This window comes from Diabrotica virgifera, chromosome 7, assembly GCF_917563875.1.
Source record: "Diabrotica virgifera virgifera chromosome 7, PGI_DIABVI_V3a".
In the NCBI taxonomy this organism is placed as follows: Eukaryota; Metazoa; Arthropoda; class Insecta; order Coleoptera; family Chrysomelidae; genus Diabrotica; species Diabrotica virgifera.
This window is the reverse complement of record NC_065449.1, coordinates 206,002,404-206,074,492: the sequence shown is the minus strand read 5'-3', so window position 1 is coordinate 206,074,492 and position 72,089 is coordinate 206,002,404.

The window sequence follows — 72,089 nt, the reverse complement described above, 5'->3', positions numbered from 1 at the left end:
TATTTTTTTATTATATTTGGCTCACATAATCTACTGGATAAATGTAGAGATGTCACAAAGTTTCAAGTCTCTACCTCTTTGAAAAAGAAAGTTATCACAATTTGAAAACTCAAAAGTTACAATTGTACCTATGCCGCCCGACAAAGGTTAACAAAAAAAATTGTTTAAATAATTCGTTATTTATTCTTACAAAATTTAATAAAATTTACTTTTCTCTTTCTTTTTAAATTGATTACTTATTTCTTCTTTAAAATTTGGAATGACTAATTATGTTATAGTACTGTTAAATACAAAAAATTACGCAAATATGGAGTGGATCAAACTCTCTCCGTTTCACAAATGATTTGACTAACATTTTGTTTCTTCTCTACTTCTTTTCCCGGATTGCGTCGTCCTCGATTCTTCCACACGTACTCTTGGATGTTGCGAAAGGTCCCTCTCGTCCAAACTGCTTGACACAAAAACAAACAGGACTCGCTCGAATTCTCGACTCAGTTTTCTCTCTGCTCGATATCTTGTGCAAATAGATACATACCAATCGGCTACTCGTTCTAGACAGAAACAGGAATCTTCCTCGGACACAGGAAAATTAACTTCTCAAACCGGTCAACGATTTTGTTTCAACTTGATTCTGCTCGCAAAGGCAAATTTCACCACTTTACACTGACTTCTCACTTTTCAAAAACTGGACTGCTGTCTCCAGATATTAATTACACAGTGACTATTTATTTTTTCTCTCGTCAAAATCAGACTTAACACTCTCATCCCTTCCATCCATCATTTTCCACCAATCACAAAACATCTTATCTCCCCACTACCCATATTATCATTTCTCAAGAACCAATTTAATTTGTATACAAACTTTCCATTTTGTTAAATTCTCGGAGACATCAAATTACTTCCGTTGTTTCAAACTGGTCAACAAAAAGTTTTATATTCTAAACTCAATAAATTTGTTTATTGCCTATCCTTCTAAGAAACATCTATAAAGCGTCATTGTTCATTCAAAAGCGAAATAAATGTACTTTCTAAATTATACCGCATAATTGTATGTACTTCAAGGAATCATTAACAAATCACTTAACGATTTCACTTTCCGCAAAACATTGTCTACTAACTAAATTACAATTTTTGGTCATATACATGGCGATGAAAATCTATGATCTCGTGGTCTCTGATATAAATTTATTTTCTAAAATTTTCCCATAAAATTTTACAGTACATATGTGCATGTTTGACAAATATTTTATGCAAATATTGTCTAAAGAATATAGTGACCGAACTTCATCAAATACAACAGTTGTCTAAATAGCCTTAAATTCATGTAAATGTAAAGGAAACTAAATTTAACTAGGATATAAGGAACCGGTGGTTACAGAGACCACAAAAGGCGACAAACGGGACACTATTTCCTACGCCTTTATATCAAACTTCTAAATCTACCTCTCTTGAATACAAAAGCCTCAAACAGACAAATAATTCAGCAACTTCAACTTCCGTCCTAAAACACCGAAATTCCCTATCCTATGTTCTAACTAAGTTAAGGTTGACTTGTATAAGTACGCTCAATTTGCTACGCGACAATCGTCACATTTTCTTGAAAGTCCTCTCAAAAATAATTATTTAGTCCTTTAGGCAGGATAATTCATACAATACGAGGGTTTATTAAGGTTTTGAAGCTATATTAATATATTTTGAACCCTTATTTCAATATTTATGTTTATATTAAACTAATTAAACCCTGTATTTATCTTTTAAAGACTATTGTATATATTGTAAAAAAACTGTTTTTTTTTCACTTATTTTTTTTAATATTTAAATAAATGTATCTCTGCTGCAATGGCAATTGACACAAACAATATTGGATATTAAATATACATATAGTAATTAATTACCATCAGGACTTACAACTACTTATTACAGTTAATCTCTAAATCTTAAATAAAAGATAAAAATTATGACAACCTTATTGGATGTAATATATTTAACAACAAATTTGAAGAAAGTTGTACACTCAGCCAGGACCCACTCAGGGTTGTAGCGCTACGTGATGATGATGATGATTGTAATGATTATATTATAATTAAGTATATTATAATCATGATGATGATTGTAATTATATTATATCATAATGATGATGATGATTGTAATAATTATATTATATCATAATGATGATGATTGTAATGATTATAATATAATTATAATAAAATCATTACAATCATCATCATCATCAGGTAGCGCTACAACCCTGGGTGGGTCCTGGCTGACTGTACAACTTTCTTCCAAATTGTTCGGTCTTCCATCAACCTAGGGTCAAATGGAATGTTCATTTTTGTGAGATCTGATTGAATGTTATCTCTCCATCGCATTCTGGAAGTCCGAGTGGTCATTTGCCTGTAGGAATCTCCTCCCATACCAGTCTTACAAGTTTCTCGTTATGAAGTCTGTGCACGTGGCCTGTCCATCTTATCATTACAATATAATCATTACAATAAGGACTTATAACTAATGATTACAATAATTAATGGCTGGGTTTTGTATTTTTTGAGTTATTCTAAGCCAAAAATGTTTGTACAAGTTTTTCGTAGGATGCATAGTTTTCGATATAACCGCGGTTAAACTTTTAAAAAAATCGAAAAAGTGCAATTTTTAAACCCGAATAATACGTCTGGATCTCGCGTATGAAAAATAAGTTGATTAATAGCAAGCTGAAAATTTGTTAATAGCTTAAGGGTGTCTAGTCGGACAAACTTTTATGTATGGGAACACTCGAACAGGGAAATTTTTAATTGTGGAACAGGTTAAAACGGTCAGACCACGGAAACGTCACATGTATTTTGTCCGACAGAACTTCCAATTGATTTGTTACCGTTTCATTAAACTCTCATGCAAAAATCAGGCTGATATTTATCACCAAATGAGACTTATAATGAGTGGAACACGTAGAATATGTCAAATGACAGGAATTATGACAGGTAATAAATAGCAGTCTGATTTTTGCATGAGAGTTTAATGAAAGGGTAACAAATAAATTGGAAGTTCTGTCGGACAAAATACATGTGACGTTTTCGTGGTCTGGCCGTTCCAAATTTTTAACCTGTTCCACAATTTAAACTTCCCCTGTTCCAGTGTTCTTATATATCAAAGTTTGTCCGACTAGACACCCTTGAGCTATTAACAAATTTTCAGCTTGCTTCTTTTTTCAGTTTTCAACTTTTTTTTCATACGCGGGATCTATAACTTGAGGAATAATATAATATAATATAATATAATATAATATAATATAATATAATATAATATAATATAATATAATATAATATAATATAATATAATATAATATAATATAATATAATATAATATAATATAATATAATATAATATAATATAATATAATATAATATAATATAATATAATATAATATAATATAATATAATATAATATAATATAATATAATATAATATAATATAATATAATATAATATAATATAATATAATATAATAAAAACCTACAACTTTTGATTAAAAAATAAAATAGCAATTCTGCTTACCGCATTTGGAAGCTCAAGTCAAATTATATCAGTTTTGATTATTTTCATTGCTAAAATTAATTTTTTATTGTTAAACCAAGCTATAAACCCATAATGATGTTTTCAATGCATTTCTGATTTAAAATCGAACGAGTAGGCGCACATACAGACAATTTCTACGTAGACTACGTACATTAAAACGCATGCATTGGGCACGGGAAACACATTTATAGCTTTGTTTAACAATAAAAAAATTAATTTTTAGCAATACAAATAATCAAAACCGATAGAATTTGACCCTAACTTTCTAATGCAGTAAGCAGAATTGATATTTTATTCTTTAATCAAAAGTTATTCGAGTTCAAAAATTGCAATTTTTCGATTTATTGAAAGTTCAACCGCGTTTATCTCGAAAGCTGTGCATCCTACGAAAAAGAACATGTATCATATAACTACCCACATAACAATTTCATGTTCTTAGTAGATTCATAGAACATACTTTTCAGAAAAAGTATATACTGAGAATATGCGTAATTACCATTGCGAATGTGCAGAGCAGATACTGAGTATATACTACATTACAGTACTTAAACGTTCTATGTATATACTTAGAATGTACTACCGCACTTCTTTTCAGTATATACCAAGAATGTTCTTTTTAGAACATTCCAAGGACGTGCTATAAACCTTCTATGTGTATACTTAGAACATACTACCGCACATCTTTTTAGTTTATACCAAGAAGGTACTTTTTAGAATATTCCAAGGAAGTGCTATAAACCTTCTATTTATATACTAAGAACGTACTACCGCACATCTTTGTATGGGAAGAATATTATATTTTTAAGAATATTCTAAGAAAGTGCTATCAAGTGCTATATTGCTTAGAAATATGTTTTCAACATCACCTAATCAGCTTATCTCATCTTAGGTTCTACTGGTTCTACCAAATATCTATTTACATATTTTAATTGCAAATGAGAATGTAGTTAGTACCTACATTCTACAATATTACTTAAAAAGTAAATACATATTTATAAATTTTAGTTATTTATATAAATCAATATATAATATTTAGCTAAACTAAACTATGCATAATAAGTAACTAAAATTTATACAGGGTGATTGATTAGTGTGAGGAAGCTCAGTAGATCTGTTATAGTAAAAATTACAAAAAAAAGTTATTAACAAAAATTGTAGGCAGCTTTAAACTCCACATTTTAAAATTAGTTACAATCTTACAGGGTGTTCCATAAGATAGTGGCAGACCAAACTTATGTTTTTTTAAATAGAACACCCTGTATTTTATTTTAAATTTGAAATCTGCTTTACTTCCACATCACAACAATGTAAAGTTTTATTATGTTATACCGGGTATTTAAAAAGTTATAACCAATATTACCTGAAAATCGTATCAAGTTTAACTCCCTGTATAATTAAAAAGGAGTGTAGGAACATTAATCTATTGCAACCATAGTTTTTTAATAATTATTAAAAATTATAAAACATATTCGTTTTTATAATATTCGGTAAATCAAATACAGGGTAAGTCAAAATGCAAGTACATTATTTTCTTGGTAATTTTAAATAGAACACCCTGTATTTTATATCACTATCGAAAAGTACTAATATCGTACTTCAAATTTTATGAAGTACTCCCTATACCTAAAGTTATCAGTTTTCTAGATATTTTTATTTTTCCATCAAAGTATTAATTTGGTAGATATTTTAACGTTTACCAATAATTATTGTGAGTTGGCCATGATTGATTTGTCAGAAACTGACAGTTTGGCATTAATTAGTAATTTTAACTTATCTTACTTAAGTAAGGTGTTCAAAATGGCCTCCCAAAACATCTATTCATACTGGAAAGCGGTCATTGAAAGAGTTGCTTACATTAGTAAGCATTTGTAAAGAAATATTTTGAAATGCAATTCGGATTCTATTTTTCATATCATCCCTTGTGGTTGGAGGTATTTTATATACTTCGTTCTTAACGTAACCCCAAAAAAATGATTTTATTAAAATCTGGTGACCTTGAGGGCCACCTTACCGGTCCATCCCTTCCGATCCATCTTTCACCAAACTGATCATTAAGTTCACCACGTACTAATTCGTTGTGGTGCGCAGGAGCACCGTCATGTAGAAACCACATTTGTTCACATATATTAAGTGGAACCAACTTCTAATAACATCGGTAACTGATTTACGATAAAATCTAAATAAATCTCACCATTAAGTTATCTTCAAAAAAATATGGTCCTATTACATGGTTACCGACGATACCTCCCCACACATTTAGAGACCATCTTGTTTGACTATGTGTTACTATGTGGTATGGATTACTCGTTGAATAGTAGTGAAAGTTATGACTATTAACAGAACCGTTTCGATGGAATGTAGCTTCATCAACCAATAGGACATAATCAAAAAAATCTCTCTGCTCATTAATTTTTTCTAAGGCCCATTCACAAAATACTAGTCGTTTCTGAAAATCATCATTATTTAATTCTTGGTGCTTTTGAATATAAGGGTGCATCTTGTTTTTAGATAGAATGTTTTGAACAGAGTAGTAACTAAGTTCTTGTTCACTGGAAATACTCCTTATACTTGTGTGTGGGTTTTCTGTAACTGCCATCAACACTCATTTCGTTTTCCTCTGTCACACTAGTGTTTGTTCGTTTATGTTTTTCAAAATTCACTGAACCAGTGCGGTTAAATCGATCTTTCAATTTTTCAAATGTATCTTGTCTAGGTTGCCGCCTATCTGGAAACGGTTCTTGATAAATGCTAGCTGATGCTAGTAATGAATTTTTATTGCATTCCCCCAAAATCCAGATCATATCTACCATTTCATCAGTAGTAAAATTCATTATTGCTAATTTAAATTCAATTAATTACTGAATTACTAAATAATAATTGTTTCTAATTTACGGTGTATCCCAATACTGAATTAATAAACAATAATGTCAAACTGTCAGTTTCTGACAAATCAATCATGGCCAACTCACAATAATTATTGGTAAACTAAAAAAAATCAAAATATTTGAAAATAATTCAACATATCTTCTCAGATTTTGTAAACAGGAGGGAAGTTTTTTTTTTATAAAAGTGGGAATTTTTAAGGTAAGTTGACGGAAAAAGCTTACTCGACGGTTGGCAACGCCAAAGCCTTTGGTTGCTTTGGTTGTGCAGTTTGGCACGTTTTGGTTCTGCGAAATGGCCTATTGAATTGAATGTACCTAAATTCAAATTCCAAGGATGTAAAAATACTAATGATTCATGATAAACTCGAAATGGTAAAGTCATTTCAATTATGAAAACGAATTTTTAATAGTATCTATGTAAACGTTAATACAATTAATGTTTAAACTTTTTTACCCTACAACAATTTTGAAATGAAATTCGTCCAATACTACCTACATACATAAATTTTATTAATTATGTATTCTAAAAAATAACGAAGTTGATAATCTATAAGGCTAATATTATACTTCCTATACATACAAATTATTTTTAAGATATTTTAAAAGTATCTACTTATAAGTATGTGTTAAGAATGTACTTATAAGTATGTGTTAAGAATATTCGATAAAGGTATATTCTAAGAATAAACTTTTACGAATATTCCGAGATCCTACGTACACGAATATACTTAGTATATTCGGTACGAGAATATACTTTGAAGTATATGCAAAGAACATGAAATTTAGAATGTTTTTTAAGGTAGATGCTATGCTTGTACTACACATATACTAAAAAGAATATACTCCGACGAATGTTGGTAGTATATGCTTAGAACATGATGCGAACATCATTGTTATGTGGGTACTATATGTAAGAACATTTTTTGCTGAGAATTCCTCAAGTTCTTTGTTTATAACAATCTTATCGGCATCCGGATCAACTACTGTTACCCAAAAAATTCGTGTTCTACGGGTCAAAATACATATAAGTCCATCTGAATGAAGGAGGCCGTTGTACCCCCCCCCCCCCTGGCGACAGGCCTATATCGTCAAATGGGATTATTATTGATGTTTGCAGTCCATAATAGCAACCATGGTCGACATAATCACTTATAGAATTATAAGGATCACCCTTATAACCTATGATTACTCTCATACAGTATAACATTATGTCTATGTCTACTATGTTATTGAGGTTCCACAACAATCAGTGTCTCTTTATTTCAATTAAAGTCCTACCTATTAAATAGAAAATAATCATAAACAAGTGAATAAAGAATAAAGCAAGCCACTGCGTGACATATTAATTAAATACATTTTCGTAACAAAATTCCAACCAAGAAAGAAAAACATAAAAAATACTTATTTGCTGGATTTACCACCGAGTTTGAATTTTATTGGCATTTGTTCTGCTGTTTTAAAAATTAATTAATTTGAGACCTGTCAGGTGAGCCCAATTTACCTTAGCAACGCCCCAACTCTGAATATTCCCCGTTCGAAATCCGAGTTTTTTCGCTAAAATACCAGTTCAGATAATAGTCTAGGCGCCAACTACGTCACCGTGGCCTTTTCAATTCTGATGGGCAAACCCAAGTATTTCTTATGGATTTTTGGATGCTGATTGCGAATTTCGAGGGTGGATTTCGATCCGAGTCATTACAAAATTGTTATAAGCAATTTAAATGTTTATAAATTAAAATGTATAAACATTTTCAATTTCTTTGCAACACGAAAATGCAGCAGCTGCATAATACTCTGGTTAAATCGGATAGTGCAGGAAGAGTCTATACCGGTTTCGGAGGTTTTTTCCTCCTCATCAGTAGTCCCATATCCTCTTCTCTCCGATTTCCTCAGGCATCATAATATAATAATAACATAATAATATAATAATAATGGAGTTTATTTGTAGCAAATAAATTGTACATGATAAAATAAACTCAGTTCCTCACTGAAGTTGTACATACAACTTGTGGGTGAGGGTTAAATTTTGATTATAAAACACACTAAATGATTTTAAAAATTACAAAAAGGAATAAAAAATAGTCTTTTTGCTCATCTCCCTTCAAATTTGGGCCCCTCTTCTCACTAATTCAGTTACTGAGAAATTTTATTTATCGGACCTACGAAATCTTATAAAATTCAAGAAAGGATTGTGAATAATTTGCGATGGGACTCCTCTGGTTTGACTTCGCCTTCTACGAGAATTACCATGCCTTTTTGATTGTGTTTTAGCAATTTTTATAATAATTTTGGCCATTTACAAACTTATAAGTGACGTTTTAAATAAATCTTTCAAATTTATATACTTTGGGCCTTTCCGAATTGCACAGAACGAAATGTCACGGATGAACTAGGGCCATCTACCGAAAAACAAAGTAAGTTATCAATCGAAGTAGCACAGAAAACGACAATAAATATAGTTCCCATACCACCATATTGACAACAGGTAGAATACTTGCTTTGGTTACAACCTCCCGAGAGGTTGTTGTCAATCTGGTGGTATGGGAACGATATTTATTGTTGTTTTCTGTGCTACTTCAATTGATGACTTACTTTGTTTTTCGGTAGATGGCTCTAGTACATCCGTGACATTTCGTTATTTGCAATCCGGAAAGGCCCAAAGTATGATGCCTGGGGAAATCGGAGAGAAGAGGATATGGGACTACTGAGGAAAAAACCTCCTAAACCGGTATAGACTCTTTCTGCACTCTCCGATTTAACCAGAGTATTACGCAGCTGCTGCATTTTCGTGTTGCAAAGAAATTGAAAAGGTTTCTTCTTCTTCATCAAGTGCCGTCTCTTAATCGGAGGTTGGATATCATCATCACTATCTTTACTCTATCCACCGCTGCTCTAAAGAGTTCTATAGAACTGCATCTAAACCAGTCCCTTAAATTCTTTAACCATGACACTCTCCTTCTTCCTATACTCCTTCCGCCTCTTATCTTTCCCTGTATTATCAGTCTTAGCATTTCATATCGCGGTCCCCTCATTACGTGTCCCAGATATGTCATGTAACTTTCTTATTTTTATTGTGTTTATTATTTCGCATTCTTTACCCATTTCTTGCAGTACTTCCGTGTTCGTTTTCCTCTGTGTCCATGCTATTCTAAGCATTCTTCTGTAACACCACATTTCAAATGACTGTAGCTTATTTATGTGTTCTTGCTTTAATGTCCAGCTTTCAAGTCCATATTGTAGTATCGAGAACACGTAGCATCTCAAAGCTCTTGCTCTCAGTTCTAAGCTAAGGTCTTTGTTGCAGAGAACTGTTTTCATTTTTACAAACGCATTTCTTGCTATTTCTATCCTGGTCCTTATTTCTGTTGTTTGATCATTTTTCTCTGAAATCCAGGTTCCTAGGTATTTGTATTTATCAACCCTTTCTATCGGTACATTTCCCAAATGTATGCTTATTTGTATGTTTGTTTTCTTAGTTATTATCATGTATTTGGTCTTTTTTATATTCATTTTTAGTCCATATTCTTTACAGAAATTGTTTGTTTTGTTCACTAGTAGTTGGAGTTGTTCAGCAGAGCTTGCTATAATCACGGTGTCATCTGCATATCTTATGTTGTTAATAGATCTTCCGTTAATTATTATTCCTTCACTTTGAGATAGCAATGCTTCTTCAAAAATGGCTTCATTATATGCATTAAAGAGTAATGGAGACATAATACATCCCTGCCGAACTCCTCTCCTGATTTCAATTTCTGGACTGGGTTCGTTATCTATTACAATTTGTGCTCTTTGATTCCAGTAAAGGTTTGTTATTATTCGTAAGTCCCTTTTGTCTATGTTTTTTGTCTTTAGAATTTGGACTAATTTTTCATGTCTTACTTTGTCAAAATCCTTCTCAAAATCAACGTAACAAACATGCACACCCACATTCATGTCCATGCATCTTTGAGCTAACACATTAAAAGCAAATAACGCCTCTCTGGTTCCTAGTCCGTTTCTGAACCCAAACTGACTATCATCTATTCCTTCTTCTAGTTTTTTGTTTATACGACCATGTATTATTTTCAAGAATAATTTGAGAATGTGACTTATTAATGATATTGTTCTGTATTCACTGCAATCTTTAGCGTTTGTATTTTTAGGGATAGCACAAAAGGTTGAGAGTAACCATTGTTTTGGTATGTTTCCTGTTTTGTACACTGTGTTAAACAAGTCTACGATAATGTCTAAGGTTTCATCATTTATACATTTTAAGCTTTCTACTGGGATTTGGTCTGGACCTACTGCTTTACCATTTTTGCTGTTTTTTAATGCCGATTTAATTTCTTCTTTTAATATCTTCAAAACCGTATCATCTTCTGCTTCGACTTCCATCTGCTCTGTTCTATTGTCTTTGAACAATTCATTTATGTATTCTGTCCATCTCTTTAATTTTTCGTTAGTACTCAACACAAGTTTCCCATCTGTATCTTTTAGTATTCCCGGTTTTCTTTTTCTGTTGATCTGCGTTAATTCCTTAATTTTTTTATGTGTGTTAAAATTATCATGTCTTTTCTGGTGTTCTTCTATTTCTGCGCATTGTTCTTTTAACCACTGTTCTTTAGCCTGTTTAATTTTGGATTTTATTTGTTTATCCACATTTTTGTACATCTGATTATCTTTGTTTTTATGCTGACGTCTTTCTTCCATTAAATCTAAGATTTCCTCCGTCATCCATTGTTTCTTTTTGTATCTGGTTGGTGTAAGAATTTCTTTTTGACATTTATCTATTTCTGTTTTTATTAATAACCATTTTGTCTCTGTTTCAGTATTTTGCTGGATTAGTTCTTTAACATTCATTAAACGGTAATTAATTTCATCTGTCAGGCGTTGTTTGATGAGTGGATTTCTTAGTTTACTTGTATCGATTTTTACATCTGTTGTTCTGCGTTTTATTATTTTCATTTTGAGCCCAATTTTGGTCACATCATAGGATTGTGATCTGATCCTATGTCGGCACCTGGATAGGTTTTTGAAGATATAATTGCGTAATATTTATACATTTTAAATCATTTACTCTTTTGTTGAAGTTGATTGGCAGGTTTGGTTTGTCTCGGGAGGTTGTAACCAAAGAAAGTATTCCACCTGTTGTCAATCAGGTGGTATGGGAACGATATTTATTGTCGTTTTTTGTGCTACTTTGGTTGATGAATTACTTTGTTTATAAATTGTTTATAAGTCTTCAGCTGGTAAACTAAAAAACATAAAAATAAATTTGTTCTCTAATAAAAACCAAATAAAATGGTGTTTACTAAACTTTAATCTAACAATTGGATGCTTCAAAAGTCAAACGGTGTAAGTCAAGTTCTCCCTAAAAATTACTTATGCGATGTAACACCAAAGAATATGCCAATGACAAAAAATAGCTTGTTTTTATTTGTATTTATGAATATAATACTTACCTTATACTTATAATAATATTATGACCAATAAAGACGGTTTATTTATTTTTAATAGTCCCCATATTTCCGCAACTATTTTTACAAACATCTTATTATCTCATTTCAGACATTTATTGACTTAAGCCGATTGGCTTCTGAGGCATCGAATTAAAACTCAAGTTTTGTAAAATTAGTGGAAAATGGTTGCAAAATAAGAATTTTTTGAAGCTTTCTCAATCGTAGCTCGGCTTTGACGCATGAAAATGAGCTGTACAAAGTCTCATTTTAAATCTTAATTTATAGACTTTTAAACAAAATTTGTTAAATTACTTTGCCTTGATTTGTAATAAAATTATAAATTTATAAAGTTTAAATTTGTAATTGTCTTAAAAAATCTGTAAATCAGTGTGTTTATTTATAATGGTTTTAAGCAAATTTTAGCAATAATCATATATACTTTGATTAACAGTAATGAAATAATAACTCAAAAGGAACATCTTGAGTTTGGGAAAATGTTTGTAAGTTTATTTTTGGTTAAGATATCGACATTTTAATAGCGCGCTCTAAGGCGCAAGATTGGCTCACAGCGGAAAGGTATGCGCGCGAGCCGCTCGATAAAATTATAATTATTATATACCTTATCTTCATTTTTGAAGATCGTATTATAATTTTATCATACAGTTCTTATAATTAAATTATAATAAAGTAGATCCCTTTCATTATATATTTTTTCGTCGATTTTTTGTACCAAATGAGAAAAAAACATGAAAAACTAAGCTTTCAGAAATATAACGTAAAAAAGAAATTGTTCTCATTTATGAATATTATTTTTACAAACATTTTCTTTTTATGTACCTGCAGCAACATATAAAGAAATATCAGCTTTTTTACACTTACATACGTCTTTAGAGAAATTTTTACATTTACATGGCTGTATTAAGTCTGTGCACGGAGCAATTAAAATTAAAACTCTTCGGGGCATTAAAGTCTCATAATAGTCCAGAAAGCCACTGCGCATCCGCTAGGGAAAATATTCTAATTCGTATTTTTTGCACAATCTTACACAAAAAGGACTCCTTTTAACAAATTTGCATGTTGCCAGGACCAAAAGGTGGTCAAAAATTTTTTAAACGTTTTTTTTTGTTTTTTTCCTAAAATTATTTTTTTTGCATGGAGAAAAGTTTTTTTTTTTGGATCATTCCAAACAGAAAAGGTCTTTAGTGACTTTTCTCTAAAAATGATAGTTTTTGACATATAAGCGAATGAAAATTGAAAAACTGCGAAATCGGCCATTTTTAGTCCTCAAAAACTATGTGAAAACCTGAAAATTTGAATGTTGTCAAGGCAGGTAGATATTCTTTAAACATCGATTGATGAAATCCCTAAGAGTTTTTTGCAATACAATATTCAAAACTTCTTTGTTTTTTAATTGCTAATCAAGCGTGCGCGACACTATTTTCCACCGACAGTATGGTGCAAATGAAAGGAATAAATTCGTTATTTCGTAAACCGGCGACTTTAAGGAAAAATCCCGAAACAGGTCGATTTTTATTTTTAAGTTATGATATTGTGGCATATATGAAATAATAGTGACGTCATCCATCTGGACGTGATGACGTAATCGATGATTTTTTTAAATGAAAATAGGGGTCGTGTGCTAGCTCATTTGAAAGGTTCTTCAATTCTCTATTCACTAATATAAACATTTACAAAATTATTTATACAGGGTGTCCAAAAAAAATTTATTAATTTAAATTATTTGACAAAAAAAGAAGTAGAAGGACACCCTGTATAAATAATTGTGTAAATGTTTACATTACTGAATAGAGAATTGAAGAACTTTTCAAAGGAGCTACCACACGATCCCTATTCTCATTTAAAAAAATCATCGATTACGTCATCACGCCCAGACGGATGACGTCACTAGTATACCAGATATGCCACAATATCATAACTTAAAAATAAAAATCGACCTGTTTCGGGATTTTTCCTTAAAGTCGCCGGTTTACGAAATAACGAATTTATTCCTTTCATTTGCACCATACTGTCGCGTCGGTGGAAAATAGTGTCGAGCACGCTTGATTAGCAATTAAAAAAAATAGAAGTTTTGAATATTGTATTGCAAAAAACTCTTCGGGATTTCATCAATAGATGTTTAAAGAATATCTACCTACCTTGGCAACATTCAAATTTTCAGTTTTTCACATAGTTTTTGAGGGTTAATAATGGCCGATTTCGCAATTTTTCAATTTTTAATCGCTTATATGTCAAAAACTGTCATTTTTAGAGAAAAGTTACTAAAGACCTTTTCTGTTTGGAATGATCCAAAAAACCTAAAAAAACTTTTTTCCATGCAAAAAAAATAATTTTAAGAAAAAAACAAAAAAAAAACGTTTAAAAAATTTTTTACCACCTTTTGGTCCTGGCAACATGCAAATTTGTTAAAAGGAGTCCTTTTTGAGTAAGATTGTGCAAAAAATCTGAATTAGAATATTTTTCCTAGCGGATGCGCAGTGGCTTTCTGGACTATAAGGCACATCAATGGTGTGTACAAAACATAAAATGCTAAAAAGAGAAATACTACATGGTCATATAAATAAAAGCGTAGTTCATCAAAACTTTTCACATTTTTCGAGGTATTTAGAACCTTTACTAGAAATTCTTCCGCTAGCTTAAGATTTTCATGAAAAGATAATCATCAATAAATGTGAAAGATAAATAATCATAAATGCGATCTATCTCATTTAGTACAAAAAATCGAAGAAAAATTGAACAAAATGAAAGGGATGTACTTTATGTTGATTTAATTATAAGAATTATATGATAAAATTGTATTGGCAACTTCAAAAATGAAGATAACGTATATAAATTAACTTTAATATTTGTATCGAGCGTTTCGAGTGCGTATCTTTTCGCTGTGGGCTGATATTGCGCCTCAGAGAGCTTAATTAACATATATTGGCCAAAAATAAACCTAAGAAAATGTTTCCCATACTCCAAATTTTTCTTTTAATCATTATCATTACTGTTAATTCAAGTATAAAAATTTATTACTGAAATTTGCCCAAAAACCCTTAGAAATAAAATAATTTGCTTTTTAAGAAAATTACAACTTCAAACGGGGATAACTTTAAGACCAATAGATATAGAACATTGTGTACCTAGTAGAAAAAACTTAACATTCCCGGACGATGTAAATAATACACAGTCCGGGAATGTGGCTTTCCTACAAGTTATACATACTATTTTTCCGAAAATCCAACATTTAAATTATATTAAAATAAACATGTTAAAATTTTCAAACTGGCATATTAGTTGTAGTAATGAAACAAAGACTTAGAATCATTTAATTATACTATATTATGACATATTAGTGTTTTATAAAGACTGAAATAGTTTTGTACACACTTATGACTACAGGTAAATAGGTAGAAGTGTACGTTTGAATTGTGTAAATTTAATAATTCCTAGCTGAGCGCTTTCGGCTTATAAAGCCATCTTCAGAACTATGGTCAAAAGGTTCAAAATACCACTATGAAGAGAAATGGATCCCATGTACGATCTAAAAATACTTCTATTTCTTATGCAGTTTTTTAATTGATGGAAAAAAACCTTGTCTGACTGTTGAAAAATGCTCAACTTTGATGTTGTTTTGAGGTCGGAAAAGTTAAAAACATCTATTACAAGCACAAAGGACTTTCACACGAAAAATTACATTACATATAACAAATATTTGATAATGGTAAGGTCAAGAAACCTTACCATCTGAATTCTACGGTGTCAGCATGCAGATGCATGCTGACATGCATAGATGCATGCTTTTTGCATGCTGACACCGTAGACTTTAGATGGTAAGGTTTCTTGGCCTTTCCATGATCAAATATTCGTTATATGTATTGTATTTTTTTGTGTGAAAGTCCTTTGTGCTTGTAATACATGTTTTTAACTTTTCCGACCTCAAAAACAGCAGCAAAGTTGAGGATTTTTCAATAGTCAGATAAGGTTTTTTTCCATCAATTAAAAAAACTGCATAAGAAATAGATGTATTTTTATATCGTACATGCGATCCATCTCTCTTCATAGTGGTATTTTGAACCTTTTGACCATAGCTCTGAAGATAGCTTTATAAGCCGAAAGCGCTCAACTAGGAATTATTTAATTTACACAGCTCAAAAGTACACTTCTCCCTATTTACCTGTATTATTATTTTGACTTAAATATTCGTAATGCCGCAAAATACAGGTTTTGTAACGATAGAAACAAAAATATTGAATTGTCAAATTTGACGCATTTGGTTATTTTTGGCAGTATTCATTGAATCTGCTGTAAGGAAATAGTATATTGTACAAGTATAAGTGAGGAAAACGACATATTTCTCATGAGCGCAGAAGTTTGTTGGCTGCCTCAAATCAAGCGAGGGAGAAATTTGTCATTTTCTCATGTGTTGATTAATGAAATGATTATTTATTATTTTTATTAGTTCTACTTCTATTCTGAGTATTGAGAACTAATCTTTGTTGGAAATTTACCGTGCTGGACAGGCGGGTAGTGAGATGCAACTAGATAGATCTCACTCGGCCTTTTTTGCTCCAGCAATTCGTTGACTTGCAAACTTTAGAAGCCACGAATGGTTTAACCAAAAGATTATTTCTGATAAAATTTTATTTTTATTGTTGTTAATATTAAAAGTAAAACTTTCGTTTGCCTTTAGCAGTTGCCGCCACGGCATCCATATCATCATAATCTTTCATTTGTGGATAGAGACTGACGGCCAGAATTTTAGTGGTTCAGAGGGAATCAAACATGTGCTCTCTGAAGAGACTTTAACAAGAGTCGAAACTAGTTAGAACACTTTTGGCGCTCTCTGAACTAACTACAAAAAGACGGCTCATGTTTCGATTCACAACGAAATGATTATTTATTATCTGTGGATTAAACTTTATAATTAAACTTTGAAAAGCTCATTTGTATGCATTAAAGCCGATTACGCTTGAAAAAACTTCGAAAATACTTACATTGCCACCATTTGGCACTAATTTTACAATACCTCGAGTTATAATTTATTATATTAAAATTTAGTATACGCCAGCTTTATTTTTATTCAAGGAACAATTTTCATTTGAATTTTTTTTTATCTCTTTTAGTTTACAAGCTAGAGCTTTATAAACAATTTGTAAACAATTAAATTGTTTGTAACAAATTTTTTGACCACTAAGATCGAAATCTGCTCTCGAAATTAAAAATACATAAAAAACCAATGGGAAAACCCAATAGTTGGCTGTATACCATAGTTTAAAAAACTCATACAGAAGTAAAAACTTCAACTTGTATTCTGGTATAAAATCGTTTATTTAAAAACTATCTAAAAAGTCATCCAAATGGATTTCAAATCGTTTTCGTTCTAATTCAGAACATCTTCAGTGCCTAGAATGAAGTATTTCCACGTTAGACTAAAGAAAAAGGTTAAAATTGTGACTGTTAGAATGAAAAAACTTGTGGGAATACTTAAATTCTGCAGAGTAATTTGAAACTAGCACACCATTTAAAGTGGTAACCCCATAATATATGGTTTAAATATGTTATTTTAAAAAAACATGGTGACTACAAGTCGATGTTATTAGATATAGTAGAACACATGCTCAAAGGGCAACATGGTTCCCTGCTCGAAAATGCTAGGTACCTGCCAGTACAATGGGCACAGACTAACTGAGAAATTAGGAAATGTACAATTCAATATGACGAGAGTGACATGACATGACAAGATAAAGCCAATTTTTGGTTAAAGCTTACAAAGTGTAGTTTGGTTTTGGATTTGTAGTAAAATGTAAAAATTGTCATTAGCCCAATAAATGACCGTTTTTGAGTGTAATTTCCAGGGGCAACTCCGAATTGCATGAAAATTTGGATTTAGGTTCTACTTACCCTCCACTTCAAAGTTGAATTTCTGCCGTTGGTTGCTTTTACTTGAGGGGTTACATTTACCCCTTCTCGGGGGGTGAAAAACGCGTGTTTACAATAAGGTCGGAAATGGATAAATCGACTTATTTTAAGCACCTTTTGTTCTATAAAGGTTTTTACGTAAGTCAATACTTTTCGAGTTATTCGCGATTTAAAATGTTGATTTTTCGACAAAAAAACCACGTTTTCAGACCATTTTTCCCACATAACTCATAAAGTAAATATTTTTTTCTGCAGCCGTCCCGAAAATAAAACTTTCGGTATGATTTATTAAATGGAAAGTACCATTTTACACATCTCGTACCGAAAGTAGCCACTTTCGGGACTAATTTTTTTTACTTTCGGGACGGTTAAGCCACCTGGTTTTAGGGGTAGCTAGAAGACCTTTTTTCCCTATTAATGACTAAATTAATTTTTTTCTTTACTCTGGACTTGTGTCCTAAAAAAATGTGTTCCGGACATCAAGGCACCGATCTAAATCAGTGTCTCGCTGTCCAGACCGTGTGTGGTCGGTCACTCAGCCGGCGAATTGACAAAATAAATTTTGTTCTCCTCGACGGCTGAGCGCCCGAAAGGTGTGGCCATCAAGCCCACGTCTGTCGGTACGTGACCTCGATACTCACATTCCGCGGATATGGTCCATTGGACCTACCTGAAGGGTACTTAGTGCCTGAAGGGCGACATTTGTCTTTCGATATCATGTGGCTATCTCAATTTTTCATTTTTAAGGGTTTCCTCTATATCCAGCTAACTGCTGTCTAGGCCGTCTATGTACCGTTCTTTGGTGTTCGTCGTAATTAGTCAATTCTCTTAATAATCTGCTAGGATGGTTCCTGATATTATTAAATATTTCTTGTGCTCTTTCGTCTATCATTCTCAGGACTTTCTTTTGTTGCGTATGTCCAAATACGTATCTTAATGGGACATATCTACGTATATTCAGAGCTTATCTGATCATGTGGTTTTGGATGGTTTGTATTTTTTTCTTGTTGGTATTACACGTGTGTCCCCATGCGGCTGAGGCGTATGTTAGTGTTGGCAAAATTATACAATTTGCCATCCTAATCTTTGTCTTAAATCTCAGTTTACTCTTTCGACCTATTAGCGATGAGAGTTGAATCCCAATGGCTTTAGCTTTGTTGATTGTTTGTTTTACGTGTTCTGTAAAGGTCAGCCTTTTGTCCAACATTACGCCTAGGTATTTGGCTTGATTTGACCATTCAATTTGGGTATCAAATAGGGATAGTACCTCATTTGGCCTGCCTCTTCTTTTTTGGTACATGACGGACTGTGTTTTGTCAGGATTGATAGCTATTTTCCACTGCACACACCATTCTTGTAGTCCATCAAGAGCTCTTTGTAGATGTCTTGTTGCAAAATCTGGGTGGGTACTGCTAAAAGCTATCGCTGTATCATCTGTGTATAGACTTAGCAACGATCTGGGTTCAGTTGGGGTGTCTGCCGTATATATGGTATATAGATATGGCGACAACACTGCCCCCTGTGGTACACCAGCCTCCATGTTCCCAAGAACCTCCTGTTGGCTAGGTATGACGAGAGAAGTCACGTCATCGCCTCACTATAACCATATTGGTTCATTTTATACAGCGGGCCGTCGTGCCAGATCCTGTCGAATGCTTTACTGACGTCTAGAAAGGCGGCCGCTGTATATTTCTTTTCGTTGAACCCTTTCGTGATATATTCTGTTAACCTCAGCACTTGAAGTTCACACGAGTGCTCGGATCTGAATCCGAACTGTGCTTCAGGTATTGTTCCGATTGCTTCAGATTCTTCTTTTAGCCTAGCTAATATGACCCGCTCTGCGATTTTGCTTAATGCTGGTAATAAGCTTATCGGTTTATAATTCTGTGGAAATGTCCCATTTTTTCCTGGTTTTTCAATCATGATTACGTGAGCCTCTTTCCATCTGTCAGGAAAATGGCTTAGTCTTAAGATGTTATTTATTATATTTGTTATGTACACTATTGCTTTTCCTGGCAGATTTTTCAGAGCTCTGTTCGTAATCTGGTCCGGTCCTGGAGCTTTTTTGGCATTAGTACGCTTGATCAGTGCTTTTGGGTAGCTACGTAACAGCTTTGACAATTACATCAACTTTGTATTTTATTATGACAAAGGCTTGTCATTACAGATTCGTGTGTGTTTTCGCTCAGTTTTTCGTTTTTCAATTCCAATTAGTGGAAATCAGCAGTAAAAGTGAAGCCGAAATGATTCCAGATGAGATTAGAGAAACTAAATATCAATTGTGATAATTGTGATAATTGTGTTATTCATATTCGTAAGTAGATTTTTCTAATGTTGAATTTACGAGAGTAACTTTAAAGTGTTTAATAAAAGTTCATAAGTAAAGTTTATCCATATATTATTTTTAACATACAAAACGGCTGCAGAAAAAATATTGTACCTAACACGATCCAAAAGTGATTTTACGAGACTTGCAAGATTCCAGGACTCGCCTACAGCTCGCCCTGGAAACTTCCTACTCGTCTCGTAAAATATGACTTTCGGAACTTGTTACGTAAAGTACTATATATAAAAAAATATTTTTAGCAAAAGTAGCCTATAAAAAAACGAAAAGAATGGTGTACCAGTTAAGTCTACAAATTGAGTAGAAGCAAAGTTGTGCCTCATGAAAAATACGTTCTTATTCGTCTAATTCCAAATCTAATAATTCAACGCGAAATCACCGAAGAAAGAAGCGTTTTTCGGGAAAACCTTATTAACATTTATAAAGTATCGAAAAAAAGCTTATTATTTGTTTTTTACAAAAGTTTACAGCATCAAAAATAAACGAGTTACACTAAAAAAAAAGTTGGCCCCTTTTTTTTGGCAAAAAAATCGTGAAACCCTCCCTCTATTTATCACCCTAAATGAAATTAATCGTTTGGCTTTACCATCTGTTTTAACTGTATGTGTATTGTTTATATGATCTGTAAGTTTGATTGGTTTGAAATGCTTATTTTTTAAAACATTTGGTTTTATATTAAAAAAAAATTCTAAAAATTTTTGAAAAATTTCATTTTTCCAAAATAACTTAAAAAGTATTAGTGATAAGAAAAATCTTAAAGAGTAGAAAAATGTAGGTTTTGCTATTATAAATATGCTAGTTTCATTTTATTTCTGCGTTAAGATGTGGCTGTTCAAAATTTGCATACACTCGTGATTAGTGACCCATTCCAGCTTTCTCAATTATAACCCTTTCAAAAATAAACACTTTAAACCGGTGAGACTGACAGATCATATAAAAAATAGATAGGTAAGTAAATTGTTTGTAAAGCGGTAGCGATTAGTTTCATTTGGGGAGCTAAACACGGCGAGATTTTCATGATTTTTTTCAAAAAGAAAGAGGGCCAACTTTATTTTGAGCGTAACTCGCTTATTTTTAATGCTAAAACTTTTGTTGACAATTAAAACAAAGCTTTTTATAAACACTTATTAAGAAGTTTAAATGGGTTTTTCCCGAAAAGTGCTTAATTTTTCGGTGATTTCACCTTGAAATATTCGATTTCCAATTAGACGAATAAGAACGTATTTTTCATGAGCTACAACTTTGTTTTTATTTGATTGATAGACTTTACTGATACACCATTTTTTGTTTTTTTTTATAAGCTTCACTTTTGCTGAGGATATTTTTTCGATAAAATATTTACTTTTTGAGTTATTTGCGAAAAACCGTCTGAAAACGTAGTTTTTTTTTGTCGAAAAATCAACATTTTCAATGGCAAATAACTCGAAAAGTATTGACTTACTTAAAAAACGCTATGGAACAAAAGTTGCTTAAAATCAGTGAATTTATCCATTTCCGGTCTTATCTTGAACGTATGTTTTTTCACCCCCGAGAAGGGGTGACTGTCACCCCCCAAGTAAAAGCAACCAACGGCACAATTTCAACTTTGAAGTGGAGAGTAAGTAGAACCTAAATCCAAATTTTCATGCAATTCGGAGTTGCCCCTGAAAATTACACGGTATCGCCGAATTTCCCGTTCATTTACTGGGCTATATTAAATATCTGAAAACGCGATTTAAATTATTTAAATATTTTTTCTACGACAGTTTAATAACATGCTCATTATTCGCTACTTTTTCATAGATAATAGCACCCATTACTGTACCCGTGAGTAATAATTCATTACTCACGGGCTGAAATTAGATTCAAGTGACGCATGCCACGTTTAATATTAATCGTATATAAACTGCAAATAAAATTACTTAATGTTGTTTATTTAAAACAATAATTATTGTAATTTATATCAATAATTAACTTCGAAAAATTTTTAAATGAATTTTAACTGTAACAATGTCAGTATATTTTTTACGTTTATATCCTGTCTACTAAAAATTTTGACGTTTATCATTTATTTTAGTGACAATGACATTAGCTCAGTTTGTTTATGTTAATTGTTGGAATTTAAATGTTGGAAGTTATAACTAATATTGTGTTTATTTTTCAAGTTATATTGTGTTAAATATTATGTTATAACATATTATGTATAGTTAGTTATATTATTATATTATACAGTAGAGCGTCGATAATCCGAACCCTGGTAATCCGAACGATCGCTAATCCAAAAGCAAAAAAAAAATTATAAAATTAAAAAATGTGATAACGGACCGAATTTTTGGATTTAATATGACAATATGGGCAAAATATGACCGCGGATTTTTGTTTTGTTAATGCAGAAATACATACAATTTATTATACAGGTATTTTATTCCTTGTAACTAAAACGTATGTACATAATATGTACTATGTTTATGAGCTTTGTATGTATTTTGAACATTTGTTCGATAATCCGAACAATTTGATAATCCGAACTACCCTTGTACTAATTAGTTTGGATTATCAACGCTCTACTGTATATAGTTAAATGTAAATATACATTATAACTGTATAACTATTGAAATACGTCCACCGACAAGATCCATTTCCTATTTATTAGATTAATTGACAATACGCTGTGAGCTTCGCTGGTGTCGCTCCTAGCGGATTACTAATCAACTTTCACTGGTAATTTTTAAATTTATTATTTAATTGTTATCGCTTAATATTTACAACGCAAAAAAGTAATTAAATTATAATCGATTTTTTTAAGATTTTGCTAATCATTTTGACGTTCTATTGATAAAATATGAATTTCTTACTTCGTATACTTTCACAATTATCGTGTAGATGGCGGTAAGATTCATATATTAATTTATAATTAGATATTACGGAACATTAAAAAAACTTAAATTCAGTATTTAAAACGTAAGTATATTTAAGGTAAAAATATATAACACAGCTTTCACAAACTAATATTTTTTATAATTAATGCATAGAATTAATGTTTTTAATTTTAATTTTAAATTAATCATTTTGGCATTTATGTCAAATTTCCAGTAATCGTTTACAGACTTGTCACTACTGGCGTTCGCGAATTTGTAAATATCCCTTCTACGTACGAGCTCACATCGTATAGGTACAAATTTAAGCTTATAATTTTTCGGAAACAAATAGAACTTGCTATATTGACTATTTCTAGTTGTATTTTTACAATAAATAATAATTTGGTAATAGTAGGCAACCAATTATTCAGCCACGTACTAGGGGTAAATAGCATTTAGGACTTCTTGTAAATTATTATAATTTAAATCTCGAGTAGTTGATAATTAAATTTTTTACTAATTAAAATAAAAAAAAAGGTCGTAGAAAAAGTATACTATTCTACTCGCATGTAATGACGGCTCGTGTCAGGCAAGTGTCGTAATTCATCAGAGTGAGTAATAGCCATCATTACATGCTCGTTGAATAATATACTAATAATCTATTGTAAAGTCTCAATTACCAACTCTCTATTCCAGAAAAACTTATGGATTTAAATCCATAATTCAAATCCATAAGTTTTTCTGGAATAGAGAGTTGCTAATTGAGACTTTACAATAGATTATAATATTTAAATAATTTAAATCGCATTTTCAGATATTTAATAACAATTTTTACATTTTACTACAAATTAAAAACCAAACTACACTTTGTAAGCTTTAACCAAAAATTGGCTTTATCTTGTCATGTCATGTCACTCTCGTCATATTGAATTGTACATTTCCTAATTTCTCAGTTGGTCTGTGCCCATTGTACTGGCAGGTACCTAGCATTTTCGAGCAGGGAACCATGTTGCCCTTTGAGCATGTGTTCTATTATATCTAATAACATCGACTTGTAGTCACCATGTTTTGTTAAAATAACATATTTAAACCATATATTATGGGGTTAACACTATATACAGTGTGTTAGTTTCAAATTACTCTGCAGAATGTAAGTATTCCCACAAGTTTTTTCATTCTAACAGTCACAATTTTAACCTTTTTCTTTAGTCTAACGTGGAAATACTTCATTCTAGGCACTGAAGATGTTCTGAATTAGAACGAAAACGATTTGCAATCCATTTGGATGACTTTTTAGATAGTTTTTAAATAAACGATTTTATACCAGAATACGAGTTGAAGTTTTTACTTCTGTATGAGTTTTTTACATAAAAAAAACTTGGATTGATCCATCAAACAGAATTAAAAGGCTACGGCGCCTAGACTATAAAATGCCAGTTCAGATAATTGCGTCACTGAATTTATCAAAATAAGTGCCTCTTACACGGTTCTAATGGATGTTTCTCAGTTGGTTTATCTTAAATTTATATTTTACAAGACGTATAAACAATGTTGAGCTCACGCTGCTTGGTGAATGTTTACTTTTGTTATTTCGGTGTGGAGTGTATAGGGGACCATTAAAAACCTGAAGAAAATGTAAATATAAAACGTTGAATTTAACAAAGAACTTTGCCTAAGAGGATTTGCAAGGGGTAATTCGGGTTTGGTTAAAAATTAATTTTATGTTTCACGTTTTATTAATTAAGGGGGAAATTGGATATCTTTCAAATTTTCATTGAATTTAGGTTAATGTGTTAAACAGTGAAAACAAAAATATTTTGCCAAATTTTCGTTTTAACGATGAACCTTGTGATTTTGTATATACTTGACAAAGATCAGTAAATGAACTTGAAATACAACGATACTTTTTAAATTCCATCACCACCTAATTATATAAAAAATTTGGATTTTGTGTTCTTCTTACCTTCCTCTTCACTTTTAACTTGTGCTTTTGGTTGCGTTTGCTTTAAAAACACGTTCGAAAATTGATAAACTAGAGTTATTTCACTAAGTCAATACTTTTTAAAATGTTTATTTTTCAACAAAAAAACACATTTTTAGACGGTTTTTCGCAAATAACTCAAGAAGTACGTAGTTTATCAAGACAATATTTGTGACAAATCTCTACATTATTCTACACTATTCTCAGATAGAATATTTGGCCAAATATATTCTACACTATTCTCTCTGACAAGAGTGTAGCTTATAAAAAAACTTAAAATGGTGTATGCATGAAGTCTGTAGACCTAGTAGAAGCAGATTTGTTGCTCTTCAAAAGTGGGTTCTTATTCATCAAATTACAAATCAAATATTTGATTAAAAAAGGGCCAACTTTATTTTCAGTGTAATACACTTATGTAGTTCTGATGCCAGAGACTTTTATAAAAACAAAAATAAAGCTTTTTTAAACACTTTTAAAAAGTTTTAATGAATTTTTCGAGAAAAGTACTTCATTTTTTGGTTATTTTACGTTGAAATATTCGATTTGGAATTTGACGAATAAGAACCTACTTCACATGAGTTACAAATCTGCTTGTCCTGATTCTATAGACTTCATGCATACATCAGTTTTTTCATTTTTTAATTAGTAAGCTACATTTTCGCAAAGGATATTTTTTTCTGATAATATATTTACTTTTTGAGTTATTTACGAAAACCGTCTAATCAACATCTTTACTCGCAAATAACTCAAAAATTATTGACTTTTTCAATAGGTATACTGAAGAACCTATAGGACAAAAGTTGCTTATAATTAGTCAGTTGTTCCATTTTCGAACTTGTGTGTGTGTGTGTGTGTGTGTGTGTGTTTTGTGTTTTATTGGCACTGGTTTTCACAACCAACTGGCCAGTCAATGTCATAATGATTTTTTAGACTATAACTTATCAGTAACTCAGGGGAGTAATGTGTAGTGTGTGTGTGTGTTGAGTAAATGTCTTGTTACTTTGCAAAGTCGACATCATTGTCTTTGCAAAGAGACGCTAATTGTATCCGAACGTCTGCGGTCCCTCCGGTGAGTACAGATCCCACAAGGATAGAAACTGTTCTCATTCATTAATTTTTAATTAATGAAAAGTTCTCTACCCAGGTGAGATTCGAACTCACGACCATTCGGACCTTTAGATCCAAAGGTAGGCGCTCTTACCACTGAGCCACAGAGGGATCATTTTCAGATTTGAACGTATCTTCTTTTATTTATTGCATTATGTTTTTTTCCGGGTTGATGTATAAATTCCACACATTTTATGTGCCTATTCTAAGTAGGTACTCATTTTCATATCAAATTTTTGGTCAAATTTGATATCAAAATGAGTTCTAGAATTTTGGGGTTCTCGGGATTCCCGAAGGCTCCAGAGTTCTCGGTGCCATTATTTATGCCTGCAGCCATAATATTCTTGAGAAAAATAGTGTAGCAGTTATTCTCTTGGCTTTATACATCGCGGTGTATACGCTGTTTAGATGGTTGTCACCACACTGGGCACTGTTATGTATTGACCGTTCTGGCCTACATGATTTTCACTTAATACAAATACTAAAAAATAAATTGACGAGTTCCAGGTTTGATTTTATATTAGCGCTAAAATCAGTGGGCGCCAACCCTGCCTTCCAGACAGTTGTGGATACTTTTTTCTCGGCCAAGGATGTCATTGTGGACTACATCCGTGAACCTGGACAAGATACCCTTAGCAGGTACTAGTTTCCCGGCTCAGGAAATACCTGACCTGGGAGGGTAGTTAGTTGGTTGTTAAAATCAAAACAATCCTTCAAACTTAGAATATTAATTCCGACAAATATCCCGATCAATTAACACAAAACTATACGAAAACGTCCAAAAAAATAAAGGAAGGATGAAAATTTGGGAATAGGTAGTTGAAATTGTCTATTATTATATAAGAAAAAGTTTACAATTCTACATCCCCTCCAATTTACAAAAATGGAGGGGAATACCTCGTTCTCGGGGTGAAAATATACATTCAAAATAAGTCCGGAGTTGGATAAAATGACTAATTCTAAGCAATTTTTGTTCTACAAAGTTTTCTCACTGTCAGTACTTTTCGAGTTATTTGCGAGTGAATATGTTCATTTTAAACAAAAAACATGCTTTTGGACAATTTTTCGCAAATAACTGAAAAAGTAAGTATTTTATCGAAAAACATATTCTTAGCGAAAATATAGCTAATAAAAAAGTGAAATAAATGGTGTATGCATGAAGTCTGTTGACCTAGTTGAAGCAGAGTTGTAGCTAATGAGAAGTAGGTTCTTCTTCGTCAAATTTAAAGTCGAATATTTCAACGTGAAATAACCAAAAAACGGAGCACTTTTAGGGAAAAACTCACTATAACCTTTTTAAAATGTTTAATTTTGTTTCTTAAAAAAACTTCTAGCATTAAAATCAGTGAGTTACGCTGAAAATATTGTTGGTCGCTTTTATTTTTTGGTAAATAAATCGCACAAATCACCCCCCAATTAACATCCCAAATAAAATTAATCGTTACCGCCTCACATGTTACTTTGCTTATGTATTCTTTATATGATCTGTAAGTTTCATCAGTTCAAAGTGATTGTTTTTGAAAAGTCTGTAAGTAAAATGGCTTGAACGAGTCACTAATCACGAGTATATGCAAATTTTGAACAGTCATAGCATAACCAATTTTTGTCTACCAGGAAAACAAAAGACCCAAAATATTCAGAAAAGCAAAACGTACATTTTATTACTTTTTGGGAGTTTTGCTATTACTAATCATTTTTAAGTTAATTTGAAAAAAATATGAAATTTTTGTCAAAATTAGAATTTTTTTTGTTTTATTTTAAAACCAATTTTTTCAAGAACGAACAGTTTGAACCAATAAAACTTATAGATCATATATAGAATACATAAGCAAAGTAACTTGTGAAGCGGTAACGATTAGTTTTATTTGGTATCATAATTAGGGGGTGATTTACGTGATTTTTTTACCAAAAAATAAAAGCGACCAACAATATTTTGAGCATAACTCACTTGCTTTTAATGTTAGAAGTTTTTTTAAACACAAAAATAAACCTTTTTTTAAAAAACTTTACAAAAGTTATAATGAGTTTTCCCCGGAAAGTGCTCCGTTTTTTGGTTATTTCACGTTGAAATATTCGATCTGGAATTGGACGAATAAGAACCTACTGTTTATTAGCTACAACTCCGTTTCTACTGGGCATTTAAACTTCATGCATACACCATTTTTTTCACTTTTTTTATTTGCGAAAAACGGTCAAAAAACATATTTTGTGTTATAAATGAACATGTGCACTAGCAAATAACTCGAAAATATTGACTTAGTGAAAAACTTCTATAGAAGAAAAGTTGCTTAAAATTAGTCATTTTATTTAATTCCGGACTTATTTTGAATATATATTTTTCACCCCCGAGAAAGAGGTATTCCCCTCCATTTTACAAAAATAATGTAGAATTGTAAACTTTCTCTTATACAGGGTGTCCCGAAAAGATTCGTCATAAATTATACCACATGTTCTGGGGTCAAAAATAGGTTGATTGAACCTCACTTACCTATATACAATAATGCACATACAAAAGTTACAGCCCTTTGAAGTTACAAAATGAAAATCGATTTTTTTTTCATATATCGAAAACTATTAGAGATTTTTTATTGAAAATGGACATGTGGCATTCTAATCGCAGCAACATCTTAAAAAAAAATTAAGTGAAATTTGTGCACCCCATAAAAATTTTATGAGGGTTTCGTTCCCTTAAACCTCCCCAAACTTTTGTGTACGTTCCAATTAAATTATTATTGTGGCACCATTAGTTAAACACAATATTTTTAAAACTTTTTTTTGCCTCTTAGTACTTTTTCTATAAGCCAGTGTTTATCGAGATATTTTGAATATTTGTCGAATCCACCACATATTTGTATATATATATATATATATATATATATATATATATATATATATATATATATATATATATATATATATATATATATATATATATATATATATATATGTATATGGTAAGATTATAAAGACTGTTAATAATCTGAAAATTTATTTGTAATTTACATTTTTAGGTATATTTTGAAAAACAAGCCACATCTCGATTAAAGGTGACTTATAAAAAAAGACCTAGAGGCAAAAAAATTTTAAAAACACTGTGTTTAACCAATGGTACCACAATAATAGTTTAATTGGAACGTACACAATCATATGGGGGGTTTAAAGGAACAAAACCCCCATAAATTTTTATGTAAATATATTAAAAGGGAAGCCGCATCTCGATAAAAACTGGCTTATCGAAAAAATACTAAGAGACAAAAAAGTGTTAAAAAGTTTGTGTTTAACTAATGGTACCACAATAATTAATTAATTTGAACGTAACCAAAAGTTTGGGGGGTTTAAGGGAACAAAACCCCCATGAAATTTTTATGGGATGGACAAATTTCACTATAATTTTGTTTTAAGATATTCCTACGATAAGAATGATACATGCCCATTTTCAATAAAAAATCTCTAGTTTTAATCTCTAATATTAAAATAAATCGATTTTCATTTTGTAACTTCAAAAGGCTGTAACTTTTTTATGAGCACATTTGTACTAAGGTAAGTTAGCTTCAATCAAACTATTTTTACCCCAAAATGTGCGGTATAATTTATGACCAATCTTTTCGTGACACCCTGTATAATAATAGACAATTTCAACTACCTATTCCCAAATTTTCATCCTTCCTTTATTTTTTTGGGTCAGATTATTCTTTGATCGTGCTAAAATGATATGTAACCTATCGAACAAATAAAAATCAAACAATTTTTTTACTCTCTCGTAAAGTATATAAAACCATTTTCATAAAAATTTAATATGAGTTCGACGAAACATTCAATCTTTAAAAATTGATCTAGCTACAGCAGAGTTTGAAAAACTTTCACGAAAACTAGAAAATGAAACTAGCAGCTCTTCCGGTTTTCCGGTTTTAGCGAGGAGTTTCCTTTAAAAACATTTCAAAAACAATTAGAGTTATCCTTACAGAGCCCCGTTTCGTGTTTTCCGCGGAATGTATTACCGAGTTTGGGATAGAAAAACGGTTAAATTAGAACCGCGATTACCATGCTAACAACAAACTGTGGTGAGATAGAAGATTGTTACCTAGAAGAGTTTTTACAGATTTTACTTTATTTCTGTAAGGTTCGTTAATGGTTATGTAGTTAATTTGGGTTCTTACGATATTACGAGGTGTATTTGCTGGAAGTTTCACGTATCTTATCTCCTTACAGGTAGAAAAGTTATTAATTATACATAGATTATTTGTTATATTATGTGCATAGATCTGCGAAATAGTTTTCCCTTTCATTTGTATCTCCCAGTCCAGAATCTCCAATATTACTTTGTCTGCCTTTTCCCATCTCAGCATTGAAATCACCAATCAGAATAGTGAGATATATAGCTTTGAGATGGTCAGTACTTTAGTAACTTCAGTAACATGTTCAGAGAGCTGGCATACAGCCCTAACAAATTTGTAAACCTCTCCTGAGACTATAAATCCTTCACCATTACGACGACAATTGCTATCTTATCCTGAATAATATGCTTTATGTTTATCAACATTGCATTGGCCAGATCCCGGCCACCTCATTTCACTAGATAGATAAACTCACTGAGGTGGCTTATGGCCTATTCCACTACGACCTTTTCAGATCTATTGCATTCTTCTAATCCTAGATTACATTCTCTAATCTGACCCTTTTTTAAAAGGTCTAGTAGCTTCGTGACTGAACCTTCCATGAAGCTCTTTACCGGTGGCTTTTCTTCGCCTAATGCAAAGAACCGCACGTTTACCAGGCTGTCACACTGACACAAAATATGCTCTGCTGTTTCTTCTTCTAGGTGATAGAATCTGCATCATCCGCCAATCTCATTAGTTTTAACTGCCTGTTCAGCTTACAGTGCATTATTAACGAACCTGAACCTATTATGACTTTAACAGCAGTTTTCTTGTATGTGCTGTAAATTTTGACGAATTTTCTATAATGAATAAACTGTTTCTCCTGTCTTTGTGTTGGAGGATTCCTTTACCATTCTAGAGAAGCTGGAGATTCTTCGCACCCCTGTCTCATTTTAGAGGAGCCCGTACTCGGGACATCCTTTAGGACCACAGTCATAATATTATCCCTGGAAAAAATAGAGTGACAGTCATTCCATTGGCATTCTACACCATCGTATATATGCTGTTTAGGTGGTTACCACCGCACTGAGAAGTACTGTTATTTTATTGACCATTCTAGGCTACATAACTTTCGCTCAATCCAAATTCCTAAAAACCAGCTGCCGAGTTCCAGGTTTGATTTTATACAAGCGCTCAAAAAAGGTACTGTCAGCCCTACCCACCAGACAGTTGTGAATACTTTTTTCTCCATACTTTTCTCATCCTTTTTGTCCTTGTGGACTTCATCCGTGAACCTGGACAACATACCCTTAGCAGGTACTAGTTTACTGGCTCAGGAAATACTTGACTTGGGAGAGTAGTTAGTTGGTTGTTAAAATTAAAACAATCTTTCAAACTTAGAATATTAATTCTGACATATGATAGACTATCATATATAAATAAAAATCAAACATTTTTTTTACTCTCTTGTAAAGTATATAAAACCATTTTCATAAATTTAATATGGCTCCGACGAAACATTCAATCTTTAAAAATTGATTCAGCTAGAGCGGAGTTTGAAAAACTTTCACGAAAACTAGAAAATGAAACTAGCAGCTCTTCCGGTTTTCCGGTTTTAGCGAGGAGTTTCCTTTAAAAACATTTCAAAAACAATTAGAGTTATCCTTACAGAGCCCCGTTTCGTGTTTTCCGCGGAATGGATTACCGAGTTTGGGTGAGATAAACGGTTAAATTAGAAGCTTTTATTCCACAGCAGATAGGAACGGGGTCTTTCAATAATAGTTCTCTCCGACTCTGCGTATATCCCACTGAGAATATAATTAGGATTTCAGATAATGCACAGAAGAGTTCTAAATTAAAAAGCGTTGTGATGCGGCAAGGTAGGCAGGTAGACTATTTCAGAGTAAGCCAGAAGCTCATTATATACACCTGCTCCGTTCATTTTTATTCATAATAGAGATTTGTTTTGGTTAAGTAAGCGGTAAGCTTATTAAAATACATGAAATTAATACATAATAAGAATTAGAACATATAAATACATAAATATTTTATACAGTAATGCCAAGGGAAGAATAATAAATTATATTACACAAAACCCAGATTTTTTTATTTAGGCTTTGGGCACACGGGCGATTTTTTACGGCGCCGTAAGAGCAGTAAGCGCCGTAAAATTACGCGGCAGTAAGCGCTGTAAAAAGCATGGCTACACGTGGATGTAAATTACGGCGTGTCGCGAGATGAAAATACAGATTTGGGACGTTGTTTTGGCTAGATAAGCTGCTAGAATTTTCGTTCAGTACCCTGCATACTAGGTATCTCGGTGTTTATTTTTTGTTTCGTGCATTAACATTTTTTTAATCATGGACATTATTGATTTAACAATCATTATATTGGCAATGCGCCGTCCTGACCATCTACTATTCTCAGCGTGGGACCCATTTTCGCTCTTATTTTTACGGCTCTTACGGCGCCGTAATAAATCGCCCGCGTGGCCAAAGCCTTAGGTTTATTAAGTCGTAGAATCAAACTTTTTAAAAATAGAAGAGGTATTGGATACGAATTGAGATCAGGCTAATTGTAAGTGGGCCAGAAACAATAAACATAAACTTAAACATTTTGCAGAAGATTTATAAACACATTCCGATCAAACGAGGGACATATCCTTGAGAAACAGACTCATATTTACCGGAATGAATAGAAATTTGTTACTCTCAAAGAAGACCAAATGGAGAAAAATGAAAATATTAATCCTAGAAAAGCGCCCTGATTCGAGCTGACAACCTAACAAATATTTAAACTTAATAAAACAGCTATTTTATTAAGCTATAGTAAAAGTTTCCAATAAAAGCTATAGTAAAAATTACACACTAAATGCATCATTTAGACTAAAGCATGTGTAAATTTACTGGAAAGTTGCAGACGTCTATCGATCTTGCCTATACTAGCGATACACTTTGAAAAACTATTGCTAAAAAGATGGAAAGAAAGTTTGTTCAGTCGTCTTTTTGGATACTGGTCAAACTTTTGACAGAGTACGACAAAAAGGCCTCATTTACGGACTAAAAGAAGAACTACTAAAACAATACTTCGACATAATTTTGTCACAGACTGTCTTCAGCTCCCGTCCTAATTTCTTTACCAAGTATCTTTTTATGATTAATGAGTTCTATTCCTTCTCGACTTTTGGAGTAACTTCTTTCTTGTTTCGTGTAAATACTATTCGAGATGTTATTTATTTCTAGAACATTGAATGTTGCATAAATAGTAGGTTTTTGTAATTACGAGTTCAGTTGTGAATTTGAAAACGTCAGTGTACTTTGATATGTAACGGGCGCGGTATATTTTTGAATTTGTAATTAGATACATTATTAGATTTAGTGTAATAAATAAATTAGATATCGTAGTTTGTAAAATAAAGGATATAAATTCAGTGTTTTTATTTGCTTAGAAGTAAGTTATTAAAAATAAATAAAGTCAATTAAAACTAAACATTAGTGCCTAAAAGATCATAGAAAAGTCAGTTTTGTAACAATACTCTCAATTATTGGAATCTTACATTTTAAACAGATTCTTTAGAGTTAAACAGGAGGCGGCCTATTCTGAGCTAACATAAATCAAAGCGGGGGTACCGCAATTTAGTGTAGTGGGACAGATACTCTACCTTATTTATACAAATAATATTCCAGACCTTGAAAAACCTATGATAGTCACTTCTGCTGACAATCAGACCATCCTATCAGTTGGAGAAAATCTTGAATCAGTTGAACGAATCTGTGAACCTGTTGTACTGGATAGTGTTTCGGTCTAAAGCCGAAATGATGATCTGCTATGAGCTTTTTCTCCATTAATATTGGTGCCATTCGCTTAAGTAGAAGTTTCTCAAATATTTTTGATAAGATGGGCAATATGCTAATATATCTGTACGACCATATAAGGCTTTTTCCTGACTTGGGAAGCATGACTATTTCTGCTACTGTCCACTAATTTGGAAAGTAACTCAGTCTTATTATCGAGTTAAATATTTATAATATTGCTGTTATTCCGGTTTTAGTCAGGTGTGCACTATATTTCCAGTTATTAGGTCATAGCCAACTTTTTTTTTATTTCGTATAAAATGGCGTCTCTTCTTGCATTGTATTTGAAGTTTCTGTTCCATTTGTAAAGATGACTCCAGGTAGTTTTTATATCTCATTCATGCCTTCTTGTGTACTCTCTATATCATTTGGTTTAAATTTCGTTTCGTGTTTTCCGCGGAACGGATTACTAGGTTTGGGTTAGATAAACGGTTAAATTAGAAGCTTTTATTCCACAGCAGATAAGAACAGGGTCTTCCAATAATAGTTCTCTCCGACTCTGCGTATATCCCACTGAAAATATAATTAGGATTTTAGATAATGCACAGAAGAGTTCTAAATTAAAAAGCGTTGTGATGCGGCAAGGTAGGCAGGTAGAATATTTCAGAGTAAGCCCGAAGCTCATTATATACACCTACTCCGTTCATTTTTATTCATAATGGAGATCTTTAAATTTGTTTTGCTTAAGTAAGCGGTAAGCTTAGTAAAATACATGAAATTTATGATATAATAAGAATTACAACATATAAATACATAAATATATTATGCAGTAGTGCCAAGGGAAGGATAATAAATTTAAAAGTCCACAAGGAAAAAGGTTTTTCTGTAGTTGGCTGTATACCATAATATAATAAAAAAAAACGAATAAAATCCTTTATAAAAGGTATAAATTTATTTAAAATCTCTAAAAAGGGCTACATCACAGAACTAGTGTTCGATTGGTTGATCAATAATCATCAGTGCTTACGTGATCTAACTTGCTAACCACCAAAGTATAATATTACAAAAATATGAGGGTTAAAACCCTATAAAATTAATCCGTCAAGGAAACATTGATGAAATATGCTAACTTAAGCATGGATGTTTAAAATATTCCATGTACTACGCTCTCGGTACCATCTGAGCTTTGACACGACTTATTCACATGACAGTATGTTTGTTTTTACGAATTTGAAATATATGCCTTTTATAAAGGATTTTATTTGTTTTTTTTTTTGTTATAATAAATTATTTTACACAAAACCAAGATTTTTTCATTTAGGTTCAGCACATAGGATGTAACTTTTTGAAACTAGAAGAGGAATGGGATATGAATTGAGATTATGCAGATGGTAGCTCCTGTGAAGAGTTGAGTACGAAAGCAATAAAGTTGGTCTGAAAATCAATAAAGCTAAGACAAAAATAATGGTGGTGGACAGATTCCACACTATTCAACTGACTAACATGTTACAGGAATACCAGATAATAAACAGCTTTGTATATCTCGGGTCTAGTATAACTAACGATGGTAACTGTGAAAAAGAAAATCGGAGACGTATTGGTATGGCCAAAAATGCGTTGAGTCGCCTAACTAAAGGTTGGAAAGACAGATCTATCTCTCAAAATATCAAGATGAGACTTGGATTTCCGCGCACGTGAGCACAAAAAAATTAATACTTTTGAGATGTGGTACTGGAAAAAAAAGCTGCGCATACCTTGGACAGCTCCTAGAACAAACGCTGCCATTCTAAACCAACTCGAGATTAAAAAAAGACTGTCCATTATATGTCTGCAACGAATTCTGCAATTCTTCGGTCACGTCGTTCGCAGAGGTGACGATAGTTTGTAGAGATTAATTGTTTCTGGAAACGTTCTGGGGAAAAGATCAAAAGGACGATCACCAACTAGATGGTCCGGTCAAATTAAGAATTCAGCTGGAAACTTATTTTGGACAGCTTGGAAACTGGAAGATAGAGACCAATAGAAAAAAATTGTTAGGAATATTGGAAGAAATAGTACGATCGTCAATAATGGGGAAATCACAAGAAAGAGAGGGAGAGATGGTAGCTGAAACAAAAATAATGAACAAGGAATTACTTGAGGAACTGACTCATATTTTCAAGATGAAATGAAGATTCAATTTGTAATTCTTAAATAAGTCCAAAAGGAGATAAAATATTAATTCTAGAGAAGCACATAGATTTGATCTGGTAACAGAATAAATAATAAAAAGTTGCCAAAAAAGCTATAGAAAAAATTACTAACTCTTGAGATTTAAGCATGTGTCAATTTACTGGAAACTTGCAGAGATCGTACTCTTGTCTATACTATCCTAACAATTTAAACGTTATTGCTAAAAAGATTACAAATAGACGAAAATACCCAAGTAGCACCGAAAGGGTTTATTAAGTCTTTTAAGAATGCTTTAAAACTGTAGAATAAAACTAAAATTAAAACCATGTGGTTTTTAAGTAAACCTTAAGGTTGCAATAAAACCTCTTTCAGCATAAAAGGGCCCACTCTGAAAGAGGTCAATAAAACCAAAAGTAAAAACCTTCTTAAAACTTTGTTATCTTAAGCAACTGGTTTTAAAGCTGCTGTGAAGGTGCTTTTAAAACCATGTTAAAAGACACTTTAAGTGCAGGCAGTTTTATAACAAACTTAAAAAGGTTTCTTAAATGGAGACTTTTAAAGACAATTTACCATATTAAATGATTCTTTAAACCCATATACTTCATATAGGCCAACAAATTTTTACATGTGTTATGATAGGTAGATAGGTATTTGTGACTATAAAATAATACAAAGTACTTGGTTATTTCGGACTGTCAAGGTAGAAAAACACTTGCGCACCCAACTTTATTGATAATGTTAACAATTAGGTCCAAATAACTCACGCGCTCTAAAATTTACGACTTTTGGCGATTAAAAAATAAAAATAATAAAAAAAAATTAATCCGAAAAATATTAATTTGAAATAAAAATAATTTTATCTACAATTTTAATGTTTTAATGTTAAAATAAATCGAATTTATGTCTTTAGGATGCTTATTTATAATTTTTGTGTAAGCCTTCTATTGTAATCTATCATGGCTTTCAGCATTTCCAGAAAGCAATATGGCCGAATTCCAAATAAAACTATTTGGTCTATCGACAGAGAATTGTTAAGATCAAATGGTTTTATTTTATACCTTTCCAAGAGCATATATTCTAGATAAAAGCAAGGTTGCCTTGGAATTGACACCATTTAGTTTTAATGCTGCTGTAAATAATACCACTCGGTTTTAATGTGAATCTAACCTAAAATCGAGGCGTCGTAGTGCTGTGTGTGTTGTATCTTTCTTTTAGAATGACCAGTTCGTTTATATTTCAAGTACTTGCTACTTATTTCTTCCATACTAACTGTACTTCCAATTTTTCAACACACTACACCACTGTTTCGCTCTAAAACAAATGGCCGAACATTTTGGACATGAGAGAAGAGGGGATGAGTTTAGTTTTTTGTTTCTAACAAGAAGCATAGTTTAGTCTTTAATAACCAAATTAATTCAGTTAAGAGCATTTGGTTTTAATATAGCCTACTAATTGCTTTTAAGAAAGCAACTTTAAAGGCAACTAAAAAAATAGTTTTAAGGCATATGTTTTACTGACGTAATAGTCTTGAGATCAAGTAGTTTTAATAATAGGTTTTATTAGTCATATAAGGAGAATCTTTAAAAATGCAATAAAACTAAAAGGTAACAAACTAGAATCTAATAAAACCAAACAGTCCGGAAGTTTTTCATAAAACTGATTAGTTTTAAAGTGAACTGAAAATAAACCATTTTAAAAATACAATAAAACAAATTATCTATTAAGATTAATTAGTCTTATTTGATACCCTTCTTAGATATTTTAAAACTAGTGACAAGTGCAAAACAGTTTTAAAGTTCTGGCAGTATATCTACAAGGTAACTTTAAAACCATTATCTTTTTAAAAAAAGACTAAGTTTTCACTCTAATGGCATATAACATATCCCACCAGAATGAAAACAATGGGAACCTTCTCTGGTTACACCTCCGAGGCTTCTACAATTTGCAAGCCAAACGGGATATGTTATATGCCATTAGAGTGAAAACTTAGTCTTTTGCTAGCAGTTGCCGCTAGGGCATCTATGCCATTTCGTTCGTTGCAATTCGGGACTGCACGCTGGGGTTTGTTTTGGTTGGATCAGGGAGAGCAGCATATGTGCCTCCTGATGAGAGACTAATAAGTTTCGAAACCGGTAGAGGTGCTTGCAGCACTCTCTGATTGGACTGGAATATGGTTCGGCTGTATTTTCGTTTTGCAACGAAATTGAAAATGGTTATTCATTTTTCATTATCTTTTTATTTACCACAATAAAATCTTTATAAACCTTAAATAAAACTAAAATGTTTTTATTGTGCTACTTGGGTACTCTCATACCACATCATCCGTAAGGTTTCGGGGAAATTTATTCACCGTTAGATAAAATACATAGAATAGTTAATTTAATGGAAAGAGCACAGGAAGGAAAAAAAGCTTGTTCAGCCGTCGGTTTAAATACTTCCTAAGCTTTCGAAATAGAATGGTATAAGAGCCTCTTTAATAAACTAAAAAGAGTATTACCAAATCAATACTCTCAACGTTTAGAATCTTACACATTTTAAACACGTTCTTCCGAGATAAGCAAGAGGAGAACTATTGTGAGCTAAAAGAATTCAAAGCGAGAGTACAGCAGGGAAGTGTACTGGTCCTCTATCCTACCTATTATACAGTATACAGTAATGATATTCCAGACCCTTAGAAGATATGAAAAAATGGTGAATGCACTAAATGGCGCGTTCACCATTATTTTGAAGATTTGTTTTTTATATTTTATAATGGCTTTGGCTTAGCCAATTAGCCAGACTATTTATTTTTTTGTATGATGTCACAATAATAATTTTTAATTTAATATCTAAGCCTACTTATAATCTAAATTTACAGGGTGTTATAATATATTAATGGATACATTTTTCAATTTTGTGTGATATATTTACAATTTTTAATTTTATTATCTAAGCCTATTTAAAATTTAAATTTACAGGACGTTACATATTCGTAAAGACATTTTAACGTCTGCTTATTTTTTGGAAAAATAATTTTGTTTAAATTGACAGGTAAAGAACAATTTAGATCAATTATTTTTTCATACATTACTTTAATATTAGTTATGTACTGTCCACACTCCAATATGAGGTGCTGTAGATCTCCAATAGGGAACTTGCATAAATTTTTAAATTCGAAAAAAATATTATAAATCACAACAGAACATAATTTAAAACATGTATAAAAGATAAAAAAAGTTTTGTTTGTCTTTCGTTTGGCCCCTAAAGACGATTAAAAATTCAAATTAAAACAGGTGGTCCAAAACGCATAGTGACGTCATATAGTTGTGCATGTACATTCTGCACCAACAAAGTAAACAAAATTGTATATAATTTTAAATTAGACACTATTCGCTCCAAGCGTTAACAAAGTGTCAAAGCATAATCGACCGACCTGCTCATGGTGGCGGTTTTTTGAAATTTTATAAGGACGCTTTGTATATGTTTAAATGAGATATTTAAAAAAAATGCCGTGTCACGCTAGTGATACTATGTATTAATATAAACAGAAAATAAAAACGCACTTAATCTGATATAAATTCTTCACTTTCCAATATTGATTATCAGTTTGATTTTGTATACATAACCTCACTATCGCAGTTTATGTCAATAAATCTTTATTAACGAAAAAGAAAATATTTTTGTTGCACTATAAATTACAGTATAAATTAATAACTAATGAATTCTAACAATTGTATTCGGTTATTATCACTACAAAATAAAATATTCAAGTTTAACAAAATAATCCCATAAGACTCAATGTTAAAACGTCCTTACAAAATCTGACAGCGTGTCATGTGACTGTAAGTAGAGGGGAGACACACGGAGCCAATAAACGTCAGTAGAAAATACAGTTATGTAACGTCACAAGCGTTTTTGATAGTTTGAACTATTTTACATTGGCTAAGGGTTCTTCTAAACCAAGGCCAGAAAACAGAAAAAAATATATAGATTTTAAATTATCTTCTAAGTTATTATGAGGTTTTACCGCGTGAAAGTTTGGAAATATTATTTTTAAAGGAAACTGAATAATATTACGTAATAAAAAAATGTGTAAGTTCCCTCATAGGTTTGGCATTCGTTTTGACACTGACACTAAGTTTTATAAATATATTAATAATTTCTATTTCTGATATATTTGAGTGTTTTTAAGATACATTTTTAAAATGACCGAAGAGGGTTTTTGTAAAGGGCAGTCTGATAACTTACCTAGTTGATATGTGTATGGTGGCTACATATTTTCAAAAGAGTGAAAATTTTTCCGTCGGAGAAGTTCGGGGAGTTAAAGCAGATAAGTAAGTACATATATTATGTATATTATACTCCCATTATACCTACTAATTTTATACTGTGATTTTATTCTGATTATTATTCTCATAAGTATTTAACGATAAAACTTAGTAGGTACACACTTTCTATTAAGTATAGTGATCAAAAAATGTCATTACAATATAAATATTTTCCCATATTTCGCGACGATGCTGTGGCCAAATACCCAAGTAGGTGGAGGCCAATAAACTAAAGAAGAAGAAGAAGAATATTCTTACATATAACCCTCCCACATCACTGATATAACCATATAAAAAACTAATGTAAAACTATGTGACGTCACGGGCCGTCTGAACTACTTTAAAATAAAGAAGACTTTAAATTTGTATTTCTAAGTTATTATGAGTTTTTGAAGCGGGAAATTTTGGAAATCTCATTTTTATAGAAAACTGAACATTATTATGTAATAAAAAAAAATGTGCAAGTTCCCCATTCTACCAGAGGCGCAATATGGGTTATCACGGATACCGATACCTATGCTGTGTTTGTATGCTGGGGTTAGTGCGTGATTTGATCACATTCTGTTTGTTGTTTTTATAAATAACCTATTCGATTCATATTTAAACCACCTCTCATTGGGAATTAGTGGTTGGCAATTTTTAAAATTTATTCCCGTTGTACTTTGGTTATATACACGTTGCCAATTTTGTTTGCAATGGTTTTTATCGATATTATCTATATCGGTTACTGGTAGAAGTATGTTGTTTATGTTTCGATTGGTTAAAACTGCAGATTTAACTTCTTCATTTCCTAATATTCCAGAATGTCCCCTAACCCAACAAATAATAATTGAACTGCCCGAGGAAGTAACATCATAATATAGACTCCTAATTTCTATCTCAATATGGTTTAGATTTTTTGTCGATTGGATAGAAGTGAGTTTGTCCACAATGCTTCTACAATCGGTGAAAATAATATAACTGTCCATACCAACAGAGGCTATATATTTTAACGCAAGTATTAAATCTGATAATTCGGCAGTATATATTGAAGCTTCATTAGTAGTCCAGAAAGCCACTGCGCATCCGCTAGGAAAAATATTCTAATTCGGATTTTTTGCACAATCTTACTCAAAAAGGACTCCTTTTAACAAATTTCCATGTTGCCAGGACCAAAAGGTGGTCAAAATTTTTTTAAACGTTTTTTTTTTGTTTTTTTCCTAAAATTATTTTTATTGCATGGAAAAAAGTTTTTTTAGGTTTTTTGGATCATTAAAAACAGAAAAGGTCTTTAGTGACTTTTTTCTAAAAATGATAGTTTTTGACATATAAGCGATTAAAAATTGAAATATTGCGAAATCGGCCATTTTTAACCCTCAAAGACTATGTGAAAAACTGAAAATTTGAATGTTGCCAAGGTAGGTACATAGATATTCTTTAAACATCGATTGATGAAATCCCGAAGAGTTTTTTCCAATACAATATTCAAAACTCCTTTGTTTTTTAATTGCGAATCAAGCGTGCACGACACTATTTTCCACCGACAGTATGGTGCAAATGAAAGGAATAAATTCGTTATTTCGAAAATCGGCGACTTTAAGGAAAAATCCCGAAACAGGTCGATTTTTATTTTTAAGTTATGATATTGTGGCATATATGGTATACTAGTGACGTCATCCGTCTGGGCGTGATGACGTAATCGATGATTTTATTAAATGAGAATAGGGGTCGTGTGGTAGCTCGTTTGAAAGGTTCTTCAATTCTCCATCAAGTAATGTAAACATTTACATAATTTTTTATACAGGGTGTCCTTCTACTTCTTTTTTTGTCAAATAATTTAATTTAATAAAAATTTTTTGGACACCCTGTATAAATAATTATGTAAATGTTTATATTACTGAATAGAGAATTGTAGAACCTTTCAAATGAGCTAGCACACGACCCCTATTCTCATTTAAAAAAATCATCTATTACGTCATCACGTCCAGATGGATGACGTCACTAGAATACCATATATGCCACAATATCATATTTTAAAATTAAAAATCGACCTGTTTCGGGATTTTTCCTTAAAGTCGCCGGTTTACGAAATAACGAATTTATTCCTTTCATTTGCATCATACTGTCGGTGGAAAATAGTGTCGTGCACGCTTGATTAGCAATTAAAAAACAAATGAGTTTTAAATATTGTATTGCAGAAAACTCTTCGGGATTTCATCAATCGATGTTTAAAGAATACCTGCCTACCTTGGTAACATTCAAATTTTCAGCTTTTCACATAGTTTTTGAGGGTTAAAAATGGCCGATTTCGCAATTTTTCAATTTTTAATCGCTTATATGTCAAAAACTATCATTTTTAGAGAAAAGTCACTAAAGACCTTTTCTCTTTTGAATGATCCAAAAAACCTAAAAAAACTTTTTTCCGTGCAAAAAAAATAATTTTAGGAAAAAAACAAAAAAAAACGTTTAAAAAAATTTTTGACCACTTTTTGGTCCTGGCAACATGCAAATTTGTTAAAAGGAGTCCTTTTTGAGTAAGATTGTGCAAAGAATCCGAATTAGAATATTTTTCCTAGCGGATGCGCAGTGGCTTTCTGGACTATAGGCAATCGGCATGATCCTTTATATTCAGAATTCCAGTGATATATTGCACATCCGATTTTATTTTGAATTTTGGAGCCGTCAGTAAAAATATATCGAAACATAGGCCACCTGTCTTTAATAATTTTGTTCATAGTACTGCCTGGAAGGTTTGAATCCATGTAATATGTTTGTATTACCTTGGAAAAGAGAGTTTCAGGAGGTTTAGTGTAAATTGGAGGTATTTTATTTTTGTACATTTGGTCTTCATATATTGTCAATTTCCTGTAGCTTTCAACATATATGGGGGTTTTTTTAGTACACCAATATTTGTGGCTTAAATCTAATATATTCAAGTTACGAATAGTTCTTTTAAAGATATTTAAAAATTGTCCCCATTTGATTAATACTATTTCTTTCAGATAAATTAGAGTATTGACTCCCAAACTTCCTTAGATCGGAGACACCTTTTAGCAACAAAATTGGTTGGATTATGCCAGCCATGATAAATCACATATTATGTATATCTCACAATTTTCAGATTACCATAGACTACTCGTTTCTTACAAAGGCTCCATCACATAACTTTTTATGAACTTTATCATATGCTTGTGGTATATTATGAACCCTCTGTATAAATCATAATTTAAATATGATGTTATCAACCTTTAGGGTATTGAACATACATAAAAACAATAGCTTATAGTTTGTATCACATGTTTATTACGAGTGAACTTGAACTATATTTGTTATGGTTCAGATAGGTATAAAAACACGCTGAGCAATCAGTATGGATATAGATATACAAATAATTATTAGAAGTTAGTATGTAGTAAGGCGAGGCGCTATGAATCATTAATGTTATTGTTTAGATATTGGATACCAGTGAATAAAATATAATGTATAGTAAGACGTGTTTAGTCTTTTTAATTAATTAGAACCAGAAGGCAGTAACAACACACTATTTAATACATGGCTGATCCTGCAGACTAGAGGAGGTCTTCTGAAAGGAGCAGAGATGGTGGCGCCAGCGTGGAAATACCGACGACGAAAATGGGAGTTAAACCAGGACCCAGGAAGACGATAAACCCAGTGAGCGACAGTGTAAAGACAAAGTGGAAATAAAATGTAAGTAAGAATGTCTATCTTTATTAAAAATGCTTCCCTCGTTTTTATATTATTATTGAACATTGAATATTTATCTTTGCTGATTTTTGAATAATTTATGAAGTATCGATTTTTTTTTTTAAGAATATCTTTAAATTTTGAAATATGAAGTGATTTTTGAATTTAATATTTTTATAGAAGTTTATTATATATGCTATTCTTGAATTTTTATTGAATTTTGAATTGTTATTAAATTTATTTGAAAAATCTCTATCCGATTTCGATTTTTACTACGGTTATTTTTGAATATTTTATGGAATATCGAATTTTTTTTCAAAAATTTCTATCGAATTTTGAAGTATGAACTTATTTTGAATATTTTTATCTAACTGTTGCATATGCTATTTTTGAATTTTGAATTGAATTTGTGTCGAATATGTATACTATTATTGAATCTTTATTAGCCAGTTGTTTTATTATTGATATTTATTGAGTATATTTAGTACATTTTAATAGATGTTGGTTAAATTTTGTATGATATGAACCTGAATTAGTAATTCTTGTGTGATTAATGATATATAAATGATTTTTTTAATGAATAATGATTAGTGATGACATACGTTGATATAAGAGCTTTAAGACAAACATTGCTATAAGCAAGAGATATATTTTTAACGAACCGACCTGAAGAGTCGAGATAAAAAATCTGGAGGACTATATAGATAAGAAGAAGAACTAACAATATTATAAGCTAAATATTATGAGGCAACTAGAGACAATAAGAAACCCACTGCTCTTGTCAAATTAGGAAGGTACTAATGATTTATACAAGCTTGAACGCTTATTAGAGACCCACTCTGTGTTTTGAAGGGTACCTATTTTATTCATGATTATTCGTGAATAAACAACGGCCTCAAAGCAAGGGATTGAGGTTGTGATATTTTTTTAGAAGAATTTGAACCGCATAAAATACCTATTTCGTGTTTTGAGTTAACTATACCACCTTAATGGTGCGTACAGATCAGGGCGAAAATTCGGGTTAATATTGGCGGAGAACTAAGACATCCGACTGAAACCTCTTTTATTAAGGTAAAACGAAGGTATCGGAGCTGATTATGATGTTATATGAAATGATATATGAGATAAATGATATATGATTGTTATATGAAATATGTATATGAAGATGAATTATGTACACTGTAGAAGTGTTATTATGTGGAGAAAAATGAAGAAATATAGTTATAGTACCAGACAAGAAGAAGAGAGAGAGAAAAAAATAATTTTATTAAAATATGTGGGAAAAATGGAAGAAGGAACATAAAATTTGTCAGAAATATCAAAATAAAGCAGAATTAAGAATAATATCAAATAACTAGCTAATCATTGAATTATGTCTAATAATTAAAGCTGTAAATTTTTTTTCTCTAAAGTAATGTTAATTATAAATAACTTATTTTTAAATGTAGATAATGAATTCAGGTTAAATTTTCGCGGAAAATGGAAGTGTTTGAATTAAGGATAGACAATACATATCTTACAATAGTGTTAGAGCAAAGGGACACAAAAAGTGAAATTTTTAGACATTCAGCAACAGAGATTAAATCTTTATTATAGCTACAAAAGAGTTATTAGAAGTTTAGAGAAATATTAGAAATGTTTAGAGAGATTACATTTTTATTATAGGTACATTATTTTAAAGTTAGTAAAACATATATAAATAAATCAAAAGAAGACTGAAATAGGAATTATTAATGGAGTAAAGGATACATTTTTTTTACTTATTCGAGTAATATTAGCTTAGCTTAGGACTTTTAGTTAGATACGAGATTTTTAGTTAGGTAGATTAGATTATTCCCCTGCTTATAGGAGATGCATATAGGCACTAAAAGACTATATTAAAAATCCCGATAGGTTTAGTCACTGTTGTTATGTGGACACTGTTTTGTGAATGGAGAAAAGACTAAAAAGCAAGACGGAACAGAAAGTGAATTAGTGATAATAATAAACAATTTTTAGGATTAAAAAAAAACTCTGAAACGTACCATGTTACAGTTAGTTAGCATAGTTAGGAAATTTAATTTTTGAAAATAGTATTAGGTAACCATAAACATTTTGTAAAAGGGAAAGAGGAATATACCGTCAGATATTCTTCTTCTCTTCTTAGGACTTTCTTTTTTAAAAACGGCCGAGATGTGGTATATTATGAACCCTCTGTATAAATCATAATTTAAATATGATGTTATCAACCTTTAGGGTATTGAACATACATAAAAACAATAGCTTATAGTTTGTATCACATGTTTATTACGAGTGAACTTGAACTATATTTGTTATGGTTCAGATAGGTATAAAAACACGCTGAGCAATCAGTATGGATATAGATATACAAATAATTATTAGAAGTTAGTATGTAGTAAGGCGAGGCGCTATGAATCATTAATGTTATTGTTTAGATATTGGATACCAGTGAATAAAATATAATGTATAGTAAGACGTGTTTAGTCTTTTTATTTAATTAGAACCAGAAGGCAGTAACAACACACATTTAATACATGCTGTCTCAATGTCAGTGCTATTGATTTTTCTAAATTTATATTTTTCTAATAATAATAGTTTCCCGTTTTATACCGCTCACATGGCTTTGGGAGTATAGCAGGGCGGCTGCGATATCTAGGGCCTACGGTATACAAGGAAGGTAACAGGGCCAGTGCTACGCTTTAACCGCCTATTATTACCCCTGGTTTTACCCAAGGTACTCATTTTATTCAGGCTGAGTCGACCTGGGGCCTATAAACATTTTAAAAATGTCTAATTCTTATTGCCGGCGGTAGGATTTGAACTCCGGACCACCGGCACACGAGCCAAGCACACTACCGCTTAGCTACGCCGGCCGTTTTCCTAAATCCCTTTTTCTAAATATTTAATTTATTTTATCATATTCATATACAGTGAGCACGTAAAGATTGGAATAAATTCATTTTTTCATAAATGGGCGATTTTGGGAATAAATCACGAAACAGGTCGAATTTTATTTTAAATTATGATATTTTTGCATATATATCATACCAGTGACGTCATTCATCTGGGCGTGATGACGTAATCGATGATGTTTTTAAATGAGAATAGGGGTCGTGTGAGAGCTTATTTGAAAGGTTATTCAATTCTCTACTCAGTAATATACACATTAACATAATTATTTATACAGGGTGTACAAAAAAATTTTTGAATTAAATTAATTGACACAAAAAGAAGAATGTATGTAATTTATTTAACTCAAAATAAATACATTTTACTTCTGCCAGAAAACAGAAAAAATTGTTTATTTTAAAAATAAATATTTCTTTTCGCTTATATTGAGTGTTTAAACTGCCAAGAGGCAGGCAGGTGGCAGCTTTAGTATTGAATTTAAGCGAGTAACAATATTTATTTGTCAAATAAACATTTTTTCTTTTTTCTGATAACAGTAAAATGTATTTCGAATTAAATAAATTACATACATTCTTCTTTTTGTCTCAATTAATTTAATTAAAATTTTTTTTCAGAGCACCTTGTATAAATAATTACGTTAATAGAGCATTGAATAACCTTTCAAATGAGCTATCACACGACCGACCTCTATTCATATTTAAAAAAAATCATCGATTATGTCATCGCACCCAGATGGATGACGTCACTAGTACGATATATTTGCCAAAAAATCATAATTTAAAAATAAAAATCAACCTGTTTCGGGATTTTTCCTTGAAGTTACCGGTTTACCAAATAATGAATTTATTCCAACATTTACGTGCTCACTATATAATAGCCATCAATAAATGAGTTTTTTTATATGTCTTCTTTGAACATCAATCATATTTTAACATTTTATTATGAAGGACATTAGATTTATATTCTAAAAATACGATTTCAGTCTTCAAAAGCAAATTCATTTATAATAGTATCTTAAATTGCGCATTTTGACAAAAAGTAGCATTCATGCGATCGTTTACGTCATTCAATTTCTTTTTATTGATATTGATATGTCATCAGAATTCAATAAATAAAAAGAAATCTTCTTTTAATTGAAGTCTTTTGACCTTTTTCATTTGTAAAATTGGTTCTTTTATTGAAACTTTTTATAAAATTTTCATTTTAAAAGGACTTGTAATTTTATAAGGATTTATTACATTTCCACACTAGAAAAACTGTGCTTATGTCTTTCTATGTTACAATTTGTCTAGTTTATTACTGGATGATTGTAATATTAATATGACACATATTTCTTTAGTTAAAATTACAGATAAATACATGTATATTAAAATTAAATATTAAAACTTTAAAAAAACTAAAATAGTCGAGAAAATGAAACTGAACCCTCGCAATTTTTCGTCCAGCATCGATTTGTACAAAAATTTGGGATTAGGCTCATTTCACCCTCTACATCAATGGTTCCCAACCTTTTTCCCATGATCGCCCCCTTAGACAGGTTTCACCGGTTGTGAATACTATAATCGCCCCCCTCCCCAATTAAATTGAAACAAAAAATTATTCAGTACAATATTGATTTATTTTTACATTTCGTAAAATGATACATGGTAAGTCATCATTCAATCTTCTCTTGTCCACTGCTGGACATAGATCTCTCTCATAATTTTCCCTCTATTTCGATCTTGTGCCTCTTGCATTTTGTCCACGTGTTGGTGAACATGGTTAGTAATAATTGTTAATTTCTCCCTTGGGCCTGGTGATACTCACATAATTCCTTTATGTTATTTTTCAATGTTGGTTAATAGCTATGTACCTCAAATCCCCTCCAAGGTGGAGGCAATATGTTTGAAGATCCTCAGAATAACCACATGATGATTTCTGGGGAATTTGGTCAGACCTCCTCTCTGTATATTTTCTTCAAAAATAGATAGTTTGTCAATGAATGCTCCGACTACTCCCTTCGCTTTGGCCATATTTATGTTTTTCCTTTGTAATTCCAGATTCGTTCCATTTAATTTTTCAGAAATATCTGATAGTTAAGCGATGTCATTTTGCTTCTCTTGTAGTGCTGTACTCAGTGTGGGGTCAGTAGTTATCAGAAATTCAATAATAGTATCCATGAGACTGCAGATCCGCCGTAAGCAATTCCCTTTCGAAAGCCAGCGGACTTCCGTATGTAGTACTGTAGTAGCAATGTATTAAATATCTCATCATTTTCTTTACAGAGTGTCAGAGTGTACGAAATATTCCATCATTCTTTGGTTTTGCTTTAATTTTATTTACCTTATCTATGACAAGACCAGTATTTACATATGAAGCACAGACATGGACCTTCACGAAGGAAAATATGGAAAGAGTGGCCAATACTCAAAGGGCAATGGAAAGAAAGATGCTGGGTATCCAGATAAGTGACAACAATAAAAATACATGGATCAGAAATAAAACCAAAGTGAAAGATCTAAACAAACATGCAGCGACTCTCTAGTTAAAAACGTGATAAAACAACAGACAAAAAGACGGAAGATGGAATGAAGCGACAATCCACTGGAGACCTTGGGACCGTAAAAGAGGAAAGGGCAGACCATAGATGAGATGGTCGAATGACACAAAAAGATACGCTGGGACCAGATGGACAGGATTAGCACTGAACGAAGAAGAGTGGAAAAATAAGGGGGATGCCTACGTTCAACTTTGGACAAATGAAGGGAAAAAGATAGATAGATGACAAAACGACCACAATTTTGGCCGTACACTTTTTGTTGGAGTCAGATCGGCAGGGTCGGTACCTACTCTCATCATTCTTATCCCACTTCTATCCCTTTCTGTTTTGTGCGGATGTTCGCCCAATACGAAAGCTCGATAAAAGGAAAATGCAGAATTAATTATAATGTATTACTTACCTATAGCATTAAATTGTATCATGATTCATAGCCCTCTGTTACTAGACGAGATGTTTGTGTTATTATTACCTGCATTGGTGTACATTTAATTACTTTTTATTATCCTATGGATATCCGATCGAAAGTATTGTTTTTCTCCTCTATTACCCATTTCTCTTTTCCCACATGCTAATCGCCCACCTTATCGCCCCCTTTTCTCTATTGCCCCCCATATCGCCCCCTTCGCTCTATCGCCCCCCTGAAAATCTCAAATGGCCCCCCAAGGGGGCAATCGCCCCCCGGTTGGGAATCACTGCTCTACATAATTTTCTATATTGAGCCGTTGTACGCTTTTGGTTTTTTAAGGGTGAAAACTACCCCTAATTGTAAAAAATTATTAAATAATATTTTATACTTTAATATTGTCAACAGTTGGTTCTTATTACTTACATAATGATTTTTTATGCTTTAAGATATACTGCCATAATATTTTAACCCTTAAAACCACCCTTGCTGGGGCTATATATAAAAAATTTACTTATCCTAAAAGAATAATTTCGGCTTGCATCGATTTACATAAAAATTTAGAATTAGAATCATCTCACCCTGTACGTTATATTCTATACCATGCTGAAGGTCGTTGATTATTTTTAGGGGTGTAAACTACCCTTTATTGTCAAAAATTAGATAAAAACATTATAAACTTTAATATGGGTAAAATTTGGTTTTGATTGGTTAAATAATGATTGTTTTATGATTTAGAATATAACATCATAATATTTCAACCCTTAAAGACCACACTTAATAACATTACAATTTTTACAAGTAGATAATTTAATAGATCTATATAAAAAAAAAGTAGAATTAAAGAATTACAAAAACATTTATTTACACAAAAGTACGAATTTACAAATATGCACAAATACCAATACAAATAGTTTTTTAGTCATCTTCCATTACACGAACCGGTTCTGTAGTATTATACATACATTAAAAACCCCTCATAATCGGACGTACAGGAGTGTAAATACTAAAATAGTTGCTTTATGCATATACTGCTATCTCTAAATACTTGAACCACTATCATCTTGTTAGGCAACCAACAGTACATTTAATAAAAAATCTCTTAAAACTCTGATTTTTGATTTATTTATGCCTGGTTGCACCAACAGATCTTAAGCTCCAGCTTAGCTAAGCTCTACTTATAGGTAGGGCCTTCTTGAGTATCACTTACGTTGCACCATAATTTTAGATTCTTACCTTATTATCAATTATATCTATTATTATATTATGGTATTCTTATTGTAATATATTATAAATGAATTATATTAATTCTTATGATATTCTCGACTTAAGCTTAAGATCTGTTGGTGCAACCGGGCATAAGCTTCCTATTTTTCCACGTCAGTACATTAATTGTTCAGTTTGTAGTTTATTTCATTTCATTTAACTAAATTTAACTTTCTTCTTGTCATTTCACATTCGATGACGTCACATTTTGAAACATGAAATATACCCACAATAAATCTATAAAATCCATAAGTTTTTCTGGAATAGAGAGTTGCTAATTGAGACTTTACAATAGATTATAATATTTAAATAATTTAAGTTACATTTTCAGATACTTAATAACAACTTTTACATTTTACTAAAAATCGAAAACCAAACTACACTTTTTAAGCTTTAACCAAAAATTGGCTTTATCTTGTCATGTCATGTCACTCTTGTCATATTGAATGTCCATTTCCTAATTTCTCAGTTGGTCTGTGCCCATTGAACTGGCAAGTATCTAGCATTTTCGAGCAGGGAACCATGTTGCCCTTTGAGCATGTGTTCTATTATATCAAACAACATCGACTTGTAGCTACCATATTCTACTAAAATAAGATATTTAAACCGTATATTATGGGGTTACCACTTTAAATAGTGTGCTAGTTTCGAACTACTCGGCAGAATGTAAGTATTCCCACATGTTTTCTCTTTCTAACAGTCACAATTTTAACCTTTTTGCTTTAATCTAACGTAGAAATACTTCATTCTAGGCACTGAAGATGTTCTGAATTAGAACGAAAACGTTTTGCAATCCATTTGGATGACTTTTAAATAGTTTTTTAATAAACGATTTTACACCAGAATACAAGTTGGAGTTTTTTACTTCTGTATAAGTTATTTAAACTATGGTATTCAGCCAACTATTGGGTCTTTTCCCATTGATTTTATAAAAATTATAACTTTTATCCCTTTTGCGGCACCTAAAAGTATTTTGTTTGGAAAAATATTTTATTTGTGGCTTAACAATGGCTATAGGCAACTTTTTATCACTATGACACATTTAAATTTTAAAAAACATGTCTTTCGTTCCACCCTGTTATACATATACAACGATATTCTTTTATTGGCGGTCCATTCTCTGTTGACGGATCTCTACAAGCAAACTCAAAAATTCTAAAAAAGAAACAAAATAGAGAAAAATTTCCAAAATTATGGTCGAGAAAAATAAAACCGCACCCGAAGAAAAATATTTTCAATTTGATTTCGTATGCTATATATGATGTATTATTTTTATTCATATTTGTACTTTGCATCCGACACTCTGAAGGGCACTAAGGATTATGAGAAAAAAGAAGAAGAAGAAGTACTTTGCATGAGAGCGTAGGCGTAAAATGTCGGCTCCATTGCTTTTTAAATGCATTATTCATTTTTTTCGAATCCTAAAAAACTAATAAATATTTTTGGAAAATTTAAACGCACAATGAAAGATTACATTATTACCGAGGGCCGAACATGCCTTAAAATAAACAAAGAGTTTCTTTTAAATGAGATATTTGAAATTAGAAATTACACTAATCGCACTAAATGTTTTCTTTTTTTGTTTCCACCCATGCAACTTATTAAAATAAACATTATAGAAGGTTTTCAGGTACTTTCGGCCCTCTGTAATAACGTAATTTTTCATTCTGCGTTTAAATTTTTCAAAATTACTTATTAGTTTCCTAAGGATTCGAAAAAACTGAATATATGTAATAAGCATTGGAGCCGAAATTTTGCGCCTACCCCCTTAATAAAGTTAATATTAATCTTGTAATATAATAAACTAGTCATTTTTAACAGAACAGCTATGCGGAATTGGCAGCTTTATATTTCTACAATTATTGGAAACCCGCTGTTAACCTGTTCAACTTGTAATCCAAGGGCATAATGAGAGGAGTTCAGAACTAAGGGTTAGGGGTTTAATTAAGGCGAGTCAATTAACTCTGAAATGGAAACAAAATTTATGTAGTGGTCAGTAATTTCAAAACAGGCGCAAGTCTCGGCGCAAAAAATTATATGGGATGGAGGTTTCCTACATTTCTGTATCTTTTTATACATCTGAATACAAGAGACTGTCAGAACTATAGAGCTGTGTCAGCATATCCCTATTATGTGAAACAACAAAACTACATATACGAAATACTAACAAGTAATTGGACTTCATAAGTCCTATGTTTTCACCCAAAGTAATCGAAAGTAGAACTGGAATTCGATATTTGGACTCTTCGTGTAACTTTGAGTCGAGTGATATACGATTTTACTAATTTTGTTTAAACATTGTTTAAACAGAAATAACTTCAAAACCGGAACTAAAGATTCAAACTCAACTTTTCAATACGCTTCGATTGATGTGTTACATGTACTATTTCTGCGACTATAATGGCACTTCTTGTTAGAACTTTTTAACCGTAAATGATATAAAAACCAAAATTTTACATTTGTTCTCATCTTACTAAGGCAGGTCGAATTATATATCGCTTATAGGTACTATTTCGGTGACTTAAAACAGTACTTACGGTTGCAACTCTAAAATCGGAAGTCCGATGTCAAATTTCTCCCTTGAGTTATAAGTTTTCATTCGACATCTCATTTGTCATTCTATCTGTATTAATAACGGAGGAGTTGTATTCGCGAACAGAAAGACAGACGGACATACAGTCATAAAACCGGAAGTATATATTTGTTCTCGTCTTGCGAGGGCACGTCGAATAATATATCACTTGTACTATTACAATGGGATTAAAACAGAACTTCTGGTAGCATTTCTAAAACCGGAAGTTCTATGTCAAATTTCTCACATTTAGTACCATCCTTGGATTATAAACTTTCATTCGACACCTCAATTGTCATTCTACCTTGTATAGTGACAGAGGACCTATATATTCGCGGTTGGATGGACAGACGGCCTAGGTCAAATTTCTCACCTTTATTACCATTCTTGGATTATAAGCTTTCATTTGACACCTCATTTGTCATTCTATGTAGTATAATGACGAAGGAGTTATACTCGCGGTCGGACGGACAGACGGACAGACAGCCTAAGTAAAATGTTTCACCTTTAGTACCATCCTGGGATTATAAGCTTTTATTTGACACCCCATTTGTCATTCGAGCTGGTATAATGACGGAGGATTTGTGTTCACAGACAGACAGATAGACAGGCAGACAGACAGACAGTCGGATAGACGGACGTGCATAATTTAAAGTTTTCTTATTTTTTCAAAATTGGGTGAAAACAATAGGGAAAAAAATTAGGATAGAAATAGAATATAAACTGAAGGACGTAAAAGGTGGATTCATAAAAGGACAACACACAAAAATTAATATTCACCATGCAATAGTTAATAGAGAAAGCCTTAAATAAAAATAAAGAAATATACACAAGCTTTATAGATATTACGGAAAAAGTATTTAACGCAATCGAAAAGAAAACTGAAGCCTGAAAAAGAAACAAGTAATCGAAGACCTGATAGAAGCAACTAAAAGTATACATATGAAAACATTAATTACAATAAAAACACAAAATATGCCATCACAACCATATACAATATACAACGCAAAGAGTTAGATAAGGAGGTAGTTTAACCTAGTAACTTTTCATTAATCTTCTTCTTCTTCTTCTTCCTCTTTATAAGCAATTCTGCTTGTTCATTGGCGGATTGATACCTCTATGGAAAGTTGTCGCACCATCTTTTGCGCGGTCGGCCGATACTTCTTCTGCCGATTGGTGATTTATCTCGTGCTATTTTGACCACACGTGTCTCCCCCATTCTGGTTATGTGGTTGTTCCATTCTTTTTTTTTATTTAGTGTCCATTCGTTTATACACTGTACGTTACATTGTCTTCTAATATCTTCGCTCCTCTTTCGATCTCTCAGTGTATTTCCTGTAATTCTTCTCAGTACTCTCATCTCTGTCGTTTCCAATAGTCTTTGTGTTGTGGCTGTATCGCGTCTTGTTTCTGATGCATATGTTATTATGGGTCCTACACTGGCTTTATAAATTCTTGACTTCATCTCAGTGTTAATATGTCGGTTTCGCCATATAGTGTTATTAAGGCATCCTGCCAATCTATTTGCTTGTTGTACTTGATTTCTCACTTCTTTGTCTAGGTCTCCGTAACTTGACAATGTAATTCCAAGGTATTTTACTTCCATTACTTGTTCAATACTGATACCATCAATTTCTATTTTGCATCTGATTGGTTCTTTACTGATTACTATTGTTTTGGTTTTCTGAGATGAAATTGTCATATTGAATTCTTTTGCTCTTATGTTAAATCTCTGGACTAATCTTTGCAGACTGTCTTCATCTTGGGCTATCAATATTACGTCGTCTGCGTAGCAGAGTATTTTTACTTCTTTGTTTCCCATTCTATAACCTCTTCCTTTGTTGACGTTTTTAATGATTTCATCCATGATTAAATTGAAAAGCATAGGACTCAATGAGTCTCCCTGTCTTATTCCGCTGCCTATATCTATAGGTTCTGTAAGTTGTCCATCTATTCTGACTTCCATTTTGTTATTTTGGTAGATGTTCTCAATAGTTTTTATAACATCTAGAGGGACTTCTCTATTATACAGAAGATGAATTACATCTTTGAGTCTTACTCTGTCAAATGCTTTCTTTAAGTCAATCAGACATAGACATTCTGGTTCTATTATACTCTAGTGATTTTTCAGTAATTTGCTTTATGACGAATATTGCATCTGTACACGATCTTCCAGTATGAGAACCCTGTTGTTCATCTGCTAAACTTATCCTCTGATTCATTACGTCTTGTAAGATTTTAGTTGTAAGTTTTAGGGTAGTAATTAACAAGTTGATACCTCTGTAGTTTTCTGGCTGCTTTTTATCTCCTTTTTTGAATAGTGGAATTAGTTAGCTCGTTCTCCACTCTTCCGGTATTTTATTGTGTTTTATGATTTTGTTAATTAATGTTGTTAATTGTTCTGTCATTGCTGCTCCACAATATTTCAGTAATTCGTTTGGTATTCCATCCTTACCTGCAGCTTTTCTGTTCTTGAGCTTTTCGAGTGTTTTTCGTACTTCCTGTGCACTTATATTAACATCTTCATTTGTGGCAATTTCTGGTGTTTCCGGTTCTAGCATCATTTGTTCTTCCTCTGCATAGAACTTTTTTAGGTTGATATTTTTTAGGTTTAATTAGATTGATGTATCGCTTATACTATTTCGGTGACTTAAAAACAGTACTTACGGTTGCAACTCTAAAACCGGAAGTCCGATGTCAAATTTCTCCCTTGGGTTATAAGCTTTCATTCGACACCTCATTTGTCATTTTATCTGTATTAATAACGGAGGAAGAAAAGAGGAACATCGTGGCAAGAAGCAAAAGTTTTAGCAGCAGATAGGAAGCAGAGAGTATTATATAAAGGAGGAATCCTCGACACCTGATGGTAAAAGAGGCAACCGATTATGTATGTATGTATGTAATAACGGAGGAATTGTATTCGCGAACGGAAAGACAGACGGACAGACAGTCATGAAACTGGAAGTATATATTTGTTCTCGTCTTGCGAAGAAGCGTGGAATAATAAATATATCACTTGTACTATTCCGGTGGGTTTAAAACAGTACTTCTGGTCGCATTTCTAAAACCGGAAGTCCTAGGTCAAATTTCTCACATTTAGTACCATCCTTGGATTATTCATTCGACACCTTAATTGTCATTCTACCTTGTATAGTGACGGAGGACCTATATATTCGCGGTCGGACGGACAGACAGCCTAGGTCAAATTTCTCACCTTTATTATCATCCTTGGATTATAAGCTTTCATTTGACACCTCATTTGTCAGTCTACCTGGTAGAATAACGGAGGAGTTATACTTGCGGTCGGACGGACAGACGGACAGACAGCCTAAGTACAATGTATCACCTTTAGTACCATCCTGGGATTATAAGCTTTCATTTGACACCTCATTTGTCATTCTAGCTGGTACAATAACGGAGGAGTTATGCCATCGCAACCATATCATACAACGCAAAGAGTTAGACAAGGAGGTAGTTTAACCTAGTACTTTTCATTAACCTTTAACTACCCGCGCATCAAGTCATAGCATAACTACACGCGTGGCGTACTTTGTACGCCACAAGAAAATACACTTAAAAACAGTGGATTTGTTTAATTTTTTTTGAAAAAATACACTTAGTTGTTTGTTATAAACCTTATTCGGCATCAGTGAATACTTGGAGTTCCTTTTCAGTAAGCCAATTGGGATTTATAACTGGAATCATGGAATAACTGGATTCCATGATAAATAAAATAACTAATAACAATTTTTTTTAAATGTGATTTTTTACAGGAGAAAAAGTATTGTTTACAAAGAAAAATATATTTTTTGCCATAATGACTAAAAAACAATTAAAATATGTACTTATATTACGACTTAGAATAATATAATCCTGGGGTATATTGTCCACCACCGGAAACAACAAATAATAAAATGTAAATTACGATCTTTCCAGAACGCCGATTATAACGAAACTAAAACCAAATTGTAAAGCACATTCCAGTGATAGGTTAGAAAAATAAGCAAGGTCAAAAATTAAATTTTTAAATATATTTCCAGTAGAATTCTTATATCTGGCGTACAAAGTACGCCAGCGCGTGTAGTGAAAGGTTAATGTAATAGAAAAAAACTTAAGAAAATTTTGTGTAGGATAGAATAGAATGCAAATGATAAGTGCAAATATATGCGTATTTCCAGATTTGCTGGGAATAGTAATAAATAATAGAGGAAGTATCGAGGACGATCCCAACAACAGACTAGAGAGTACAGGAAAACTATTCCAGGCACTAAATAGATGATTCCTCAACACCAAATAAATATCAAGGAAAACGAAGATGACAATATATGAAACAATATACAGGGTGTCCAGAAACTCTCCCGACAAACGAAGATCGGAGATTCCTCAGGTAATTTGAAGATAATGTAACCCAATTCCTCTAGTCCGAACCTGCTTCCTTAGAGAGCTAGAACTCTTTACAGATGTCTTGTAATTAGTTTATTTAAAATAGCTCCAAACGCTTCTATTTAACAAAAAGGAAAACTAGTACGCCTATTTAGCTTTCAGAGGTAAATTGATTCCATCAATTTCGAATGTCTAGTACCGGTCATAGGCGTCCGTTTTGGGTGGGGCAACTGGTTATTTTATTCCATAACGTTTTGTCTTTCATTTTTATGTATTTTTGACAGTGGATTATTAAACTCTGAGGTATTCTAGTACTAAAAGGTACTATTGCTTTAAGTCGTTATAATTCACCGTTTTGCTAGATACCTACATGGATTTGAAAATTTTTCGTTATTTAAATTTGAACAAAAATTAAAAAAAAAAATTTGAAAAACGAAAACTGGTACGTTTATTTATCGTCCAAAGATGAATCGATTCTATCAATTGCAAATTTCTAGTACCGGTCACAGGCGTCTGTTTTGGGTAGGTGAAGGGTTATTTAATTGCTTTATCGGTTTCGTCTTTAATTTTTAAGCATTTTTGACACTAGATTATTAAATTAGGATGTATTCTAATACTAAAATTAGTCTTGCTTTAAGTCGATAAAATACACCGTTTTATTTTAAAAACAACTTTTCAAATTCAAAAAACGAAAAATTTTCAAATCGATTTGTCTAGAAAACGGTGCATCCTACCGACTTAAGAGTACGCTTTAGTACTAGAATACCTCAGAATGTAATAGTTCAGTGTCAAAAATAGTTAGTTTTTTTTAATCTTTTTTTTTTATTTGTTTTTAAATACAATCTGTTACATCACAAAAAAAAAGTAACACTAAGCATTTTTGTTGAACGAACAAATGTGAGAGGAGTTTTAGTCCAATGACTATCAACTCCTAGTAGGTTTGTTACTAATAACTATACTAAATCACTTACTTTCACTTAAAACCTTAAAACACTTTAAGACACTTATGTTCTAAATGGCAAGTCAAGAGGAGTTCTAATTTTCAGTCTATTTAGTTGTGTAGAGTTGTCCAATAAATTCACTACTAATTCGTTGGGGTGCTTTTCCAGTCGTTTGAAATGTCTCGATCTTCAAGTTCCTGTAAATGTCTGCATTTGGAATGAACCACGGTGCATTGATTGAAACCGCTCCAGTAGCTATTGCTAGATTGCTGTCTGCTGCAGTTCCCCACAGTTCAATCCCGTATGTCCAGATGGGCCGGATGATTGCTTTATACACTAATATTTTGTTGGATAGAGATAAGGTGGATTTTCGGCCGAGTAACCAGTAGTGTTTTTTGTATTTTATTCCTAATTGCTTCCTCTTCGTCCAGATGTGTGTTCTCCCTGTTAGCCCCTTGTCAAGATGTAATCCGAGATATTTTACAGTATCATTTTTAGGAATATTATTGTTATGCATTAGGATATTCGGTGTTTCTTTGTGACATTTAGTGAATACTACGTTAACTGATTTTGCTTCGTTGATCTTTATCTTCCGTTTCTTAGCCCATATTTCAGCTAGATGTATGTTTTGTTGCAATATTTCAGCTGCCTGTATGGGATCTGGTTTTTTTACCAGAATTGCAGTTTCATCTGCGAATGTTGCGATTGTAGATTCTTCTCCAGTTTTTATGTTGTGACTCCAGCATTTATGTTGTGAATTTCAGACACGCTTTCTTCGTATCTTGTGTAAAATAGCCTTTCTTCGAGATATGATTTTAGTACTGTATATAGCCGCTGAGAGATTTCTTTCTTCAGTTTGAATAACAATCCTGGCATTGCAATAGCTCTTTTCCTGGAAGGCTGTTTGTATCTTTTCTACCACCCTGTGCACTTGTGCAGTTGTGCCGTGGTTTTGGCGAAAACCGAACTGATGATTTGGTATAATACTGTTTGTCTGAATATCAATAATTAGTCTACTGGCAATGATTTTCTCTGCAACTTTGGACATAACTGGTAATAGGCTAATGGGTCGGTAGGATGTAATCTCATGTGGAGGTTTGCCTGGTTTTGGAATCATTATGATTTCTGCTAACTTCCATTGTGCATGAAAGTGGCCTGTTCTTAGTATCGAGTTAATGATCTCTGCTAAACTTACTATTCCTTTTCTAGGTAGGTTATTTAATATGTTGGCCGTCATCAGATCATGTCCAGGCGACTTCTTTTTATTGAGGTTTTTTATTAGACCTTTTACTTCATTAGGAGTTGCCCATTTGGGTGGTAGATTCATTTGATTAGTACTATCTAAATATTCATAGATGTCGTCATCTTCATTGGCTCTGTTTGTTTGTGGCTGAAATACCTTTTCTAGATGTTTTGCGAAAGCGTCTGCTTTTTCCTGATCTGTTTTTAACCATTTTAAATCTTCTGTTCTGATAGGTGGAATTTGGTTTTGTGGCCGCTTTAGCTTATTTGTGGCCTTCCATAATGAGTAATAGCTGTCTGAATTAGGTGTCACATTTTCTAGGTAATATTGAAAATTGGCGTTACTATGTTGTTTTAGTAGTCCTTTTATTTCTCTAGACATTCTGTTTAATTCTGTTTTGTCTTGAGGTGAACGAGTTTGCTGCCATTTTTTACGAAGTTTTCGTTTTTCTAATATTTTTGTTCTTATTATTGTTGGGCAATCCTTATGGAACTGTTTTCGTTCAAAATTTTGTTTTGTAGATTCGCATGCAGCTTCGTGTATCTGTTTTGTTAGTGTTTCTATTGCTTTTTCTATATCTTGGCGTTGTTGTAGTGGGATTTTTAGGTATATTTGTTCTTGTCGGATTTCTTTGAAAATATTCCAGTCTGTTGTTTTATTCGTTAGTCTTGGAGGTGGACATTTTTCTGATGGTTTTGTCATTATTGCTGCAATAATTGGTGAATAATCTGACGATAGGTCTTCATTAGGTTCTATGTCCAGTTGTTTTTAATGGCATCGACATTAGTCATTCAGCCAGTTGCAATAGATTTTTCAGTCAGACAAATACACAATCCTATCCCTAATACGAAATCAACGGATAATTAATAGAAGAAAATACGACTAGGAAAATACAGGGTCACTTGCTTTACTTAAAAGTTAAAGACAAAAAAGTTATGCGATAAAATAACCGCTGCCCTATCCAAATCGGACACCTACGGGCGGCACTAGAAATTCGCAATTAAAGGTACGATTCCGACAACGACTGTTTTTTTCCAGTACTGGCGCACCAGTTTTCATTTTTTTAAGTAGAAGGGTTCTGGAGCTATTTTAAAAAACTAATTACAAGACGCCATATTTAAAGAGCTCCCTTAGGAAGCATTTTCGGACCAGATCAATTGGGTAAAATTATCTTCAAGTTATCTGAGGAATCTCCGATCTTCGTTTATCGGGAGAGTTTCTGGACACCCTGTATAGGCCAACGTTGACATGCTGAGCAGAGAACTGGAGTTTAAATAGAAGAGACCAGAGTACGACACAAGCAGAAGAAATGAAATACATCAGAAGAATGATAGGGGAAAGAAGGACAGAGAGACAGAAGGACATTATTTCATAAAGGAAGAACTAAGAAACGGACTTAAAATTAAACTTTTGATTGATATTGTCAATAGTCCATTCTTTCACGGTTTTTGCTCTAAATTTTAAAGAACCGCTTGGATTGACATGAAATTTGGCATACGCATAGCTTATATGTCAAAGAAAAAAAGTGATATTGTGCCGACGTGTGCTTTTGCCCTGGGGGTGACTTTCACCCCCTCTTGAGGGTGAAAAAATATATGTCCAAAACAACTCCGGAAATGGGTAAACTGACTAATTTTAAGTAACTTTTGCTCTATAGAGCTTTTTCGCCAAGTCAACACTTTTCGAGTTATTTGCGAGTGAATATGTTCATTTTTCAACAAAATAACCACATTTTTAGACGGTTTTTCGCAAATAACTCAAAAAGTAAGTATTTTGTCGAAAAAACCGTTCTTAGCAAAAATATAGCCTATAAAAAAGTAAAAAAAATGGTGTACGCGTTAGGTCTCTGGATCTCGTAGAACCAGAGTTATAGCCAATGAAATATAGATTTATATTCACCAAATTTCAAATAGAATATTTCGACGTGAAATATCCAAAAAATTAAGCACTTTTTGGGGAAAACCCATTTTAACTTTTTTAAAGTGTTTAAAAAAAGCTTTATTTCTGTTTTTACGAAAAGTTTCTAGCATTAAATTTAAGCAAGTTACGCTCAAAATAAAGTTGGTCCCTTTTGTTTTTGCAAAAAAAAATCGGGAAGACCACCCCCTAATTAGCAACTTAAATGAAATTAATCGTTGCCGCTCCATAAATTATTTTACTTATATTGTGTTTATATGATCTGTAAGTTTCATCGATTCAAAGTGTTTATTTTTGAAAAAATTTGGTTTCAAATTAAAATTTTTAAAAATTTAAATTTTGAAAAATATGCTTTTTTTCAAAATAACTTAAAAATTGTTAGAGATACCAAAAGTCTCGAAATACAAAAAAAGTCAGATTTGCTTTTCTGAATATCATGTATTTTTTTGTTTTTCTGTTAGACAAAAATTGATCAAGATTTGGTGTTTCTTTTGCATACATTCGTGATCAGTGACTCGTTCAACCCCTTTTAACTACAGCCCTTTCAATAATAAGGACTTTGAACCGATGAAACTTACAGATCATATAAAGAATATATACACGAGTTAAGAAACTTGTGAAGTCGTTACGATTAAGTTCATTTAAGATACTAATTAGGGGGTGATTTTCTCGATTTTTTTACCAAAACCAAAAGGGACTAACTTTATTTTGAGCGTAACTTGTTTAATTTTGATGCTAGAAATTTTTTTTATAAAACAAAAATGAAGCTTTTTTTAAACACTTTATATAAGTTTAAATGAGTTTTCCCCGAAATGTGCTTCATTTTTGGTTATTTCACGTTAAAGTATTCCACTTGGAATTTGACGAATATGAACCTATATTTCATTAGCTATAACTCTGCTTCTACTAAATAAAAAAACGTGATGTATTCACTATTTTTTTAAATTTTTTATAGGCTATATTTTTGCTAAGAATGCTTTTTCGACAAAATACTTACAATTTGAGTTATTTGCGAAAAACCGTCTAAAAGCGTGGTTATTTTGTTGAAAAAATGAACATATTCACTGCCAAATAACTCGAAAAGTATTGACTTAGTGAAAAAACTCTATAGAACAAAAGTTACTTAAAATTAGCCAGTTTACCCATTTCCTGACTTTGTTTGGACGAATATTTTTTAACCCCCAAGAGGGGGTGAAAACTACACCCAGGGCAAAAGCACATATCGGCACAATATCACTTTTTTTCTTTAACTTGTTAGCTGTGTGTATGCCAAATTACATGTCAATCCAAGCGGTTCTTTAAAATTTAAAGGTTTTGCAATATTTTACCGTTAATGAATGGACTAAAAGGAAGAAAAATTAATATAGTTTGGTCTTATAACGTGGATGGGTAGAAAGGCAAGTAAAAAGAGTCTAGGAAGCTAAACCAAAAGGTAAAACAGCAGAAGAAGCATACCAATAAAATAAATAACAGAGTGGAATAGCAACATAGTGTTAGTGGATAGTCTGAATTTCTTGAGTATAGCACTGATTGAGACTAGTTGAACTGATTCATCTGCTACAACGGATTAAAGAAGTACTGCATGCACTTATGTATCGTCTTGCTAGAACCTTGTGGAGAAAGATAAATATATTATAAATGTATTTGACATATACTGTTGAAGACGAATACTGATTATACCATGGTTGGCCCAAAGAACAAATTATATACTGAACCAGCTCAACATAAAGAAAGACTAACACATAATAGGCTAGCATGGACACATGCTTTGAAGAAACAGCCTTGAAAAACTTACCATCCAGGGAAAGGAAAAAAAGAAGTCGAACCCACACGATACACGAATTATATTTTTGCAACTATTGGAACTTCATTATCAGAATATGTTAGAATGGCAGAAGATAGAGCAAAATGGAGCAATATTGGAAAAATTAGTTAATAGCTTCATGATATGACGGTTTCTACGTAGGTAAACGCCTTAGAAGATTATAGAAAAGTTATAAATGCAATAAAAGCAGTTAAAAATATTTACTAAAATAACCGATGGAGTGAAAACGTTCGATATAGGTATAAATAAGGGATTGAAATATACACTGTTTTGCATGTACTTAACTTATCTTCTTAATCTGACAATTTCGAACTTTTCTAAGGATAGATTTTTTTCGGACCCCCCTTAAGGAACTTCCCTGTATTAAATGCCAATATATGGTAGAGGTACATTTATAGAGTACAAGGTTTCTCCCCATGTGATAATCTGACGTGCTAGAATAACTGCAAAAATCCCTGCTGAGGCTCCCCTACCATACGATTTGAGAGGGGCGTAAGGAAATGGACGAGTCACAAAGTTTTACAAAAGAAAGCAAATATTTCGCGAAATGAACGTCAGATTGAAAAACTGCAAAATACACGTATTTAATATTTCTGAAAAATCTATCAAATGGCACCAAACACGACCCTCACGAAGGTGGGGTTACCTTAAAATCTTAAATAGAAGCCCCCAATTTTATTGCAGATTTGGATTCTTTAAGTAAAAGTAAGCAACTTTTATTCGAGACATTTTTTCGAATTATGGATAGATGGCGCTGTAATCGGAAAAACGATTGTTGGCAATGGAAAATTAAATTAAAAAATGGAACGTCCCCCACTTTATGGAAAACTTACCTTTTTTGGTTTTAGGACCTACTCTTCACAACTCAATAGGTCCCCATCATACTCGAGTTACTGCAAATTTAGCATACTTTCCTCCCATACTAAAAGCAGAAATTCCTTTTAGAGAAAAAAAAAAGAAAAATTTTACCATTATGTATTTTTCTATGTTCAGTTTAAATTCTTTCTAAATATTTTACCTGAAGATCAACTTTCAGGCATCAATATAAAAATTTAATCGAAATTCTATATCAAACTACATTATTTTCATAACGATGCGCGATGTGTACTATATTCTGTTTTATTTTTAAAATCTCTTTACGTACCTTTATTATTCTATTTTCATAAAAAAAGCTTGTATTTCGTGAGAAATGAAATAATTTTTCATTTTCCGGAAAATTCGCTGTGCGTTCATACATAGAGCAGAATGATATTCCGTGGAAAATAAATCTTTTCTGAGTGTATAAAATTCCTGGGGCGGTGAAGCGTAGGAGGCGCGCGTGCTGTTCAACAAGTTATATAGTCGGTTAATCAGATGCCCCCGTTGGCTCTTAACTCTGTTCTTTTCTGATTTTAGACTTATAGTCCGAGATTCGAGTAGACAAATGGTATGCAAGAACATAATGATATAATAAATGAACTTTACTCATACAATAAGAAAAGTTAGTTTACTTTAAAATTTTTGGTAATTAAAGCCCTTTATAAAAGGTATATAATTTATTAATGAAATCCCTTAAAGGGCCACATCACAAGTGAAGAACGTTTTCGATCTATTATAGATCATCATCAGTGCTGAACCGGATGTTCACATGCTAAGCCACCAAAATTAAAAATATATGAGTAAAGACCCTTTAAAATATTACAGTAATGGGAACATTGGCATTGTTGATATTAAATAACATGGATGTTTTTAAATAATCCTAGATTTAGTAACAGGCACCATTTGACCCCTCACAGGTTCAGCGTCCTCACATAACGGACGGTCGGTAACAAGAGTTGTAACAAAACATCAAAAAAACTTGTAATATCGTATAATAACATATTTGAGTCCGGTCTGTTGAAACAGTATTTTTTTCCATTGATACTTTATGATAAAATATACAAATTTATTTATAAAAATATACAAAAACAAAGTAGACATACAACAATGTATAGACTACAGGACTATAAAACTACTTAGCCACACCATGAAAATATGGGAGAGAGTAATTGATAGACGGATACGTGAAGAAACCGAAATATCCGATAATCAACAATTTGGCTTTATGCAGGGCAGATCAACAACAGATGCAATTTTCATTGTAAGGCAACTGATGGAAAAATACAGAAATAAAGAGACCAACGCTCATATGGTATTCATTGATCTTGATAAAGCATATGATAGAGTTCCTCGAGAGATTCTGTGGTGGGCACTCAATGAGAAAGGAGTCACTGGCGAATATGTAAAGATTTTGAGAGATATGTATGAGGGAGTAACGACTAGTGTTAGAACAGCTGTGGGAGAGGCTGATAAATTTCAGGTGAAAGTAGGATTGCACCAAGACTCGGTGCTTAGTCCTTATTTATTCTCATTAGTTTTGGACCAGATAACAGCGAAACTACAGGGTAGCATTCCGTGGTGCCTAATGTATGCTGATGATGTAGTGTTAATAGGAAATAGTGAAAGAGACTTAGAACAAAAACTGGAACATCGGAGACAAGCTCTGGAGGAAAAAGGTTTAAAACTTAGTAGGACAAAAACAGAGTATTTGGAATGCTCATTTAAAGATGGAGTTACGACAAATAAAATGGTATCTTTGGATGGTGAAATTACTCTGAAAAGCAATAGTTTTAAGTACCTAATTAGGATCGGTATTAAAGAGTGATGGAGAAATAGATGGAGATGCATGCAGTAGAATAGGGCTGGATGGATGAAGTAAAAAGAAGCGAGTGGTGTGTTGTGTAACAGAAAAATTTAAATGAAGCTGAAGGAAAAATTCTATAAAACAGCCATAAGACCGGCTATGATGTACGGAACTTAATGTTGGGCAGTGAAAACGAAAGAGGAACGACGAGTGCATGTGGCGGAAATGAGAATGCTTAGATGTATGAGTGGAGTTACAAAGAAGGATAAAATTAGAAATGAGTATATTAGTGGAAGTCTAGGTGTGGCACCAATTGATGCCAAAATGAGAGAGCATAGGTTAAGATGGTTTGGTCATGTTCAACGTTGAGACGTTAATCACCCAATACGAAGAATAGCTGAAGTGCAGATTCCTGAAAGGAGTAGAAGAGGAAGACCAAAGAAGACCTGGGGGGAGACGATAAGGCAGCACATGTTGGTAAAGGGGATTAACATTGACATGACCCAAGATAGAATATTGTGCAGAAATGCAATTAGGGAAGCCGACCCCGCATAGGGATAAGGCAAAGAGAATGATGATGATACAAATTTATCTAAATAAATACCAAATCATTGTAAAATCGCTAAACATGATATTTAAAACACTCACAGAATAAAAACGGCTTTTCGGGCTTAAATGTTGTATTTTATGTTACGCAGAATCTATACACCAAGTTTCAGGCAAATCGAAGACCCAATAATTTTTTGAATCCAAAATTGAATGTTTTGAGATGGAATTGCCCTTAAATATTTGCAGTTCAAATATTTTTAGTTCCATACACATATCCCGCTTGCGACGAGAAAAATGTTTTTAGATTTTTATATAAAAGATACCGGAATATCTTGGATATCTAGGATACCCTTTGGGGGGATACCCCCGGTATTCTTCACCCGAAAATCGGTCCTGGATCTGACCTTGCATTATTATACTTTACGGCGATCCTGCGAATTTGTTAAGTAGTTAACAAAGACCCGTAACCTAACTAACAATTCAGCTAGTTAAATTAATAGCTAGATTGGATCACAATGATATCCGCGGAAAGTTAAACATTTAGATTCAAAATTTTCTAACCGACAAATACTTCCGAATTCAGGTTGGGGAAGGCTATTCCTAGTGATCTTCCGCTCATTGTATTCCATAAAATAAAATGCAAGTGTCACAACATCAACTTCATTCAGCAAAACTGGATTCAAGGTGCTCAACACCGTAAGGTTCATCAGGAATCATTTACGGGAAGCCTATGTCCAGCAGTGTACTCAAAACAGCTATTGATGATGATGATGATTATTGTGATATCTTCGTTATCTATATGATTAACTCCAAAGAGTTTTATGACCTGATTTGAAACTGATTTGATCTTCTGATAAAAATTTAATTACTTTTGTTGGACCTCTATCAGGCCCTATCAGCCCTGTAGCCTTTATAATATTTGGAACAGGAGACAACCGATTTTGAAACACTTTATATCGCTGAATAGGTGAATGACCTTTCTTTCAATTTACAAAAAAAATATATTGGGTGTTCCATTAAAAAAAGTCAACAATGTTTTTTCAAAAATCCGCCATTTTTTTTTCGTATTTGAAAGCGATATAAAAAATTCAATCCATTCAGACAAAACTTTTACGACAATAAAACATTTCAGCGAAAACCGCATATTTCTATCTTGAGCCGTTTAGAAGTAATAGACAGTTAATATATTAACTAAATAATTATAAACTACAGTCTAAATTGAAGTTTGACCCGATCACTCTTCGTAGTCTTGAAAAGGAATGTTTAAACTTTAATCCAAGTTATTGGCACCCTAAAAAATATTAATTTAAATATGAGTTTTTAAGCCTCGAAAATGAGTATTTTCGCATTTTTTAGATTTTAAATCGCCTATAACTCGAAAACTGTCAATTTTTGAGAAAAACCACAAGATACCTTCTTGTTTAGAATGACCCAAAAAACCTAAAAATATATTTTTTCTACAACCGTGTTAAAAATGCAATTTTTAGCACTCCATACGAGCGTTAAAAATGCTACTTTTAGGCACTAGTGCTTTAATAGTTATTTATGATATGTGTTAAAAGTACACGTTTAAGGCACGCATGTGAAAGTTTGCTGAATGAGCGATAGCGAATTCTGCAATTCACATGAGTGCTATAAAAATGTACTTTTTAACACGCATATCATACAATATTTTTTCTACAAACGTAATTACAGGACAATATCTACAAAAACTTTTACTTGAACGTGACTGACATTCCATTTTTATATTTTTTTCACATTACATCAAAATTGTCTATACGGTCAATACGAACTGCAGTGCCTTAAAAATATTTTAAAGCACTAGTGCCTTAAAGTAGCATTTTTAACGCACGTATGGAGTGCTAAAAATTGCATTTTTAACACGGTTGTAGAAAAAAATGTTTAAAGTAAAAATGTAAAAAAATAAAAAAAAGTAAAAATGTAAATTCGTACAGGTTAAAACAAATTTTATATCAAAGTTTAGGTTGGTACAAAAGATATTTTCAAGAAAGTATCCAAATCATACAAGGGGATCATTGTTTAAATAATTAAAAAGGGGTCATTTTTGCAAAAAAAATACTTTTTTAACTGCTGAGGTAATTCACTTATCAATGAAGGTCTATGGGATTTTTTTCTACAAAGCTGAAGGGTAAATCTTTCACATAAGACTTACTAAATTAAATTTGACCCCCTATTTATTTAAATAATTGTATATAAAACTTAAAAAACAAATTCGCAAATAATGATTTTTAGCGTTTTAAATAAGCACTATAAAATATCTTATTTTACAGACTAAGTTGCGCTATGTTACCAGTATTAAGCAAAAAAAAATTGGTCAAAAAATATTTAATATTTTTTAAGATATTGAAGTTGTTTATTAAATGTTACTATATTTTCAATTGCAAAAACGCGGTTGTTGCCAAAGAAATATTCACCTGCTTAAGATATCATTATTTTTATTTTTACGTATATTGTCGATAATTGTATGGATACATTCAAATTTCAATTAAACTCCCCCCTAAAATGGCATTTGAAAATCATACAAATTTGTTTATAATTTGTTTTTTTAATAACGTCGCGGGGATTAAGTATTTTAAAATGCTGTTTCGATAATTGGGTTCCTGGGAATTTTTTACTAATTAACACAATTTTTTTGTCGTTTTTTCTTCTTTTTTTTTCCTTGGAGTTATATTACTACGGGCCCTTTTAGGGTTAAATTTTATTAAGAATGTCGAGTCTATGAGATCTAGATTGTAGACCTAAAAATATTAAGATTTAACTAAAATCTCTTAAATAAAATGTGGCTACTTACTGAGTTACGGGGTGTTTTATTTAAAAATTTAAAAATTATTGTTACCAAGTACTTTAAAACTATTTAACGTATCCTTATCATACTTGGCAGAAAGTGTAGCTATTATACACCCTACTAAATTGTGATTAATAAACGTTTCTAGCTAGTGCCAGAGGCGTACGACAGGGGATAGTGAATGATTGACCCTTCCCAAATTCTACGCCACTGAGTGAATTACTATTTTAACGAAATTTTTCGATTCTCCAATACTTTGTATGTAAATAACTTTATTGGTATCGATAAAGTCATCAGTTTGAGAGATATTGGAAGTTTAAAATGAATGAATGAATGAATCAAAATAACTATGCCGTTTCATTTTTAACGTCCAATATCTCGAAAACTAATAACTTAATCGTTACCAGTAAAGAGTATATTATTTACATATAAAGTATTGGAGAATCGAAAAATTTCGCTAAAATAGTAATTCCCTCAGTCGCGTAGAATTTGGAAAGGGTCAACCATTAACTATCCTCTGTCGTACGCCTCTGGTAGTAGCTAGAAACTTTTATTTGTCACAATTTAGTAGACTGTATAGTACCCACACTTTCTGACAAGTATGATAAGGATGCGTCAAATAGTTTGAAAGTACTTGGTAAAAATAATTTTTAATTTTTAAATTAAACACCCTGTAACTCAGTAACCAGCCACATTTTATTTAAGTGATTTTAGACCAATCTTAATATTTTAGGTCTAGAATCTATAACTTAGAGATTCGACATTCTGAATGAAACTTAACCCTAAAAGGGCCTGTAGTAATATAACTAGTATATAACATGAAAAAAAAAGAAGAGGAAAAAAACACAAAAAAATTTGTTAATTAGTGAAAAATTCCCAGAAACCCAATTATTGAAACGGCATTTCAAAATATTTAATCCCCGCGACGTTATTAAAAAACAAATTATAAACAAATTTGAATAATTTTCAAATGTCATTTTAGGGGGAAGTTTAATTGAAATTTGAATTTATCAATACATTTATCGAAAATATACATAAAAATAAAACTAATAAGATTTAATACAGGTGAATATTTCTTTGGCAACAACCGCGTTTTTGCAATTGAAAATAGAGTAACATTTAATAAACAAATTCAATATCTCAAAAAATATTAAATATTTTTGGACTAATTTTTTTTTTATTAATACTGATAACATAGTGCAACTTCTCCTGTAAAATAAGATATCTTATAGTGATTATTTAAAACGCTAAAAATAATTTTTTGCAAATTTGTTTTTAAAGTTTCATGTATAATTATTTAAATAAATAGGGGGTCAAATTTAATTTAGTAAGTTATATGTGAAAGATTAACCCTTCAACTTTGCAGAAAATAATCCTATAGACCTTCATTAGTAATTGAATGACCTCAGCAGTTAAAAAAGTATTTTTTTGCAAAAATGACCCCTTTTTAATTATTTAAAGAATGATCCCCTTGTGTGATTTGGATACTTTCTTGAAAATATCTTTTGTACCCACCTAAACTTTGATATAAAATTTGTTTCAACCTGTACGAATTTACATTTTGTTTTACATGTTGTGAAATTTTATTTTACTAGACTAATAGGCAATTTTGATGTAATGTCAAAAAAATATAAAAATGGAATGTCAGTCAAGTTCAAGTAAAAGGTTTTGTAGATATTGTCCTGTAATTACGTTTGTAGAAAAAATATTGTATGATATGCGTGTTAAAAAGTACATTTTTAAGGCACTCATGTGAATTGCAGAATGAGCGATAGCGAGTTCTTTCGAGAAACTTTCACATGCATGCCTTAAACGTGTACTTTTAACACTTATATCATAAATAACTATTTTGGAGCAATAAAAGGTGCTCTTATGTATTTGTTTAAAAAAATTGTTTAAACAATTTCTGCCAAAAGATTCCGTCCGACACCCTTCAGA